Source organism: Bidens hawaiensis, unplaced genomic scaffold (assembly GCF_021521415.1).
Source record: "Bidens hawaiensis isolate Kalapana, Puna unplaced genomic scaffold, B.hawaiensis_p1.1 tig00002477_1, whole genome shotgun sequence".
NCBI lineage: Eukaryota > Viridiplantae > Streptophyta > Magnoliopsida > Asterales > Asteraceae > Bidens > Bidens hawaiensis.
In genome coordinates, this window is record NW_027491136.1 from 2,734,415 (window position 1) to 2,806,503 (window position 72,089).

Genomic DNA, 72,089 nt, shown 5'->3' on the forward strand with positions numbered 1-72,089 from the left:
TCAGGCTGGAGGTGATGGTGAAGTAGAAGAGAACCCGCGAGTAGGTCGACCATCAGCAGTAATACCAGCTTGGATGGCTCAACACATGACAAATAAGTAAAACGTTTACATGTTGGTTTTTATTGTTTCTAGTGTGGTGATGGATGCGTATGTGGTGACATATTATAAACCATGTCTATGTTTATGACTATGGGTTGTAAGATAATAAAAAGTTCTCTTATATATAGTCGTAATCAACAACTTAGCTTTACAGAATTTAAATCCCAGAAGTACATCAACTTTTCAATTGCATCATCTAGTACCCCGTAATTTAGTGGTACACAAAACCGGTTAGAGTTCAACGGTCAAATAACCGGTTAATCGGGTCGGGTACTAATCGGTTTTGCGACAAGAAACCCTTATCGATATAACTGGTTTCAGGTATAACTGAACCGGTTAACCGGTAAATAGCCGGAAAAAAAAAGATCTTAAAAAAAATAACAAAAAACAACAAAATAAACCGGTTCAATTAACAAGTTTCAGAGATCAATAATATAAATCTGTTTCTAACCGGCGGTTAGAAACGGCCAAACGGGTATAAACCGGTCAGTGGTGGCCGGTTAGGATTTCAGGTTGGAGCGTACCGGTTAGCCCGGTTGGCTGTGCACCTCTACCCCGTATAATTCTCTTCTAATAAAAGTAGGGTTGTTCACGAGCCGAACCGAACTGAGCGAAGGCTTGTTCGTCGTTTGGCTCGTTTACAACCAAACCAAACCGAACGGCTGAAATTTGAACTGAGCGAAAATCGAAATGAGCCAAAATCGAATCGAGCATTTTTCGATCAAACATCGAGCGATTTTAGAGCGTTATTTATTTATTTTTCACATTAAAATTTTCAATAAGAAACAAGTTTGAAGGTTGTAAATAATATATTTTGTACAAATATTAGTAGTTTTTAGACAAACGTGTAATATGTTGTAAATTTTTATGAGAATTTAATATTAACAGAGATATAATTAGCATGTAAACGAGCTTCATGTATTCTGAAAATTTAAAGTGAACAAATAAAACTATAAAATTGACAAAATTAAGAAAATTTTAAATGGTTTAAATAATTGTATACCTATATTTATGTGTTTTTTCTATTCATTTATATTTTTGTTCATATATAATTATATATAAGATAAATTAAAAATATTCGAGCCGAACCGAACAGACCTTTGCTAGTTGCTTGGCTCGTTTACAAACCGAACCGAGCAGAGCGGTTCGTTTACAATCGAGCGAACATTTTTCGAACAATTTCCAAACGAGCAACGAACGAGTTTAAGCGGCGAGCTGTTTGGGGCCCTAGATAAAAGAGTGAAATGGGTACAATTTAAGCATTCTTTCAATTGGGTTAAATTGAGCCCATTGTTCCACATTATTTGTTACTTTACCTTTTTTGTCATTATGACCAATAACTCAACATCTATTGTTGCAGCCAACAGTACAACACACAAAAGAGCTTAACATCAGGTATGTTTTGAATATACAAATAACACGAAAGACAAACAGCCAAAAGGGTCCAAAAACTAACCAGAAACAGAACTACACTAAGAACAACTAGTAATACAAACTCTAGATTATCAACATAAATCTCAAGAAAGTTTAAAGAGTGATATAATGTCAACGTAGCAACTTTCAACGGTTATTACTACAGCTGATGCACGTGGAGCTTCAAAGAGAGTTTTTAACATCTCCGACTCTTGATTTGGTTCAACCCAGCTGCGTATGCTCAACTTCTTCAGCTTGGGTGACCTCGCCAAGAAAAACTTCACAAACTCCATCTCACGCTTCGAGTTGCCCAAATATTCAATCTCTAATTCTGTCAGATGCTACAACCAAACATTTGAATAACCTTCCCATACAGTGGAGTATTCCTCATAACAATTATGACCAGATTCAAGCTACAGGAAGGTTTGTGTCAGCATGTTTTGGTATGAGAATCAAAAAAACAAACACATTTCAAGATATAGTTATGCATTTACCGTTAGGCTAATATTCTCCAAGTTTGGAGAACACTTGATCAAAACAAGAAGAAAAGCCAATACATAGTCGTCAAGACAAACCATATTTCCAATACGAAAGTATTTGAGGTGTATTAGTGGGGTTGGAAGCTCTTGTGGAACCGAGTCTAGAACAAGCCACTTAAAGCATAGGCAAAACAAAGATTAACAACCAAAGTTCTAAACTTTCACTTCATCTATTTTATAATGCGGATATACATTACCTCAGAGACATTACACCAAGTAGTTAGACGTTCAATCACAGGTAAACACCCGAATAGCTCATTAATGGTGCATTTATCATAGGGAAAAGATAAAAGCTGCAGAACGTAACAATATTCAGGTAGGTACTTTCAAAAGCCCGTGGCATGAAAACGCATATTCAAGTGGGAACTTACCGGACTGAAGCTCTTAAGTGATGGACTATTGGATAAAATACGCAGAAGGGTTTTTGTAGGCATCTTTACATCCCACAAGGATAAGCTTTGAAGGCTACATAATACACTGAATACTGGTGGATGGTCAAGCTCACAAAAAATGAGATCCAGGTCTATCAAGTGATGCATCGAGAAGATAGACATGGGAAATTTATACCAACCGTCGACATCCTCATCATCCAATCCTGCAAGTTGTAGTTTCTTGACAGTATGGTTCCTCGACAAACTAAGTAATATTTGATCAAATTCGAAAAAATCAAAATCGCTACACATGTTAAGCGTGAGCTCTTGTATTGGACTCTGGCGGAGTGCCATAACTTGGTGTAAATCATGGAAAACTTCATACGTTTGTTCTGATATAACTCGTTTCTCAAGATACAGCTCAAATTTATACATTTCCTTGCCGCCCCATCTGTTGATGGTAAAAGAGATAGGATGGTTTCTAATATGGGTTGAGGGAGTGTGCTGATTCTATCCGAAGACAATCGTTCAGCTTTGCTCATACTTCTAGTTTTCATCTTCAGTTGTGAATTTGATACTAAACAATGCTGCACAGAATGAGCCTAATAATTCAAGTATTAAAAGAAAAGGTCCATTTAACAGTGGGTGAAATAACCTAGCAGGCAGGCAGGCATAAACACTTAGGAATCATGAAATTGAAAGCAAGACAGTTATCAAACAGGAAGCATATACTAATAAAGACGAAGGAAGGATAAGAAAGTTATAAGCCCTAAAATCAAAACAAAGAAAGAAACATCAAAAGTAGGAGTTACCCGCGAAGGAAGGTAACCCTAATTATTGCGGATTTCACTTCCATCTACGGGAAACTAAACAATCGTGCCGTGCAGTCAGCACTTCAGCTGCTTCTTTTTTACTTGTTTCAAAATATTTTTATTGAGGTTCAAATTAATAAAAAGTGTTCTAATTAATTTAATCGACTTTCATGTTTTATTAAATTATAAGGTTTTAAAATGTTTTTTTTTTTTTTTTCAATAAGGAAGTCTTTTTCTCTGATTTTTTATGTTGATGTAAGTGATAACGTGAATTTTATTTTTTATTTTTAATATAATTAGCGTTTTTAATTTTTTTTTACATATAACGATATATATTGTAAATCCCGACCCTCACGTGTTTCCTCCATTGTTTTCTAGATGCGCAATAAATCAGATGATGCTTGATTTGAAGATTTCGTGACCCAATTTGAAAAAAAAAGTATATGAGTTACCTAATTGGAACACTTTTGAAACTTTGTGACTATTCTATGAGATATTTCTCTTTTTTTAATTATCTTATTCTAGGTTATATTAAGGATGTCTCGATAAATTGGATGGTTCGTGTCATCGCCTATAACAACTTGTTTTGAATAAATTGGATGGTCATAAGACCTTTTTAATGATGTCTCACAAGATCTCGAAGATCTATTTATGTTAATACTTACACATAAGAGTATTATCACTAGCTTCTCTATCTCTATAATTACACTAAAAATCATTACCTTTTCTCTATCATTTTCAATTAAATAAAGCTTTTTTATATCTTTATCATTAATATTTCTTTCTTCTCCACTTACAACAAATATTTAAAAAAAATTATAGAAAATAAACATTGTTTCTCCAAGTTTACTCATGAATAATAATATTTTATCTCTCATCCACTCATAACTAGGGTTGTTCAAAATACCCGAACCCGAATAAGCAAATTCAGGTCGGGTTAAATATGGTCAAAAAGTATTAATCGGGTTAACCTGAATAACACAAATTGTTAAGAGGGTCATATTTCGACTTCATTTTGGGGGGGGGGGGGGGGGAAGTCGGGTTTCGGGTTAACCAGAATAACCCGATTAGTGGTGATACTTAACTTTAATTACAATGATTAAAAGGTGAAATAAGCACTATAAAGGCAATAATGCAAGCTTTATAGAGGAGTTAATTATTCTGCTTTTTTATGAACCGTTCGGCGAAAATTTTATTTATGTTGGGTTCATTTACTTAAAGAACGAACATGACCAGATGTTTCACTCATTCATCTATGTTTGTGAACGTTCGTTTATGATCATTCATTTAAGTTTGTTTACGTTTGTTCATGTTCGTTTACATATTAATAGAAAATTATTAAATATTATTTGCATTTATTAATTATATCACCATAATATGTTTTATATTTGTTTGTTTGTGTTTTTTTAAGTGTGTTCATTTATGTTCGTTAATGTATGTGCATTCATGCTCCTTCATGCTCGTTTATCTTTGTTTAATTATGTTCCTTTATGTCCGTTAATTCTTCGTTTAGATTTTGAATGAACGATCATAAACAAACATGAACATAAATATTTGTTGGATTAAGTGTTCGTTTTCGTTAAAAGTTAAATGAAATAACACGGACATGCATTTCTTCATGTCCGTTTGGTTCGCTTACAAGTCTATATACGTAATAAGATAATTACTTATAAAAGAAATTGAAAATTGAGTGGAATGAGAAATTTTGCAAGCTACAAGTTACAAACACAAAAACAACTAAACATTATAAACTAAACATGGTTAACCCAATTACCCCGACTAACTGGACCCGACAAACACAAATAGCCCGAACCTGACAAACCCGAACCTTAATAGGGTCGGGTTGCGGGTTAGATATTTTTTAAAGAAAACCCGACTAGCCTGGCCCGATTAACCCGAAACATGATCGGGCTAACCCGATGAACACTCCTACTCACAACACTCTATAATATGAAGAGCTCCCTCATATAATATAGAGCGCCTGTTATGAATGCTTTAACTCTTGATTATTTCATGATTAATGGATATGGATGTTATGGTTTGTGTGATTAAATAACGAACATGAATGTCCATACAATGAGTTTTACTAAAAAATACACCAATCAAAGAAACCTTAGCATATTTTCTTTATTTCAAAAAAATAAAAAAATAGAAGAGAGAGGAGTATTCTCTAAACTTTATTTTCATATTTCCAAGTTCTAATACACTAATCTATCTGCTGTAACCTAGGGGGTATGGCCTTTTCGTGGTACATAAGGCTTAGGCTATTGTACCTATGGAGACAGATACGTTTTCTAAGTAGATATATATATAATTTGTTTAATGATCAATATTGAAAATAACCATTAACATCAGTTTGTTCATTCTTGCCGTTAAAAACACTACAAGAAGACCTTGTTAAAGAACAAAGTTAAAGACTATACCTTTTGATGATCTTGGTTTGATCAATTCATATATATGCAACGTTCATCTCATAGTTTACATATGTATTTTAATTTTGTAATATGGTAATTGCTAGATGCTATTACTTAGTTTTCCATTTTAATAACGAGAGTTTCATTATTATTTTATTATTAATTTTAATAAAAAGTGTCTGATTTCCTATAACAAAATATTTCAAAATTTTCCATATTTCACTCATTATTGACTTGTTTTGATAAATCACCATTCATGTTCTGCTAAACTATCACTGCTGACCTGCATCGGCCAAAGAGTCATCACATAGCCAACATGGGTAGCATTTTCTCCGACGATGGTGATGGATGTAAATACAAAACAAAACGACCAAGGAACAAGGGAGCCTTCGCTATCTGGTTTTGGTCAAAATTGTTCGCTATAGAACAGTTGCTGGTGCAAAAGTTCACGCGTAAATATTGAACACATGGTTTATCTCAGGAAGTAAAGATGTATGATTCATATAACATAAAACCAAAATAACCCAAAACCCGATTAAAAATCTCGAACAACACCTCTAGCTAATTACACTCGGAGTTCCATATTAACACAATTAGCCCTTAAAGTTTAGCTTCATCACTTTGCCTCTAATCATGCAACTTCAATCAAATTACAAAGTAGCCTCTTAACTTCTAACTTGAGCTTAGCACATCATTGACCTGGTTGACTTTATTACCGTTGACTAAGTTTTACATTACTGTTTAACATTCACTAACCAAAAAACAATCATAAAATGCCGTTAATAATAACTTTACGTGTCAAGCCTACAAAATAAATCAAAATCAATATGGGCAATTTATAATGTTCGACGCGCCATTAAATTTCTAATGTTTATTACCACAACACGCCATATTTTGCATTTGAATCACGTGTTCAAATACTTTTTTCCAATTTAATTTACTAATATTTTAAAATTTGTTTTAATATAGGATGGAATGAATATATTTTAAAAAAGGTATATTGGTTTTTAATGATCCTAACTATTGTCTTTTGGTCACTGCTGGTCCCAACTAATGAATTGGCTACTGATGGTCCCAACTTTTAAAGTATTTGCTCCTAATGGTCCGCAACTAACAGAATCCTAACGCCGTTAGTTTCAGGTCATTGGGAAAACGTTTTTTGCCGGAAAATTCAAATTTGTTGCCGGAAAACACCACCTGAACACCGCAATCACCGCCAATTGACTTACCACTAACCAACTACCACCACTTGAGCACCATCAACCGATTCCGATGATGGTTCTCGGGTTTCCAACGACCTCGTTAATTGGGGCTTTAACTAGAAAAGGGTTCCTAAAGGTCCGAAACGAAGTTACCAAGATGTTTAGGACGAAAATGTTGAGTTTTCGGGAAAAAAAATTTGAGTTTTCCGGCCAAAACCGTTTTTCCGGCGAGCTGAACTAACGACGTTAGGATTTTGTTAGTCGCGGACCGTTAGGAACAAATACCTTAAAAGTTGGGACCATCAGTAGCCAATTCATTAGTTGGGACCAGCAGTGACCAAAAGACAATAGTTTAGATCATTAAAAACCAATATACTTTTAAAAAATGACAAGGATTGTTACACAATCATCATGGAGCAGTTTCCATGGCTACTTTTGTCGATTCCATTGTCAAGTCCCGAATCGATAATCAAACACGAATAAAACGACTAACACTCGTTTATAATAATCAGAAAATATAACTCAAAAAATTGATTACAAACTCTCAAACCATAACTCGGTTTGACTCTTGATAAATCATAACTTGGTTGCATCTAGATGAACCCTAACTCGGTTACATCTCGTGTGTGTCCCTATAGATGAACCCTAACTCGGTTGCATCTCATACATCACAATCTATAATGTCTAACCTATCTTGATTTTTATAGACTAACCTAACTTGCTAGCCAAGACATTACCTATTATAATTACAACACAATTAAGAAATATAATCTAATTAGGAAATATAACCAACTATGACCAGCTTGTCAACATTGGTCCCTCAAGTTCACCGACCTGTGACTTGGAATCCGAAATTACTTCCAACACCTTGTACTCAATCAGTTGCATCCATGACCACTCTTGTCGACATTGTCATAGGTGTGCAATGAAATGTATGATCCTGCAGCATGTTATTTATATGCATTGCAATGAAGTCAAACACACACACACAAGCACAAAGTCAAAGGGACAGTGTAACATAGGCGTGCAATGAAGTCAAACACACACGAACACACAGTCAAACACAAAGCAACATAGGTGTGAAATGAAGTCAAACACGCTCACAAACACAAAGCCAAACGCGTAGTATTAGGTATTATATTAGTTAACCAGTTAAAATTTAGTATTATGTTAGTCAAACAAACAATGAACAGTTAATATTAGGTATTATGTTAGTTAATCATGCCAATTTTAGTATTATGTTAGTCAAACACAATTGTTAATATTGTGTATGGTCAAAGTAAAAGTCAAACATAACATACATTATTTAGATTTGGAGGGAAAAATAAACGAGGGTTCAAGCTTTATATATTTGTTGACCAGAAAGTGGTGATGGAGGTGTAATCATGCAATTTGATGTTGACCACACGGGTGCAAATTGTAACCAACTCTATTCAAAATATGTCACTTATTATATATTATTATATCGGTTATGCTTTACTTTATTTATCACACTACATTCTCACACTAAAAAAACGTGTTCATGGTTCCCGGCTTAACCAAAAACATTTTATCTATTATCTAACACTCATTTAGGTTGTTGATCATCCCTTTTCCAACGTATTTTCATCTGTCTATTATACTTTGTCAGGTCAGAACCCCCACCCACCATCTTTTGTTTAGAGTTTAGACCAAAAGATCGAGCTTTTATTTCTTTTCCGATACATTTGTGTCTCGTGAGTTATTGCACTCACGTCTTGGTCGTTATTGTGATTTTATGTTTTCTCACATTTCATCTCATTATTTCTTTCCTAAATTTATAAACACAACTTGCTTGCAACACTTCCGAGTTCACTTAGTTACTTCTCCCTTGTATTCCGAGAACCAAACGAGATTATAATGATGTACTAAAAAATAACAGATTATTTTATAAAAATGTGTTTGAAACACGTTGACCTGCCATTATACAATATCCCCTTTAGTCTTCACCCACCCGCACATTTCACCGCCTCTACCATGTATTATGAAAAAGGTGGGCGTAGGAGCAACACCAAGGCTTTCGCCATATGACCCGATGTCATGAGTTTAAACGTTCCTTTGGTGACAGTTTGCTAAAAAATCAATATTTACACTAACGAAAGTCATGCATCAATAAAACATATTGAATTTAAGTTTATTTATTTTTTAAGTATGTCAATCCAAACGAATGCTTTTATACATATTTACTTTAAAATAATGTGTTCAACTAATATGTTTTACACCAGATAGATTTATAAAAACGTTGATCAACAATTTCTTGTGTTTAAACATTAAGCTATGTAAACTTTAAATGTAAGGTACCCCATAAATTGAGATTTCAGACTCTTTTAACATCCAAGTCCGTTTTGAATAAACCGGTGTGGAAACTAGAAACTAACAGCTAAAAAAGTCCAAAGACTAATCAAAAATAAAAGAAAAAATACAGAAAAACAAGTGGCAATACAAGAACTCTGGATTATTATCATAAGTCTCAACATTAATTCAAAAGGTCCTTAACAGTTTACGGTTATTACTACTGGTGACACGCGCGGTGCTTGTAAGAGAGTTCTTAGCATCTCCGTCTCTTGTTTTGGATCAAGCTCACTGAGTAATTCTAGGCTCACCTTCTTCAGTTTTAAGCTTGACATGATCCCCAGCTTTAAACATATATTTTTTTTTTCACATTTTACAAACATACTTTGAACTTCATATATAAGTACCCCCAGCCCCTATAATTCCTTTTAAATAAAAGACTGAAATAGATACAAAATGTAGCATTCTTTAACATTTATCACCAATCTTTTGAAACCCGGACCGGACCGAACCAATCAGCTAAGGACCAATGGATAATTAAAATTTTCAAAATTTTGAGAAATTGATCCAACAATTAGAAAATGATAAGAAATTATCTCTAACGATTCTAGCACATGAAAAGAGTAGATCAAAAGCCAACAAGATCATTGCTTGATGTGTAGATAGGCTTGACAAATAAGTAAGTGTCATAGTGATATAAACTTAAATATCTGCCTATGCTAGTGGTTACACGTTATGAAGCGGTTGCCGACTCCAACTAAAGTCATATCAATGAAGGCAGAAACGTAATAACATGTCATACCTAAGCCTCTCTTTATCTGATCACAGTTGTCTTATGAAAATAAGTGTCAATTTTTAATTTTTATTGAGTGAAAAATCAAGAAAAAGAGTCAAGAAAAGTCAGTCCTAAGGATTTTAACTTCTGTTTTATTTCTTCCTTTATTTTGATTCAAGCCTTGGACTTTCTACATTTGTAGTCATACAAGATCTGATTGTTAAGGCCCTGAATCTTCTGCTTTGTTTTATTTTCTTTCCTTTGTTCAAGCCTTGGACTTTCTCTGCGCGATAATATGGTATTATCCGACCTGATTGTTAAGGCCCTGAACTTCTGCTTTATTTTAATCTTTCTAGATCGAGTCAAGTGTACAAAATAAAGTTTCAAAAGTGTTAATAAGTGTACTATTATCAAATAAGAAATGTTTAAGTCAAGTTGAGGTGATATGTTAACACAAAGTAAGCCCGAGGTATGATGGAATCAGTAACATGTCTGACTAAGTGGGGACCACATAAGTACCGTGCCTAATTGAACCTTTAACGTATCATGTTGACATCAAAATACTTGTTAAGTTTAAAGTGGACAAATTATATCTACAATCGACTTTGGGTTCTTTTCATAATAATGTCCAAATAGAAGTGTGATCTAGAACGTTAACAGATAATGTGATTCCATGTTGTGATCTTTCTCAGAAAATTAATTTAGTAAACTTTTTTGTAAATATTATTGATATGTAATATTAATTTCATCTTTACTCCCATCTTATTTTTGTTTTATTTTATGTTTCAACTTCAAAATATTATGTATATATTTTCGTAATTTTAAAAATATATGAAAATGCCAAAAAGATTTTAAGTTTTTATTGCGTTTGTACATATTTTTATTAAATCTTGTTTTATTCAAAATCATGTGTTTTGTTGTCAAGGTCGTTCATGCGAAGTTCGTTGGAAATCTGGGACTTAAACAAATCATTTACAAGTTAAGGGACTGAAATTGGGAGGGCATGTGAACGAATTCTTCTTTGACCCTCGAGAGGGTCTGTGAACGAATCTTATTCGTTCTAAGTTTTGTGCAGTTATACATGGACAGGTGGATCAAGATCAACTCTGTTTAGAATTACAGATGTTGAAGCGCTTAAAAGAAAACGAGAACGTGAATGTTGGTGAATGAATCTAGGATGAACTGATCGTGTTTGAAGACAAGGAAAGAAATCAGTCGGCTCAAGAAAGTCAACAAAATAAAATTAGATGCCGAGCCTCCCGCATCTGATGTTTCTAAAATTTGTTGTTGCCGATCCTTCCCAGAAAATAAGATTGAAGTTCAAGTCTACAAGAAAGGAAAATAAAGAACTGTTCAAGATCCATCTGGTTCAAGATCCTGGATCAAGACAAGTACTAAGTTTCAAGAAATAAAGACGAAGCAAAGAATTCGACGAAGGTTCCTTGACATACTCAATCCTATAGGGAGATTGTAGGGCCAATATTCTATATTGTTTTTAGGATTGTGTATGTCGTTCTAGTTTGCTTTTAGTCGGTGTATTACGTACTCGGTACGTTTATTTTGTAGGTTTATTATGTAAACTTTAGAGAAATGGGGACCATATATAAAGAGTCACTTACCCATTTCTCCAACTCTAACTCTTCACAACTCAAGACGCTTTTTAGAAAATAAAGTTTCTTCTCTGCATCCTCTTCTTCTTTCTTATCTTCAAGCAAATAAACTAAACAAAACAAAGATCCGAGTGTCGTTGGTGATTTCTGCTAACCAACAACATGGATTGATCCGAGTCACGCGTTTAACTTCAATAGGAGAATGCTTCTAGAATGTTTTTTTGTTTATCTATAAATAGGGACATATGTTGTATTTTATATGTGTGTTTTTCATTGTGTAAGTCATCCACCCAAGGGGAGCTCACCTTGGATGGGTCGGTTCGTTTATTAATATATCAAATCTTTAACCGACAATGAGATCGTTCATTTATTTTATCTTTATATTATTTATGTTCGGTCGTTTGATTTACCGCACCCATCTCGAGCAAAATTAGCAAGAACAAAGCCGTTCGGTGTCGAATCCGGTTCCGGGACCTACAATTGATTTGTTTTTGCTCTGATACCACTTGTAGGTCCTCTAGATGGATCTCACAACTTGACTCGGATCAATCCGTGTTGTTAGTTAGCGGAAATCACCGACAACACTCGGATCTCGGATCTTAGTTTGTTTATGTAAAAGAGAGAAAATGGAGAGAGAACTTTATTTCCAAAAGTTTGTTTCTTGAGTTGTTGGAGTTAAAGGTTATGGAGAAATGGGTAAAGTGATCCTTTTATAGGGTCCCCAAGCATCGTCAAAAAGCAAACTAGAACGATATACACAATCCTAAAAATAATATAAAATATTGGCCCTACACCGAATGAGGTTATATCGGTGAAAAGTACAAAAACTTCTGAATGTGGAGACTTTAGCATGGGTGGTTTGGATATCCGTTGTAACATTGACCTTAATTTGGATGATTTTGCCAAAAATTTTGGATCTGAAACCAAACATGAATTATTTGAAATTTTGAATCTGAAAATTTGGATCTAGATAGTAATATTAAATATTTCGGATATCTGAAATATTTATTCTAATTATTAAACAATTAATTTTTTTTATATTTTGGATATTTTGTATGACTTTATGAAAATTCGCATATATTTTAGATAATTTTAAGATATTTTAAATATATTTTTTTGAAGCTTTAAAAAGCTTTGAGCTATTTATGGGTAAAAAGTCGTTTAAGGTGGCCGAATTTAACGTGGGAAAAGTGGTGTACGTTTAATTTTAATGCGTTGTAAGGTGCCACGTCCCAAATTTGGTTGTATTGTGTTCTTGGTATTCTAGCTTCTTGCTAGTGTTGCATTTTTTAATAAAATTATTTTGTCGATCGGTCAATATATATATAGGCTAAATATAAAATGAAAACCCACTTGAGTTGTGAAAACTCTAGAAACTCATTTTCAACCACATGTTTTTAATTAATGTTTAAATCTTGTGGTCCACAATTAAAGTGAATAAAAAATGTGAATATATATATATAACGTTTTCTCTCTCCTGAATACATATATAAAAATTAGTAAAAAAATGTTAAAAAATAGCAAAACATTTTTTTTGATGTTTTGTATTGAATGTTACAACATATATTACATGTAACAAAAACATGTGATATATTTTAACCTTACCCTATATATATATATATATATATATATAAATATATATATATCTTAATTATGTTAAATATCTCTTTATAGAATTCGAATATTGATTGTATATCTACTGAAATTTCACACAAAGAATATGAACTATTAAAAACTTTCGGAAATCTAAATTTAGATACTCAGTTAAATTAGAGAAGCTAATTGATTTTTTTGGGAAGTGAATGTTCTTTCTTTAAAGGTGGAATCTCTTTGGTTAATATATGCTATTTTGGACTAGGCAATTTGCACTTAAACCTCTCATACCCACCATCTTCCACTTGTACTATGTGGTCCCTTTTCTATTGGACAAGAATAGCTCTAATATGTTCTTCACCCAATCATACATCGACAACGTTCTTCACCCAATCATACATCGACAACGTTATTTCCAAAACAACTATGGTTTTCAAATACCACTTGGTTTCCTGTCTCCAAACTCCCAAATATTATTATTTTTATCTTCGTCATCATCATTTTTTTATTATAAAGTTTCTTTTTAAAGGAAAAGAATCCTAAGATTTCCAAAAATAGAATTTCTTTTATTTTTCTTATTTAATTAAGCTCAAGTTTAAAAACTTATTAAATAGATTGCTTAAATGTTATTTACAAAATTATTTTCAGATTTAGTCAAACTTTATATATATTTCATAAGAAGAAAAATAGCAAGTAAATGAAAATACTAATAATGAGTTCTTAAGAAGCATTCGAAAGCTTAAGACGTGTTTCACAACCAAAAGATTGATGTTCAGATCTTGAATAATACTTAAAAAATAAATAAATAATAATAATAATATAAATTATAAAATATATCTAAAACATTGAAAGCGACGAGAACATCATTATTCAGCAACATGTTTCCACTCAAATTCGTTATAACCATTTTTGAAAATTTCTCAATAATTGTTACTGATTTTTGGAAATTGTTCCTCCTTATTCTTGCATAAGTTTGGATATTCCCATTTATTAAACAACTATTATATTTTTTAAACAAGAATTAACCCTTCAAATCCATCTTCACTCGTTTTAACATCATCCTACACATTACGAAATTACAAGTAATAATAATAATAATAATTATTATTATTATTATTATTGTTCAATAAGAAAAAAAAACATGTTATTATTATTCGTTATATACTTATATCTATGGTAGTAACAAAATATATTTATTTTTTTTTGAACAGTCAAAATATATTTATTTATTACCACGTGTTTGTAAATTTTAGGTGATGGGTATTTAAATATAGCATATATAACACTTATTTGAAGGAAATAAAATCATTATCTTGTAGCTGAATTCAGTAATTACAACTGTGGAACAAGAAGTCCTTTGTGTGTGTGTGAGAGAGAGAGAGATGGGTAGAGGAAAAGTGACGTTGAAGAGGATAGAGAATAAGATAAACCGGCAGGTGACGTTTTCGAAACGGAGGTCTGGACTGTTGAAGAAATCTCACGAGATCTCGGTTCTATGTGACGCCGATGTTGCACTTATCGTCTTCTCAACTAAAGGAAAGCTCTGCGAATACTCTACCAATTCTTCGTACGTATTTATACTCACGCACTCCATCATTAGCTTATGCAATTTTAGTTGTTTCTTTTAGTTTTACGCACTCCATCTTTGATCGATTCTTAGTAATTAGGCGGAGTTAAAAGAAACTCCCCTCGGCGACGTACCTTGTAGCGACTACTCGAGGAGTACTCGGCCTTTTAAACCTACTTTTACAACATTGGTTTATAAATAGAGATTATTCGTAAATATTATTTATCACAAAATTAATATAACGATGGAGTTTTAGACTACTATTTGATATGGCTATACTTTTACGGCTTTCTTGATCAGCTCATTGATTCAAATCTGATGGTTGGAAACTGTAATATGGGTGGAATCAATGCATGACACGTTTATTTGTGTGGCTTTCAATCCGTTTGGGATAGTCATGATGAGTTCTTGCAAGTGTGTGGGGCTTTAGGGATTTTGGCTTTACTAGCAATATATTGGGATATTAACTTATTAGGCGATGTTTAATTTCATCGTTTTCGTACCGGACTTGTTATTGAATCTGCGGTTTAATAAGTTCTAGGTTCTCTGGTCGGACCGGTTGATGATATTAGATGGTCTTTTATAACATGTTTTCTTTCAAAAGAAATCCTAGATTTAATTGAAAACTTGTTATTCAAAAGTGGGGCTTCGACGCAGTTTGTTGTTCGTTTGTCTGTCACTTTATTGTAATCGTTTTGAGTTTAATGAGAAATATAAAGTCATATCTTAAAAAAAAAACTTGTTGAACTATTATTATGGTTTAGTTGTCTTGTGTTCTTAAAAATGAAAGAAGTTTGCATAATACGGTTAATTGCACGAGATATTTACATAGTTTGATTGATTATCATGTATAATAGGATAATATGTTAGAGTTTTATAGACTCTCTCACTTTATATAAACAGTGAAAGTTATCTTTACTTTTTCACGTTCCAAGTGACAGATTGGTCAGTTTTTATATTATGTAAATATCTTATGGTTTGCTTAGGTGGAAACTTACATAAGTTACATTGTTGAATTTTAAAGATCAATTGATTAATGTTTTAATTATTTGTATGTTACGATATTTTAAGCACCGCCAATAGAAATGAAATCAAACTAATAAAAGTATATTAAAGTTACTTCTTAAATAGTAAACCAGCTCAACTTGTACGTATGTAGAATGTGTAAATCAATGATCACACAAAAACGAGTAAATAGATCGTAACCCTTAAGTGGGTCAACCATCAAGATTAACAAGAAAATAAGAAGAAAAGATTTTTGGAACAATTTTCTCTGTTTTTTTTCATTAACTCAAACTCAACTTAAATACATGAAGTAATTGCATAAACTAATTAGCGTGATGCTAGAAATATGGAGATAATGCAAGCATGTAAATAAAGTAATTTGATGGTAATTCGTTGAAACCAACCAAACGATTTACAATAAAGTGGCTGGTAAGCGGGCAACAAGCTGCGCCACAACCCCCTTATGAATGAAGTAATTAAACATGAAGAAAATATAAACGTGCATATCTCTTATCCTATAATGCATGCATGATTTTAAGAATTAATTGTTGACTTCTTCACTCTTTGTTAACTGAGTTACTGAGTCGGGTCTGCTGGATTGAGTCAGCGGGTACGTGGGTCGTATCAAAATATGTTGGTGATTTTAGTGAGGACAAGTACACAAACTAGAAGATATGGATTATATGCTTCTAGAATATATAGACATAGATTACCTGCTTTGTAAGAAACATAAGTGAAATTTGATCCTTGAAATGGCTATAAATAAATTGAAGTTTACTCTGAATTTTAAGTAAAGGGACGATATACCTTTTATAGGTCAACAAACATCAAATGTTGGATCAACATTTTACACATCCGTTGGTCTGTGGGTGCATGCACATCAGCACATGCGGTAGGTCGTAGTTTTGAATATTGTTGTGTATAAATATGTTAGATATAACCCTTACACCGGCCTTCTACATAGATGTTATAGTATAACAAAAATTTAACTGTCGTAGTTGTAACAACTTTTTACGCAAAATTTTAAAAGGTGTCATTTTATGTTTAAATTTGTAACTAACCTTCTTAAACATTAATGCAATGTTTCATGAAAAGGTGCATTAGTTAAATATTCATGTTACATTATTTCTTGGTCCTAAAAATATTTTGAGACATGCATAATAAACATTATACAACCTATATATCTACAATATATCTTCTGTGAAATTTTGTTAAATTATTGCTTTATACTTAAGTGCTAGTTCCCTATGTTATTCCAAAATTGATTTTTTTGACACCTAGGTATTTAAGGGGTCGAAATACCACTTTTGGAAAGTGATTTCCGTATACACGATATAAGAAACATATACCAGATCATGAACCTTACAATGGCCGAAGTTAGTTGTCAGTAATTGTAATAACTACAACATGGTTGATTCAAAACCTAAAATGGAGGAGTATTAACGAATTTTTTAGAGGTGAGCAGAAAACCAATTTAACCGAAAAAACCGAACCGAAGCATTAACCGACGGTTAATTTTTTGTTTCTTTTGAAAAAACAAAATTTCGGTTTCGATTCGGTTATCCATTTTTAAAAATCAAACCTTTTTAGCTACATGCATTTCATCATACACCTGTCGGACAACAAAATTTGTCAAAAATGTAACCCAATTGATGCTTCTAAACAATAAATAATAGATTCAAGTATAATTAAAAAGATAACCCTAATTACCAAATGTGAAAAAAAATCGAAAAAAACCGAACCGAAGCAATTGATGATGATAAAGATTATCAAGATAATGAGGAATTAACTAAACTTTTAAGATAAATGTCATTCAATAAATGAAGATCGAGACTAAACTTTTAGTACTTTTTAATTTTTAAACTCTATTTAGCAACTTTGTATTCGTATAGTTCCACGTAACACGCGTTTTTTTTTTTTTTTTTTTGAATTCAGTATATATATGGATTGTGGTAATCTAACACGTTCTTATACAAGCTTAATATATGCATTTTCATTTTTTAATTTTTTGCAATGTCAATACATAATTTAAAAAAAAAACCGAAAATAACTGAACGAAAACCGAAATTAACTGAAAAACCGAAAAACTGAACGGTTTGCATATTCAAATAACCGATTACTTCGGTTTCGGTTTGGGTTTCGCCTAATAACCGAACCGAACCAAACCGTGCTCAGCCCTAAGTTTTTATGTATCCTTGGTCGATTCATACACATGACACATGATGATGAATGAATTCAACTTTGTGTGAAGTAAAATTGATAAATTATCTCTTAATTGAGGGATTTTAAGCAAATGGTTTAAGTACACAAAAAGATGAACTCTCTCTTATCCAACTTGGACGTGGGACGATAGGCTTAAAACTTAATGAAAATGCATTAATTTATCAAATGTAGTGCTAACTTGTACCACGAATATATGAGAAAGACTTTCGTCTCATACTATATTTAACAAATTAGGATGCAAACAAGCTTATGGATCTGGTAAATTTGATCTAAATCCTGGCATCTTTGCTTGTTTCGGCCTTGAAAATAATTGAATATAAAGCACATTAAGTCATTAAGGCTATCCAATATGGTGGGTGGCATCGAAACCCCTCCACCGTGCCACGTCATCACCACGTCAATACCACGGGGCTTCGAAACCCACCCCGCTATGGTTTAAAGCCCCTTGGGACCCCCCCCAATATATATATATACACACACATATATGCATGTGTGTGAGAGATGGAGAAAGAGGGGGTCCACCCCACCCTCCTCCGCGCCGGCCGTCCAGAAGAAGCCCAGCTCTCCGCGCCCTCCGGCGGTGTTCCTTCCTCCTTCGGCGCCCATAGCGTGTAGTCTAAGAGGAATTCTATAAGACAGGAACTAATGCATGGTTATTTTCATGTAACACCTTCATTCAGTAATTAAGCATGCATTTACGTACTTTCATAAATGATGTTTGAAGATATATTTACTAAAGTTGAATCATTTCACAAGTTCAAAATTTTCTAAACTGAAGTACATGCATGAAGGCCAACAACATGTTTTCATGAAAAATTTTAAAAATAATAAGAGGTAGATATAACATTCCAGTTCAACTGTGATCACTGCGTGATAAATGATGTTACATAGAATATCATTTATATATGAATATATGATAGTAATTATTTGAATTGAATATGCTTGTTTTACTTGATCTAATTCTGGTTTCTTTTGATTTTTTTATACATTATAATAACACCATCTTTTTAACAACAGAATGGAAAGGATCCTTGAGAGGTACGAAAGACACTTGCATGCGGAGGCGCAACATAATTCAACAAACATCGAAGTATGTCACGCTTAAAGCCATCCGTTAATGTTCAAATATCGTGCTTATTAACTGTTTTCTTTCTCAAAATCAAAGACTTGATTCTTTAAATTTTTATAGGAAATCTCAACTATGGATCATGTCAAGCTTAAAGCTAGAATCGAGTTTTTGCATAAACGACAAAGGTAGCTACAAATGTTAAGTGCTTGATTAAGATTCTGTTAAAAAAACATGTTTTTATGTATTTTAGGAATTTAATGGGAGAAGAACTTGAGTCGTTGAGTCTGAAAGAGATTCAGAGTCTAGAGCAGCAAATTGATACAGGCCTTAAACACATTAGGTTAAGAAAGGTATATTTGCGGATCTTCTTCATTTCTTTCATGTCAGTCAAATGTTAATTAGTGAGATTTAAACCGCGATTATGTTATTTGCAGAACCATCTGATGCTTGAAACGATTAATCAGCTCCAAAAGACGGTACACCCATGTCTCATATTCAATAAGATTGTGTAGTGGCTTAAACATATGGTGTATGCCAAAGTGTCACGTCACTGCCACGTAAGCAGTGGGGGCTTTAAGACTCCACGCTATGGGCGCGGTGGAGGGGAATAATGGGCGCCGAAGGAGAAGGAACACCGCCGGGGGGCGCGGTGGAGGCGGGCGTGGAAGCGAGGGGGGGGGCATCAGACGACCGGCGCCTTCTCTCTCTCTCTCTCTCTCTTACTCTCATCCACACACATACATATATATTTATATATATAATGGGGCGCCTAAGGGGGCTTTAACCATAGCGGGACGTTATGGAGAAGGCCTTCGAAGCCCTCGGTGCCCATGTGACGCTGACGTGGCCGGCACTGTGGAGGGGCTTCAATGCCCCTCACCATAGCATACAGCCTAGCTAACCACCCTTTCATTTTGGTGTGGTGATTTTAACTAAAATGTAAATTAAAGATAAAAAAATGTGTGATTGGTTGATTGGGATGGAGCCTACCTCTCAAACCTCCATTAAAGCCTTGGCGATGGGAGTTTGGCGCCCTCATACTCGTTTTTGGCACCCCATTTGGCTGATGTGTTCACCTCTTTGCCTCCCACCACTTATAATCCATTAACCATAGCCTAACAAGCAAATTTTTGTTAATTAGATTTAAGTTTTTTAATTTTTACCGTCACGGGCCCACCAGTACCCTACTAAGCCTTACTAGATAAAGTGTGTGTTGGGTATGGCTGTGTATTGGTCGGTTTTGACTCAAACCAAACCAAAACTAAAAATTTGGTTTTCGGGTTTTTTTTCCCATTGGGTTTCGGTTTTTCCGGTTTCTGAATTTTGGTTTTCACAATGGGTCCAGTTCGATTTCAGTTTTTTCTGTTTTGCCATTTGGGCTGAATTTTAGGCGAAAAAAAAAAGTGCCCTAAGTAATGAATATGGGTGTGAAACTTCGGCGTAAATTTTTTGTTAGTTGATTATTACACATTTTGGTTTAAATTTTTCACCTACACTATTTATTATTCTTTTATGAGTTAACATTCAAAAGTAAAAAATTATAATTAATAAATTCAATAACAAAATTCAGTTTTTCCGGTTTAGTTACTATTATAAAGGTTGGTTTGGTCCGGTATTGCAATAGAACTGGGAATTCGGTTTTTGGGAAAACATAATGTAGGAATATGGGACACTTTTGATATTAAAATTAATACAAATAATAACGATACTCTCGTTATTAACATGAGAAAATAAGTAATACAAATACCATAAGCTAAAATAAAATAAACAATGAAATAACGTAACAAATATGTTAAATGATTCAACTCAAGATCTACAAATGATTAAGTTTTCAACTTGTTATTTAGCAACATTTTCTTGTAATCTTCTTGATACGAACTTAAAATATAAAATTTCCAACTTTTACCACATCAACGACTTCTAGTATTCTCTTTGGCTGCAAAAATGAATGAAACAAAAGTTGACGGTTAAGGCTGAGGCACATGTTCAATACGCTTCCCTTAAAACAGATTACGCGCCTCTACATAAGACATCGCGTCTGTTTCCCAGGGTACAACAACTGAAGCAGTTAGCACTGCCGGAGATGTCCACGCGCCCGAGATTATATTGGGGTAATTAAAGTGTAGTGTTAGAACTTATGGAAAAATAATAGAATAAAGAAGTAAATGAATCAAGTAGAGAAACGCATCTCTATAGGTTTGGAAACTCATCTCCATAGGTTTCTAATATATGAGTCTTTAAAGATTTCTTCTTCACCAATAACTCTTCTTGCATGCATGCATTTTCTTTTGAATTTTCTAGTTTGTATTTTTTCTTGCTTCTTTCAAATAATGCGCATAGTCTATTATATATACAAGAGATAAGGGTGAGTAAAGTGTGTCTTAATTAGAATTTAATAATCTAATAAAAGCCAATCAATTGTCATAAAAAGGCTCTACTCAAGAGTTTCATGACTATATGAAGAGTTTAATATTAACTATTATCATTAATCTTTATTCACAATATTCTATTTTTCCAACAATCCCCCACATGAATGGAGATTGATCAAAACACACCAAAATGTCCAATAGAACCTCGACAGTTGAGTATTGCAGGATAGGTAGGTGTTAGCTTTGAACATTCCTTTGTGAAGCATACTTAGTCTCCTAGCGGTTAGTAGACGTGATATCCTTGAACAAACCCCCATTTGTGTAGACGACAATACACTTCACACAATACTCTCCCTAGCGGAGCACTTGGGGTGTGTTTTTTAACCGTACCCGAATAACGAACCCGAATCGAAGTGACCCGAGACCCGAATAACCCGAACCGAATTCACCCGAACCGATTAAGCTCCTAACCCGAATCCGAGATAAAATATTCGGGTCGGTATTTGGGTTGAAATACCCAAATTCGGGTTGACCCGAATAACCCGAAGTATAATACATCGATGCATGTATCCCTAATTTTTATAGGGTAGTTTAGCGTTGAAGTAACATATTGACCTTATGTATTCTTGTTCGATTGTTCTCAAGACTTCGATAATATTGGATTTATCACATCCCAATGCATTAATGACCATAAAGCATGTTGAGAATGTATATTCAGTTCAAAAACTTAAATAGTATAGTATTTAAACAAATATGTATCGAGCCTGTATTGATCTACATACTACAACACTCCTTCATCCGGTCTAATGCATGCCTGTATGATAAATTTCATGTTTTGCTAAATAATATATGTTATTGTTGAATATGGTTGCATATTATGGTTTTATAACGGCTTGGAATATGCTTTTTTAATTTATAACATTGTCAAAGGTGGACATATTTTTTTAATTTGTTAAACCCAAAACCCGACCCAAATTAACCCGATCCGTTCAACCCGAAACCCGAATAAACCGAAGTTATTTGGGTTGGTTCTTGGGTCAATTTGTTTTGATCTCAAACCCGAACAAACCGACCCAAACAACCCAAAACCCGAAGAACACCCCTACCGGGCACGTCCCCTCATTGTCGTGTCCATTATGGTCCTGGAACACTAGCCTGGTTCTGTGAAAGCTCTAGGAATTGCACACCCCACAATTTCATTCGAAGCGACCCCACTTTTCTTTCACATAAGTGATTATCCAGAAATCATTAAAAGCATTAAGGTTATAATGATTTACACAAATCATTAACCATATATTATGCTTAACCTCACAACATGTCGCTGTTGTTATAGGAATGGACTAGGAAGTAATTAGACTCTCTTTATACTTTAGAAAGATATATATATTAGCTCATGTGTTAACTTATAAGTTATGCCCCCACAGTGACCACCCATGAATATATATAATTAGGTTGTCCTATTAAACTTAGATATTGGGATCTCCAGTCAGCTAAGTTAGGTTTCCTTTATATACCCTTTTTTCATGGGCTTTAGTCTCATTCCACAACATGATCTCTACTAAACCCTTAGGTTGTTGGATCCATTACATTATCGTTGACTTTGCCTAGTCACTACAGATAACTTGCGTAGTTGAGATCAATTGTCATGATGTGTTCTTCACTTACAAGTTAATTTTGTCTATTGTCAACTTTCTAAGACTATAACCTCAGTGGCCACCTGAATCTGGTTCTAATATTTGTATATCATTAAGGCAAGCACATCTCCATTCATGTGGGGATTGTTGAAAAATTATAAAAAAATGAATGGAAATTAATTTATTAGGTTATTAATACTATAACTCTTCATATATTGAAATTCTTGAGTAGAGTTTTCTTTATGGCACTTAATGGATTTTATTAGAGAATTAAGTCTCTAATTAAGTGAAGCTTTTCACTCACCCTTAACTTTGGTATAATATAGTGGGCTATGTGTCTCATTGGAAAGTCCTAGAAAAATGAGAAGCTAGGAAATTTAAGGAAAAAAATACATGCATGCATGAGGAGTTATGGTGAAGAAGAAAGCTTTAAAGAATCATATGTTGAGAACATATAGAGATGGGTTTCTCCATTCGATTACACCACCGTTTCATTCTTTTTATTTTTCCCACAAGTTCTAATACTACAATTTAACTAATGTAACCTCAGGCGTGTGGACATCTCCGGCAGTACAAACTGCTTCGGTTGTTGTATCCTGGAACACAGACGCGTTGTCTAATGTAGAGGCGCGAAATATGTTTTAAGATGGTAGGAATATGGGACACTTTTGATATTAAAATTAATACAAATAATAACGATACTCTCGTTATTAACATGAGAAAATAAGTAATACAAATACCATAAGCTAAAATAAAATAAACAATGAAATAACGTAACAAATATGTTAAATGATTCAACTCAAGATCTTCAAATGATAAAGTATTTAACTTGTTATTTAGCAACATTTTCTTGTAATCTTCTTGACACAAACATAAAAAATAAAATTTCCAACTTTTACCACATCAACGACTTCTAGTAGTCTCTTTGGCTGCAAAAATGAACGAAACAAAAGTTGACGGTTAAGGCTGAGGCACATGTTCAATACGCTTCCCTAAAAACAGATTCCGCGCCTCTACATAAGACATCGCGTCTGTTTCCCAGCGTACAACAGCCGAAGCAGTTAGCACTGTCGGAGATGTCCATCTCTATAGGTTTGGAAACTCATCTCCATAGGTTATATCGAGGTAATTAAAGTGTAGTGTTAGAACTTATGGCAAAATAATAGAATAAAGAAGTAAATGAATCAAGTGGAGAAACTCATCTCTATAGGTTTGGAAACTCATCTCCATAGGTTTCTAATATATAAGTCTTTAAAGCTTTCTTCTTCACCAATAACTCTTCTTGCATGCATGCATTTTCCTTTGAATTTTCTAGCTTGTATTTTTTCTTGCTTCTTTCAAATAAGGCGCATAGCCTATTATATATACAAGAGATAAGGGTGAGTAAAGTCTGTCTTAATTAGAATTTAATCTACCTATTCTAATAAAATAAAATAAATATGGACACTTGTCATGTTTTGGTTAATTATCATAATTTTTTCCCTCCAAAACTAATATGCCTAATATATGTAATAAATCAATAATTATTCACTTTTCTTTTACACTATATTTATATAATATCTATATATTTTTATAAATATAAATATTAACCTACTATTTTACTATATATTTCAAAATACTAGGTGAATTCCAAAAATTAACAACAAATCATGTTTCTCAAATGAAAATTGTTTCGGGTTTTTTATGGAAGTTAAATTTGATTTTATGGGTCAAAAGTTGGTAAATAGATTGTTTGGTACAAGTTAACTACATTTAGGTCAAAATTTGTTACGGGTCAAAAATGAAAATTTTGAGTATTTTTAAAAGTTTGAGAATGCAAAATAGATTTATCGTCAAATTTGTTATGGGTTCAAAGTGTTGACTTCAAAATGTCAAAAGTATGAAAGTTAAAATTTTAAACATGATTCAGGTTTCAGGTTTATTTATAAGGGCATTTTTTGAAATAATCAAAAGGTTTGGGATTTGGCAAATTGACTATTTTTCCTTCAACTATTAAAATTTAAGAAAAGATTGCGAACACTTTCGACATGCCACCCCCATGCCTATCAATGCTTATAACTTTTATCAAATTTGAAATATTTATGTCAAAATTAATTTTTCCTTCAATGGTGATCAGAACGTTGTATGGGAAGCATGTCATGCAAAACTATGCTCAAATGAAACAAAATATTCACAAAATTGAATCGGTTAACATGTTATTTTTTATGTTGTCATTATGACAAAGTCGAGAAGCCCTCTGAAACTTATCAAAATCTTTTTTATGGTGTAACTTAGGAAAACATAGTTCTTGAAGAACATCCATTGCTACAATTTAATATCCTACTTTATTTTGATGGGTGGTAAATTGATAAATATATCAATAAAGGTAACGCCTCTTTTATATTTAGGCTAACTACTATCGTATGAGAGGTCTTATTTTCGAAATTGGTTCATAACCAAAATTCTTCTAATTATACATATATGACACCGAGAATGAATTTTTTAATAGAAAGAAGCATTTTCGGGTACGATTTTGCACGAACATTTTTTTTATTAAGTTAAATTAAAAAGAATCAATTTGTGATATAAATAAAATCAACTTATATACATATTATATAGATACAGGCATAGATGTAATATATTTTTTTTCATATACGCTATGTAATTATTTGTTTTACTTATAATTTGAATTATTGCGTGCGTGACACGGGCTCTAAAACTTGTAATCTAATAAAAACTAATCAATTGTCATAAAAATGCTCTACTCATGAGTTTCATGACTATATGAAGAGTTTAATATTAATTATTATAATTAATCTTCATTCACAATATTCTATTTTTCCAACACATAAGACCAAATTAGCAGTTTTGTGTTGGGTTCGGTTAGTTTGGTTACGGGTCGGTTATTTCGGTTTCATGCACCCCTATCGTTAGGCATGTAGCCTTCAGCAAGCTTTCACTTTGGGACGTCTAGTATTCTAGTCTAGACCTAGTACAAAACAAACTTCAGATCATGAACAACTCAAATATGATAATACTATCCAACTAAAAATGTGTCCGTTGGACAAAATTTGCTGCATAATTAGAACAACTTTCTTTGTAAGCAAATAAATTTGTGCAGATCAAAGAAAAGGAGAAAGAAGTAGCCGAGATTAAGTTAAATCAGCAGCAGACCAATGAGATGATGCCATCATTTCATGTTGACATACTAAGCAACCGGTAATGTTACTCTTTTCTTTTTATATAGTTGTTTGTTAAGTCGTGAAAAGTTAAATGATTAAAGACGGAAGCCTAACGCGTGTGCATTTGATACGTAGCAACACGTGTCAGGCTGGAGGTGATGGTGAAGTAGAAGAGAACCCACGAGTAGGTCGACCATCAGCAGTAATACCAGCTTGGATGGCTCAACACATGACAAATAAGTAAAACGTTTACATGTTGGTTTTTATTGTTTCTAGTGTGGTGATGGATGCGTATGTGGTGACATATTATAAACCATGTCTATGTTTATGACTATGGGTTGTAAGATAATAAAAAGTTCTCTTATATATAGTAGTATTCGAATTTCCACAAGTTTTATGTATTTTAACCCCTCAAAGGACGCCACTTGTCCAGCACAAGCTGTGTTTTACATGATGCAGTTGATGGCAGGGCATTTAACTGGTTCTTTCAGTAAAAAACGAGATATTGGAAATGGAAGAGCGATGTATGCCTGTCGATATATCATATATTTAATTGTGGAATAGCCATTTTGATAGCCATGTTTCTTTAAAACAGTAGCGATACAAAGTGTTATGATATTTGTGTTATGAAAAGCTCTACCGCAACGTTTCGGATGCCATAGATGTTAGATTTTACTGATAGTTTCTTTCAAACAAATATTAAAAATGAAACAGTAATCAACAACTTAGCTTTACAGAATTTAAATCCCAGAAGTACATCAACTTTTCAATTGCATCATCTAGTACCCCGTAATTTAGTGGTACACAAAACCGGTTAGAGTTCAACGGTCAAATAACCGGTTAATCGGGTCGGGTACTAATCGGTTTTGCGACAAGAAACCCTTATCGATATAACTGGTTTCAGGTATAACTGAACCGGTTAACCGGTAAATAGCCGAAAAAAAAAAAGATTTAAAAAAAATAACAAAAAACAACAAAATAAACCGGTTCAATTAGAAACGGCCAAACAGGTATAAACCGGTCAGTGGTGGCCGGTTAGGATTTCAGGTTGGAGCGTACCGGTTAGCCCGGTTGGCTGTGCACCTCTACCCCGTATAATTCTCTTCTAATAAAAGTAGGGTTGTTCACGAGCCGAACCGAACTGAGCGAAGGCTTGTTCGTTGTTTGGCTCGTTTACAACCAAACCAAACCGAACGGCTGAAATTTGAACCGAGCGAAAATCGAAATGAGCCAAAATCGAATCGAGCATTTTTCGATCAAACATCGAGCGATTTTAGAGCGTTATTTATTTATTTTTCACATTAAAATTTTCAATAAGAAACAAGTTTGAAGGTTGTAAATAATATATTTTGTACAAATATTAGTAGTTTTTAGACAAACGTGTAATATGTTGTAAATTTTTATGAGAATTTAATATTAACAGAGATATAATTAGCATGTAAACGAGCTTCATGTATTCTGAAAACTTAAAGTGAACAAATAAAACTATAAAATTGACAAAATTAAGAAAATTTTAAATGGTTTAAATTATTGTATACCTATATTTATGTGTTTTTTCTATTTATTTATATTTTTGTTCATATATAATTATATATAAGATAAATTAAAAATATTCGAGCCGAACCGAACAGACCTTTGCTAGTTGCTTGGCTCGTTTACAAACCGAACCGAGCAGAGCGGTTCGTTTACAATCGAGCGAACATTTTTCGAACAATTTCCAAACGAGCAACGAACGAGTTTAAGCGGCGAGCCGTTTGGGGCCCTAGATAAAAGAGTGAAATGGGTACAATTTAAGCATTCTTTCAATTGGGTTAAATTGAGCCCATTGTTCCACATTATTTGTTACTTTACCTTTTTTGTCATTATGACCCATAACTCAACATCTATTGTTGCAGCCAACAGTACAACACACAAAAGAGCTTAACATCAGGTATGTTTTGAATATACAAATAACACGAAAGACAAACAGCCAAAAGGGTCCAAAAACTAACCAGAAAAAGAACTACACTAAGAACAACTAGTAATACAAACTCTAGATTATCAACATAAATCTCAAGAAAGTTTAAAGAGTGATATAATGTCAACGTAGCAACTTTCAACGGTTATTACTACAGCTGATGCACGTGGAGCTTCAAAGAGAGTTTTTAACATCTCCGACTCTTGATTTGGTTCAACCCAGCTGCGTATGCTCAACTTCTTCAGCTTGGGTGACCTCGCCAAGAAAAACTTCACAAACTCCATCTCACGCTTCGAGTTGCCCAAATATTCAATCTCTAATTCTGTCAGATGCTCCAACCAAACATTTGAATAACCTTCCCATACAGTGGAGTATTCCTCATAACAATTATGACCAGATTCAAGCTACAGGAAGGTTTGTGTCAGCATGTTTTGGTATGAGAATCAAAAAAACAAACACATTTCAAGATATAGTTACGCATTTACCGTTAGGCTAATATTCTCCAAGTTTGGAGAACACTTGATCAAAACAAGAAGAAAAGCCAATACATAGTCGTCAAGACAAACCATATTTCCAATACGAAAGTATTTGAGGTTATTAGTGGGGTTGGAAGCTCTTGTGGAACCGAGTCTAGAACAAGCCACTTAAAGCATAGGCAAAACAAAGATTAACAACCAAAGTTCTAAACTTTTACTTCATCTATTTTATAATGCGGATATACATTACCTCAGAGACATTACACCAAGTAGTTAGACGTTCAATCACAGGTAAACACCCGAATAGCTCATTAATGGTGCATTTATCATAGGGAAAAGATAAAAGCTGCAGAACGTAACAATATTCAGGTAGGTACTTTCAAAAGCCCGTGGCATGAAAACGCATATTCAAGTGGGAACTTACCGGACTGAAGCTCTTAAGTGATGGACTATTGGATAAAATATGCAGAAGGGTTTTTGTAGACATCTTTACATCCCACAAGGATAAGCTTTGAAGGCTACATAATACACTGAATACTGGTGGATGGTCAAGCTCACAAAAAATGAGATCCAGGTCTATCAAGTGATGCATCGAGAAGATAGACATGGGAAATTTATACCAACCGTCGACATCCTCATCATCCAATCCTGCAAGTTGTAGTTTCTTGACAGTATGGTTCCTCGACAAACTAAGTAATATTTGATCAAATTCGAAAAAATCAAAATCGCTACACATGTTAAGCGTGAGCTCTTGTATTGGACTCTGGCGGAGTGCCATAACTTGGTGTAAATCATGGAAAACTTCATACGTTTGTTCTGATATAACTCGTTTCTCAAGATACAGCTCAAATTTATACATTTCCTTGCCGCCCCATCTGTTGATAGTAAAAGAGATAGGATGGTTTCTAATATGGGTTGAGGGAGTGTGCTGATTCTATCCGAAGACAATCGTTCAGCTTTGCTTCATTGGCGTCATCCGTGCATAAAAGCTAGAACTTCATTTCTTTTCAGTTTTTTCAAACTTCTGGAAAGATGGTTAAAGAAACTCCGGTAACCACAACCCCAGCTACTGGGGGAATACCGGCGACTACACAGTTTTTACGAACACTACCCCGGTTACCCAAGCTGGGGCAAGTGCAGTAAATAATCGCTCACTGGGATTCACCGATACCCAGTTAGAGAGAAAACGAACGAGGCTCCCCCGCCAAACACTCGATGAAGTTAAAGCGTGGGCGGAAGCACGTCAAAAAGAATTCAAAGCTGAGTTGGATGAACGCTTACGTTTACTCCAACAGGCTGATGAATTCGTATACTTTGACGATGATTCGGAGGAATCCGATAGTGACGCAAACCCTCGTCATAGGGCGAAAGGGAAGCGTAAGGAAACGGACTCCCAACCGAGAAGGCATTTTGGAGAAACCTTCAAACCAAAAAACGCGGGTGGAAACCCACGTGACTTCTCCAAAACATTTACACCAACTGCTGCAAAGGCGGGAACGTCCAAATTTGCAAGGGACATTGCGGAAGCAATCGTCCTGAAAAGTGCCAAACAGATGTCCAACATCGGCACTTACGATGGTATATCTGATCCAGACGATCATTTGAACAGGTTCATAGCGGGGGCAACCGTCAGTAGTTGGACGTAACCTACGTGGTGTTACATGTTCCAAATGACGCTTGTTGGGCCAGCTAGAGCGTGGTTCGATCGTCTACCGGTCAACCACATCTACGACTGGGCAGACTTCCAACAGAAGTTTAGCCAACACTTCAGCCAACAAAGAAAGTATACCGAAGAGCAATGGACAATCCTCAAATGCATTCGAGAGGAAGATGAATCTTTGCCAGACTTCATCACTCGCTTCAACTCAAAGAAGCTAAGTCTGGGTAATATTAGCGAAGATCTTGTTCGCGCTGCTTTTATCCAGGGCGCGAACGACCCAGAGCTCATCCGCACCTTAACGGGTAAAGATGGCATGCCATCCACATGGGATGCCATCATGACAGCAGCTAAACGCTTTGCGGAAACGGAGAAGCAACTGGGTAGAGATCTCCCCCATAGCACAAACCTCTACACCCAGAAAACAAGAGAAGACAAGGTCCTTACCGCCCGACTAAACAAAAAACGGAAGCTAGGCATTTGGCAGTCAAGGGTAAACTTTGACACCTCATCCGGCTTGCAACATCGGTTAGGCGGAAGGGATAACGTACAGTCGAACCAGAACTCCAGATGGACGCCACTCACCAAAAGCGTCACCGAGATATTCGCCACTGAGGAGCTCCCATGGCCAAAGGCTCCAATAATCCGACATCGTCACAATGCTGATCGGAGCAAATACTGTGACTTTCACAGGACAAAAGGCCACAACACTGAAGAATGCACAGACGTAAAGGACATGGTCGAAGCATTTGTCAGAGATGGGACGCTCGCGCACCTCGTGGCGCAATGAACGCTGAGCAGGCTGATGCGTGTAGAACCCCAGTTGGGGAAAACACGAATAAAATTGCAGCTTCAATGTTGGAGACTACATACTGCGTAAACAACGAGATCCCGAACCAGGTGCATATCGGCTCGATGGCACTCCCATCCCAACAACATGGAAGGGAGCTCAATTACACAGTTTGCATGTAGATCAATTCCAAATTTGTAAAGAAAAGGCCCAGAGCCACTTCTAATGGAAATGATTCTCCTTAGAACATCGACGCTGATGATTTTACATTTATACTTATGAACTTTCCACACGGATATGCCGGTCTTCACCGCATACACAAGTGTGAAAGAAGTCGTTGCGTGGGGAAGGCGGCAAAACCCGCATAAACCCAAAAAAAACGACAAACCTTCACGCAGGTCAGTTAAAGGTAAAGTTCAGTCATCCCACTAAATGAAAGTGCCGGTCTATCCGCACGAATCATGATAGAGGAAACTGAACACTAACCTATTAACAACCGCGCGTCGAACGGTTAATTTACTCAACACTGATATGCCAGTTTTCACCGCATAATTACGTGGAAAGTCGTTGCGTGGGGAAGGCGGCAAAACCCGCATAAACCCAAAAAACGGCAAACCTTCACGCAGGTCAGTCATAGGTAAACTTTGGTCATCCAACTAAATGAAAGTGCCGGTCCTAACCGCACAAATCATGAGAGGAAACCGAACCTATTGACAACCGCGCGTCGAACGGTTAACTTATTCAAAATACTTTAGAAAATTTCTAAAAAGATGAGGAAAACCTCCACGCAGGTCAGATATAGGTAAAGTTTAGCCATCCTACTAAGTGCAAGTGACGGTCCTACCCGCACAATCACGAAAGAGGAAGCAAAACTTCAACCTATTATCTACCACGTTCAAAGGTTAACTTATTCTAAACACTTGGAAAATTGCTAATTTAAACTAAAGTATGCATGAGCAAGTCATATAACGTTTATAAAGCAAGTAATCCAGTGAAAGTAGCGGTCTTACCCGCACAAAGATTTATATTTCATAATATTCATTACAAGGGCCGGGTAACTACCCGCCTACAAGAATATAAATCTATACAAGCTAAACCTATCCTAACAGTGGGAAGGGATCTTCAGGATCAAGCTTCAGGACCACTTCCACTTGGACCAGCACCATCAGTAGAGCGTGGCGGTTCAAGGAAAGCTTTAAGGATAGCTAGCCCATCATCAGCAGCAGCAACTTCGTTCACCTTCTCCACCACCGGATGCGGGAAGGCGGCATACTGATTCACTGCTTGGTCATAAACAGCTTCAGTATCCACATCATACAAAGGGAAGTTGGAAGGCGGGATGCCTTTCTCAACGAACCCTAGACCAAGCAGGAAGCCGGCCTTTTCCCCATCCTCATGAGAAGCGTTGAGGGCTGCGCTCATGGCATCGTCGTATGATGTGTCCGTGAAGACTCGATGCACAACCTACAAAAAAAATATATACAAGTATCAAAACCTTTTCTATTTACAAAGAAAAGCGTGAAGACATTATGAAGCTAAGCTTACCTGAGACAACGCTTCTCGAAGAAGCCATTCCTTGGCAACCAGAGCCTCCTGGAGGGCAGCTTGAGCTTGGTTACAGGCGCGTTCGGCTTCACTTTTGTTGAGGTTGGCAAGCAACCCATTTCCTTTGGGTTCAGGTGATGGGTTCGGCGGCTATCGGCCTGTTATTGACCCTACAGGTGCGTAGGGTTCTTCTGGCCCATTTTATATATATATGTTTTATCATCTTTTCCTAAATGCTTTGTGTTTTTTGCAGTGTCGGATTCCAATGAAGTGTATGTTCCACGATGGAACATTCGCCGAGGAACAACCCTTCGCACCCCTGTGGAGTGCGTGGAATGGGCTCGTCACGCTGCTCCTAGTGGTGCGTTGGGAGAAGCCATGGCTAGCTACCAGGAGGGTAGGTTAACCAATGAGCTTCGGGTTCTCCTGGCTCGGATGCAGCCGCGCGTCGAGCTGCTTTGTCGTGAAAACGACAAGTTAAAAGCAGCTCGCCTTAAAGAAGTGGCTCAGGCGCGGGTTATCCGGGAGGAGAACCAAAGGCTTTCCGCCGTAGCTGCGGAGAAGGAGAAGGCCTTCAAGGCCCTCGAGGTTGAAGTTCAGTCACGACTCGAGGCCCGTTCCAAGGCTGCCCAAGCTGTTAATGAACAGCTTCGGCTGGCTAAGGAGACTGCGAGGAACGCAACCGAGAGGGCCACCAAGGCTGAAGCTGTTGCTGAGCCTCTACGCATGGAGAATGAAGAGCTTAAAGCCAAATTAGAGGCTCTCCAGCAGGCTCATGATGCCTTGGCGATGGAAGACGCCAAAAAGCTCCAGGAAATCTTGGACCAGAGGGGGGTGCTTGACCATACTGAGCGTAAGCTAAAGGGCGTGGAAGAGGCTGCGGCTAAAGAAGTGTTGCTCGCCAACCTCAACAAGAGTGAAGCCGAACGCGCCCGTAACGAAGCTCAAGCTGCCCTCCAAGAAGCTCTGGTTGCCAAGGAATGGCTTCTTCGAGAAGCGTTGTCTCAGGTATGTTTCTTTTCTTTACGCTTTTCTTTGTAAATAGAAAAGGTTTTGACACTTGTATATTTTCTTGTAGGTTGTGCATCGGGTCTTCTCAGAGACATCTTACGACGATGCTATGAGCGCAGCCCTCAACGCTTCTCACGAGGATGGGGAAAAGGCCGGCTTCCTGCTTGGTCTAGGGTTCGTTGAGAAAGGCATCCCGCCTTCCAACTTCCCTTTATTCGATGTAGATACTGAAGCCATATATGACCAAGCAGTAAATCAATACGCCGCCTTCCCGCATCCGGTGGTGGAGAAGGTAAACGAAGTTGCTGCTGCTGATGATGGGCTAGCTATCCTCAAAGCTTTCCTTGAACTGCCACGCTCTACTGATGGGGCTGGTCCAAGTGGAAGTGGCCCTGAAGCCTGATCCTGAAGATCCCTTCCCGCTGCTAGGATAGATTTAGCTTGTATAGATTTATTTTCTTGTAGGCGGGTAGTTACCCGGCCATTCTTGTAATGAATCATTGTGAAATATAAATTTTTTTGCGGGTAAGACCGCTACTTTCGTTGGGTTCCTTGCTTTGTAAACGCTGTATGACTTGCATACTTTAGTTTAAATTAGCAATTTTCCAAGTGTTTAGAATAAGTTAACCTTTAAACGTGGTAGATAGGTGTGAAGTTTTGCTTCCTCTTCCGTGATTGTGCGGGTAGGACCGTCACTTGCACGTAGTAGGATGGCTAAACTTTACCATCTGACCTGCGTGTAGGTTTTCCTCATCTTTTGAGGATAAGTTAACCTTTGAACGTGGTAGATAGGTGTGAAGTTTTGCTTCCTCTTCCGTGATTGTGCGGGTAGGACCGTCACTTGCACGTAGTAGGATGGCTAAACTTTACCATCTGACCTGCGTGTAGGTTTTCCTTATCTTTTTATTAGAAATTCTGTTTTGAACCGTTCGACGCGCGGTTGTCAATAGGTTAGTGTTCAGTTCCCTTTTTCATGATTCATGCGGATAGACCGGCACTTTCATTTAATGGGACTGAACTTTTCCCCTTCAACTGACCTGCGTGAAGGTTTGTCGTTTTTTGGGTTTATGCGGGTTTTGCCGCCTTCTCCTCGCAACGACTTTACGTAATTATGCGGTGAGAACCGGCATATCCGTGTTGAATAAATTAACCGTTCGACACGCGGTTGTCAATAGGTTAGTGTTCAGTTCCCTTTTTCATGATTCATGCGGATAGACCGGCACTTTCATTTAATGGGACTGAACTTTTCCCCTTCAACTGACCTGCGTGAAGGTTTGTCGTTTTTTGGGTTTATGCGGGTTTTGCCGCCTTCCCCACGCAACGACTCACACTTATGTATGCGGTGAAAACCGGCATTAGTGTTGATAGTTCATAAAAATGTAAAATCATCAGCGTCAATGTTTTAAGGAGAATCGTTTCCATTAGAAGTGGCTGTTGGCATTTTCTTTACAAATTTGGAATTGATTTACATGCAAACTGTGTAAATGAGCTCCCTTCCATGTTGTTGGGATGGGAGTGCCATCGAGCCGATACGCACCTGGTTCGGGATCTCGTTCTTTACGCAGCATGTAGTCTCCATATTGAAGCTGGAATTTTATTCGTGTTTTCCCCAGCTGGGGTTCTACACGCATCAGCCTGCTCAGCGTTCATTGCGCCACGAGGTGCGCGAGCGTCCCATCTCTGACGAATGCCTCGACCATGTCCTTTACGTCTATGCATTCTTCGGTGTTGTGGCCTTTTGTCCTGTGAAATTCACAGTATTTGCTCCGATCAGCATTGTGGCGATGTCGGATTATTTGAGGCTTTGGCCATGGGAGCTCCTCGGTGGCGAATATCTCGGTGACGCTTTTGGTGAGCGGCGTCCATCTGGGGTTCTTGTTGGACTGTACGTTATCCCTTCCGCCTAACCGATGCTGCAAGCCGGATGAGGTGTCAAAGTTTACCCTTGACTGCCAAATGCCTAGCTTCCGCTTTTTGTTTAATCGGGCGGTGAGAACGTTGTCTTCTCTTGTTTTCTGGGTGTAGAGGTTTGTGCTCTGTGGGAGATCTCTACCCAGTTGCTTCTCCGTTTCCGCAAAGCGTTTAGCTGCTGTCATGATGGCATCCCATGTGGATGGCATGCCATCTTTACCTGTTAAGGTGCGGATGAGCTCTGGGTCGTTCGCGCCCTGAATAAAAGCAGCGCGAACAAGATCTTCGCTAATGTTACCCAGACTTAGCTTCTTCGAGTTGAAGCGAGTGATGAAATCTAGCAAAGATTCATCTTTTTCTCGAATGCACTTGAGGATTGTCCATTGCTCCTCGGTATACTTTCTTTGCTGGCTGAAGTGTTGGCTAAACTTCTGTTGGAAGTCAGCCCAGTCGTAGATGTGGTTGACCGGTAGACGATCGAACCACGCTCTAGCAGCCCCCACAAGCGTCATTTGGAACATGTAACACCACGTAGGTTCCGTCCAACTACTGACGGTTGCCCCCGCTATGAACCTGTTCAAATGATCGTCTGGATCAGATATACCATCATATGTGCCTATGCTGGACATTTGTTTGGCACTTTTTGGGGCGATTGCTTCCGCAATGTCCCTTGCAAATTTGGACGTTCCCGCATTTGCAACGTTTGGTCTGAATGTTTTGGAGAAGTGTCGTGGACTTCCACCTGTGCTTTTTGGTTTGAAGGCTTGTCCAAAATGCCTTCTCGGTTGGGAATCCATTTCCTTACGCTTCCCTTTTGCCCTATGGCGAGGGTTCGCGTCGGAGTCGGATTCCTCCGAGTCATCCAAGTAATCCTCGAATTCGTCAGCCTGTTGGACGGAGCGCAAGCGTTCGTCCAACTCTGCTTGGAATTCCCTCTGACGTGCCTCCGCCCATGCCTTAACTTCATCGAGTGTTTGGCGGGGGAGTCTTGTTCGTTTCTCTAACTGGGCATCGGTGAATCCCAGTGAGCGATTATTTACTGCACTTGCCCCAGCTTGGGTAGCTGGGGTAATGTTCGTAAAATTTACTTCACTTGCCCCGGCTTGGGTAGCCGGGGTAGTGTTTGTAAAAACTGTGTTGCCGGTATTCCCCCCAGTAACTGGGGTTGTGGTTACCGGAGTTTCTTTAACCATCTTGGAAGTTTGAAAAAACTAGAGAAAAATGTTCTAGCTTTATGCACGGATGGCGCCAATGAAGAAACACTAACCGGACCCCGGGCAGATTACTGGTAACCTGGGGGTTAGATAGACGTTTCCCACGAGGGGTTAGACCCTGAGAAGATGGTTCTTCTGATAACCTGCAAAACAGACACCGTGAGCTTGTCACTGAGAAGGGGGGGTTCCTCCTTGTGACCACCCTCCGGCGTGAGAATCAGACTAGATTGCTCTTTAAATATAAGTGTATATTAAGAGATTGCTAGAGCAGATATCAGGTATATATGATAATACGAGATAAGATGAGATGGTCATACCATTTGTGGTATTTATAGCCGAAGGTAGGTTTCCAAGGAGGTGTGGCCGGCTGCAACAGTGTTCCTGTTCCACCAACAGTGGCCTACGCACGTGCCCTGCTGGTAGTTGGTGGGTAGGCAGCGGCTGATAGTGACCAGGCCTGCTGTGTACTATTCCTTTTCCACCAACTGCCGGCTACGCACGTGGTATGGCAGTAGTTGGTGAGTAGGCAGCGGCTAATAGTGACACAGTACAGGAGCATGCTGCTCGCCATACTGTTGTCAATAAGCTGTCGTATCTTTAGTCAGATCTTTTTCCCATACCTCGTCAGGTACAGTACAGAAGATCTTCCCGTATCGTACGGACTGGCTTATTTGGGCGGGAGTATTCCCCCTCCCGCCCTTGTGCGGGATTGTTCCCGGCTTTGCTCATTCCCTCAGGTGACACTGAGTGATTGAGAGCTAAGTGCCTTGTTCGTGTAGCCTTGCTGCGCGGGTGGCCTTCCCTGATGGCTTGTATCCGAAGCTGCGGGAACAGGCGGAGTCCTTCACCATCGGGAGGCATTTCCTGCGGGACCAGCTTGCGTACTGCGCGTAAGGACGTCACGTCTCTGAGCATGGTTGGTCCTGCGGATCCAGTTGGTTTCTGCGCAGACGTCCCTCTTCAAGGTGAGTCTTGCGGGTCCAACTGGACTCTGCTGGGACCTACCTCTTCATAACCAGAAGCCAAACACATCGTCGATTAATAATAATCGGAATCTTGAACGAGAGAAAAAAGTGAAAGTTGAAACGACGTCGGAGTCGCCGGTGAGCTGGCAGTCGTGTGAGTCCGAGGAAGATGAATACATCGTATTTTACTTTAAGGATGATGAAGCCGGTGGTGATGTCATAGAGGAACGTGGGCTAGACGCCGACTGTTGCATTCGCCGGAATAAGGTTTGTTTTTCATATTAATCTGTTTAATGATTTTCTATTATTGAGTATTAAATATGAGATATAAAAGTAATAATTGTTTTTTTTTAATTGGAAAGGTAAGAAACCAAGAATCCACTAGCAAGATGCGAGTTGATGCGATAAACTAGTCTGAGCATGAGCGTGAGCCCAAGCAACATAGGCATACGTGTAGTGAGTCAAGCGAGTCGAGTACGGATTCATTTGCCTTCCCAGCGTAAGTAACACTATTATTTTTTTTTTCAATGAGTAATTACGGGGTGTTTGGGAGTTGAGATTGTGAATTATGGAATGCATTGCACACTCCTTTAATGATGTTTTATCGTGGTTATATGGGAATGATTCTTTGATAATTTGCAGAATCCAAAGGGAATGGCCTGGTAGTCTCTTGAAAATCCATGGCGTCTATCCCTAAACGGTTATGTACGGGCTTGTGATAGCTTTAATGATGTCTATGACTTAGTTTGACTATTGATCAACTTTAACTTTGATTTGCCAATACTAACTTTCTTTCACCAAATTTTACTTTTATCAAACCAATATCGAGTATGTTTGACCTTGATGTCGAATGAATTATAACGACCCATACAAAATTTTATACTTTTTCGTGAAAACCCATTATCTATAAAATGTGTTCATACCTAACTAATATTTTTTTTTTCTTGAATAACGCTAGTCAGGCTGGGCTCTTACATCAACCACTCATCACCTATTCACTTGAGTCAGGAAGTTCAAATCATTTTACAATGGTATTTTTCTCAATAAGTGACATACATTTATGAGAATCGAAACGGTAAACTCCCCAAGAGAAAAACTTATAGAAAACCCACTGACAAACCGAGCTAGCACCTAACTTATCCACTTCTAATATATTAACTAAGGCTTAAAGCTATAAATTAAGTCTTTTAAATTAATTAATATTAATAAATAATAATCATAGCCTAAATACAAGGATCCCTTTTTATAACACTTGTAACATTTAGAAGGTATTTAGGATTGCTTATTTTCATCAATTTGTAACTTATAGAAAAAGTTAAAAGCTTGTTTGGTATTAGAAATGTTTGTGAGTATATAAGTTAATAAGAGCATCTACAGCAACAAACTTATACAAACTGTCACATAATATTTCAAACTTTTCTCAAAAACCCCGCTTACTTTCACAACAACAAACCTCCACCAACTCGATTAAAAAATATTAAATGTGTATATAATATATATATATATGTATGCGCGCGCATGCAAGCTTATTTGAGAAGAGTGGCACATCTCTCGTTTGTTGCAGGTTTGTAGTAGCAGACTTTGTACCCAGGTACTTCACTCCACAATAAGGAGATTTGTGTTTTTAAGTTTGTCCACTGTCAAATAGATGTAGACCTAAAGAACCGAAGCCTGGTTACAACATTATAACTTGTTGATTTATGAAGGAAAGCCATAAGGAGGTAAAACAAGAACCCCAAACGCTCCTTTATACAATGAAGTAGTGGTCCGGCGTATGAAGTGAAGTCCGCTCATATTCTTCACTCAACCTCAACGAGTGTAATTTAATTAGGGCTACGTTCGGTTCCTTGGTGTTCCAACTTAGTCAGGTATTACCGCCCTTTGACTGTCTTATGTTGTAATTACTTACCTGTTTCAATTTTCATTTTCCAAAACATGTGTTTTTTTGTTTAGATTTTAGGGCTTACAACTTTCAATTTTGTTGGCATTTGTGTTGTAGTTATAAATCTATGCTACCTGTGTAATAACTGTGATTTTCAGTTTCATGAGTCATGCAAACATTCGATCGTCTTCTGTGGCAAATGCCAAACAGGGGTTGTTTATGTGGCTTCCAAATGTTCTGTTAATCTTATTTGGGAAAATAACAGATGGAGTGATAAATGAATACCAAGGAAGTGTCTGTTGTGTTTCTTTTGATGTGTCTGGTATTAAACTTATTATTATAGGGTAATTCATTACATAATCAATTCCAAACCACACATTCAAACACTATATTATATATTTATTTGTGGACTCTTTCTTTGAATCGTTGAATTATCGGACTCTAGCTTATTATTACTTTTTCTTAAACTGATTTTAACTATAACTAGTTTATCTATCCAGCAAAAAAACAGCTGAAGATGACAACAAAACGTCTGTGCGAAGCTGAGCGATCATCTGTGGATAGAATCAGCGCACTCCCTCAACCAATAATAGAAATCATCCTATGTCTTTTAGAATCAACAAAGGAGGCAGCAAGGACAAGCATCCTCTCACGGGTCTGGAGGTACAACTGGACCACTGTTCCTGAACTAGAGTTGTATCTTTATAAACAGCCTGTCTCAGAGCAAGGGTCTGACATGAGGTGTAACTCTTGCTATGCCATACACCAAGTTCTGTTACTGCACCAGGGTCCAATACACGAGCTCTACCTTGTCATTCCGGGTGAGAACGGCTGTTTGGAATTTGATCAAATATTACCTCGTTTGTCGAGGATTCGTACTATCAAGAAACTCATGCTTTCTGGATCGGGTTTTTCTCCCGGTTTGTATAATTTACCCATATCTGTCTTCTCGTTTAATCGCTTAACAGACCTATCAATCTGTTATCTTGATCTTTACCATCCACCAATATTTAATGGATTTGGGAGCCTTAGAAGCTTGTGCTTGAGGGAGGTAGGGATGTCTAAAAAATCCCTTCTACATCTTTTATCCAATTGCCCATCGCTTAAGAGCTTGAGTCTGGTAAGTTCCAAGTTGAATATACGTTCTCATGTCATGGGCTTTCAAAACTAATCTGAATATTGTAACATGTTTCAGATTATGAATGACACAGATGATTAATAAACCATTAGTGAGCTATTCGGGTGTTATTGTTCGGGGCTGATGGCCCGGGTTTGTCATGGTTTCGGAGTGTCGGGCTAAATTTTGGGGTTGTTGATTGGTGTGTATTGGTGGTGGTAGGTCCTTATTTGGTGGGTTTTGATTATTCGGTGGGTTTGGTTCGGGTTGGAAAACATTAATTTCGGGTGGTGGGTATTGGTTTTGATTTTGGTTTTGGTTCTGACCTTCCATGTCTGGCTGTCTGATTTGAGCTCGGTTCTGTCGAGCTAAACATTCAATCTTTGGCTCGTAAATCAGTGGGGAATTTCTTTCTGAATAGCGGGTGTGCATAAACCTGTTACCTGCACAAATAACACACCCCGCGGAAAATGGGAAAATAAAACAAAACTAAAATTAAAAACAAAAACTAAATTAAACTAAACTAAACAAAGAAATCAATTAATCACAAAACACTAAGCGCACTAACTCCCCTGCAACGGCGCCATTTTGATGCTAGACTGTCGCTATCTAGTAAAAAACTATTAAATCAGTATCCTAATCACCTTAAACAAGTCAGGGTAAGTAGGGTGTCGAACCACGAGGAGTATGTGGTCAGTGTGTAGTGAAAATGATTCCTAACATTATGAAGTGGTTCAATTAACGAAGTGCTGATCACACTAGCAAATAGTTTGGTTTTAATATTGATTAAACACATAAACAACTTTCAAGCAATTAACAAAGACAAGTCACACCCGGGGATTTAAGCAAGTAAACAAACAGCTATCTCATGCAACTTAACATATTAACAATCAAAGATCAATACCGATTGACTAACTAGATAAACCTTAAGCATCCACGCTTACTAACACACGGCACTGGTTATCAAACGGTCCCTGCCAGTGTGACTCAACTAAGGGAAAGCATATGCTTCATCATATTCAACTAGTCAACACAATCCTATAAGCAATTATCATAGCAACTGGCACAACAATCGTTCTGATCAAAACAAACCTAAACTGACTGAGTGCACAATAATACTAGACATCAATACTCATAGATTAATCAATGATAGTTACAATCAATTCGTTCTTAATACATGAGAAAAACTAAAAGATACAATACTCTACATCCCGGGTATGACTCGAAGGAACTAGCCGCGCATCGGTATCACTCGGGTTCGGTTATGATATGGTAGGACATGTATGATGATTGGAGATGGTTGGAAGTGATGGTGGCTCTCCTTTCTGCTCTGAAAATCGCCTGGAATGTGAAGAATAGCGTCTAGGGTCGTCAATATGTAATATAAAACAAAACCCTAACTTTCACGATTTTGGGGACCATCGCATAGCGCGATGGTCTCCTCTCCTGGTCCATCGCGCTACGCAATGGACCAAAGTCAACGCAAATCATAATGAAGGGCATCGCGTAGCGCGATGCCCTGTCTTCCACACCCATCGCGCTACGTGATGGGTCACTTCGCTCAGCAAGTCCATATTAATGTCTTGGTTTGCGTGCTGGACATCCCGGGTCTTCATTCCATGCTTGTACAGGCCCAAATTAAGCGCGTTAAGTACATGTGACCTGAAACACAATAAACATGTATGAAGTACCAAAGTTCCTAAACTAAACGATTAAAACGACTAAATTAGCAAACTAAAATATGTACAAATAGACCGAACATAACATCACCGCTATTCTCGTAAAAAAAAAAGGAAAAAAAAGAAAAACACTTGAAACCCGTTCTGACTCGTTCCAACCGTAACCTATTCTGACCCAAACCAAAACAACCCGTTTTTTAGTTGACCCATTCTGACCCAAACCCATTTCAACCCATGACTCGTTCGACCCAACCCAACCCAACCCATTTACCACCTCAATCAGGAATCTAAGTGTTCACTAAAGTTTTTATTCTTCCAAAGTAGATCAAATTTTTATTATGTTTTAATTACCACCTAATTAGCTTTAACTTTAAGTTAATAGAAAAAAATCGAAGGCCGCCCACTGGTGGTAAAACTCGGATGCTCTCAGTATCGAACCAGAGAAGACAAAGATCCCATTGAGGCACCAATGCCCCCTCCAAAGTGTTGTAAGTGAGCAGGGGCGAAGGTTAGAAGGGACCGGGGGTGGCACCGGTCACTGCCGTTTTCTCCGTTAATAGGGTAAATTTCGCGATTAAAAGTTTTAATAGATATTAAGTGCGGTCACTGCCAGTTTATTTTTCCAAAAAGCTACCGGTCACCACCAAATTTTTTTAAAAATATAATACCCTATCGTTTGATTTTTTTTTATAAAACCACACAGTTTTTATAAACAAAAGTTATAAAAATTTTAAAAAACTTAGTTTTTAATAACACTCAAATTTGGAGGGGCTTGTTGTAAATTTTTACATAAGATAACTTAAAAAAAAATAAACGGGCATTTTTTCAAAACAATCGCCTACCTGCTGCTTCCCTTCTACCCTGCATTCTGCCTTCTGAGTTCTGAGTTCTCCACCGCCCACCGCCCCACCGCCGTCCGCCGGTCATCCACCGCCGCCGCTCATCCCCGCTCACCCACCACCGCAAGGTAATAGTCTATTTCCTCTACCTTTGTGTTGTTAAATCAAGGATTATAAAATTAGGGTTTGTAATTGTGAATTGGGGATTCGGGAAAATTAGTCAATTAAGCTTGTAATTGGTATTGTATGGTGAAATTTTACTCTAACTTACCCTATTAATTATTCTTAATTAGGTAAATCATGAAAAAGCAAGATACAATTTTTTCTTTTTTAAAAAAAAGGATGATGAACAAACAAGTAAATCTTCTTTTAAGGTACTCAACCTCCTCTTGGCTCTGTATTATTATAATATTATGGATATTTTAGGTCTTGTTTTTTTTTTAATTGTAAAAACAATCGTTTTGAATGAATGAAAATAAAATTAGATATATAGATGTCATATTGTTTGATCCGACCCGACCCGAACCACCAACACGAACCGAACCACCGACACGGCCGAACCACCAACACGAACCAAATCGCCGACCCGAAAATTTTTGGGTTCGTGACTTCAGTCACCGCCATGGCGAAGCCCAAGCTTCGCCACTGTAAGTGAGGTTTGAACTTGGGTCTCAATTGAAAAAACCCAAATTTCCCACCACTACACCATATTAGAAAGGTTCGCTAATGCCACTCCATTTTTTTAACTAGTTTAGAAATGATCATTTACACCAAGTTTGAAAATAAAAAATCAAAAAGGCTATTTTATCTTCCAAACTTATTATATTTTTAACATACCGAGCTGAACATGGAAGGACCAGTTAGCATCAATTTATATGGGAGATATTATGGATGACCCTGGCTTGTCAGGGTTCGAGTCCTGATCTCACCCGGTTTTACCGGCTCCTCGCTGTCGTGCCGTTTGGCAGGCGTGGGGGTTAGGTTTTATCCGGGGAATCTCTTAATAGGTGAACCGCTAGGGGCTCCATCCGTCCGGACTCTTGGCCGGCTCGGGCTACCTTTAGCCAATTGGGGCCTCGCACGGAGTACTCCGCATTATTTAGTTGGTCGTTCCAAAAAAAAACCAGTTAGCATAAATAAAAATAAATAAATAAATAAATTGCAGGGACCAACTTAAACTTTGATGAGACGAGAATAACAATAATAATACAAAGGGAAAATTCCCAAAATAGCCCCTTTTAGAGAGAGAAGTCCCAAAATAGCCCTTTTTTCCTCAAAATCTTTTATAATTTGGACTGTCAAGACGCATTGGGAAAAGATAAAAATAAATACGAGATTTCAAAAGAAAGTCGGGTAAAAGACGAGATTTGGGGAAATAATGTCGGTAAAGTCCAAATTATTTGTAATCTTGGAGCAAAAGTTTAAATTTTTCAAAAACTTTTTTACTCAAAAAAACCTTCTTGAGAAACTATTTTTTTATGTTCCTACCTTTCCCGTCCAACTTTTCAAATTCTTGAAAAATTATGTTTTTTTACAATTATACCCCTAAACCACCATCACCACTTGAACCACCACCATCACCGACGCCGTCGGCCCCACCCCATCACCACCACCGTCACTACCACCATAGCCGCCTCCACTGTCAATTTCCGTCGCCGGAGAAAACCACCACCATACTCGTCGCTGGAGAAAACCACCACCAGCATACCTGTCACCGTCACCACCAAACCCTAATTTCACTCTAATTCAAATCGACGATGCCGAAACCCCCAAATACACACCTCACAAACGACCTCTTTTCTCCCAAATCACATCAAATCCATTTACAAAACCACCCGTTTTCTCAAATTCAACCAAAACCCATTACTCTAAGCGGCTTTGCAGCACGAAAGCCGCCGCCTTTAACTTTATTCGCCGGCTCCGGCGAGTCCGACGCCGCCTGACCCACCTACGGTTAATGGTGGTGGTGGCACCATACCCGTCGCCAGAGAAAACCACCATGGTGGAGATGAGGTGATGGGGATGGGGGTGGTGGTGGTTCGGTGGTGGTGATGGGGTGGGGCCGACGTGATGGTGGTGGTTCAAGGTGGTGGTGGTGGTGGTTCAAGGTGGTTGTGGTGGTTAAGGGGTATAATTGTAAAAAATATATTTTCTAAAAATTTGAAAATATGGACGGGAAATGTAGAAAACATAAAAAAACAGTCTCTCAAGACGGTTTTTTGAATAAAAAAAATTTGGAAAAATATGGACTTTTGCTCCATGATTACAAAATAATTTGGACTTGCACGGCATTATTTCCCCAAATCTCGTCTTTTACCAGACTTTCTTTTGAAATTTGTCATGCTCCCTCTTTATATTTATCTTTTCCCAAAACGTCTTACAAGTACAAAATATAATAAACTAAGAAGATTCCCGGTTGTGCCGGGTTGATGTATTGACAGTCATACCCGTGCAACTTATCAAATCGTGTAGTGTGTCTGCGAATCGAGGTGAATTCGATCGGTGTCGGGTTACGAAACTAGTAATAAACCCCACCCCCTCCACCCGGAAAAAAATAAAAAATTTAACTTTGTTAACGCAAAAATCCAACAAATTAACATAACAAAACAAAACATGTGTTACGGTTACGAACCGATAACACTTTGGTTGTTATCTAGTTACGAAGCCAAAAATAAAGCAAACCATAAATACGTTCACATCCAAATACAACAATTAACATATTTAAAATATATTAAAAATGTGGCAAACAAAAAAACACGAGCGTTGTAGTTACGAACTAATACGAATTCGTTGATTCTGAATCGAGGGACAAAAAAAAGTGATAAAAAAACCTGCACGTTGCGTTTACGAACTAACACGAATTCAGTCGGAATCGAAGTTGTCAGCACTAAATCGTATGCAGAGTACCATGTGTTGTGGCGGTGAACACACGAGTTCGGTTAGTATCATGTTACAACGTCGAAATTAAAGCAATAAGTTAATTCGCCAACACTCAAAATACAACAAATTAAAATATTTACATAAAAAAGATCGTGACGAAAACCAAAAATATATGCGCGTTGTGGCTGTGACCTGACGCGAATTCGTCTAGAATTAATGGACAAAAAAAACCTGCGGGAAAAAAAATCTTAGGTGACGATCACAAGCCGACGCAAATTTGACGGAAACAATTTAACGGTATCAATGGTAAAAAAATCTTGTATTTTACGACAGCGAATCAACACAAATTTAAAATCAAAAGTCAATAAAAAGACCAACGAAACAACTTTACACAACGTTTACTTCTCCAAACTTTTTAATTAAATATCATTTTATTTTAACTTGCGGGTGAAGTTGCCTTTGCCTTTAGTTCATCTCCTCTGACGATAACCGTAAGTATGTCTCATCCTCTCCACTGCTCCGATTCGTTTTTGTATAATTGAATTGTTGTCAGGTTTATTGTTTGGGATGTATTTTTAATGAACAACGTAATTGAATTAGCCTGTATAATCAAAATTAGCACTACTCATAAACATCATAATCATAATTCAGATATAGATGCATCATAATCTTCGATTTAGTAGTCTTAATGAGGTTTACCTAGGATCTAGGGTTCGGAATGGAAATATGTTCAATGAATTTGGGCATTTTACGGGTTTACCTGTGCTTATATCGGTGCCCCCCTCGGGGTGTGTATTTTGGGCTAAAACCAAACCAAAAACTGAAACTTCTGTTTTTTAAATAGTTTGAAAACCATTCAGTGTTGGCTTGACTTCGGTTTGGTTTGCTTTTGTCATTTAAGTTTGAAAATTTTGGGCCGGAAAGAAAAATGTCCCAAAATAATGAGTTTGTGTCTAAATCATTTTGTAAATTAATTAGTAGTTGATCGTTATGCATTTGAGCTAAAATATTTGAGTTTTGTATTGTTAAATTCTTATAAACTTCAAATTAAAAAAAAAAGAAAAAAAGAAGATTATCTATGAATTCGGTTAGGCTTTTTGGTTTTAATTACCTGCAATGCCACTATGGTTTGGTTTTTACAAAATCATAAAGCCAAACCGTTGGATTTTGTTTCGGATTGGTTTTTTCGGTTTCATGCACACCCATGGTTTAAAGGTGTGCCTCGAGGCTTACGCCTCGACAGCCTCAGTGGAAACACGCATAAGAGGCTTAGCCTCATTAGAGTATACTGAAACCTAAGCCTCGACCTTTACGAGCCGGTCTGAGGCGGCGAGGCGATGTTTGTGTTTTCAGTATACTCGCCTCGCCGCCTCAGACCGGCTCATAAAGGTCGAGGCTTAGGTTTCAGTATACTCTAATGAGGCTAAGCCTCTTATGCGTGTTTTCACTGAGGCTGTCGAGGCGTAAGCCTCGAGGCACACCTTTAAACCATGGGTGTGCATGAAACCGAAAAAACCAATCCGAAACAAAACCCATTTAGACCCATTTAGAGTATGCTTAGTGGACTTAATTGGTGAGCCAGCCCAACATTTAACTTAAGCCTCACTAGAAGTTGTGAAATATGCCCAAAAAAAAAAATTTACTGTCTGGACTTTTTTTTTTTGACCCATTTAGTGCTTAGTGGACTTAATTGGTGAGCCAGCCCAACATTTACTGTTGGTGCACTTAAATTAAAAAACGTCATCGCTTAACTGTATAATGGCTAGTGTTTAATTGGCGTGCCTCCTTTCACAACAATAAGCAACACAGACGCAGTCACAACAACAAAAAACTACTTTATGATGTTTGTGTTTTGTTGAACTATTTTATGATGTTTGTTTTGCATTAAATTAGGTTGTTGTCTTGTTGCACTATTTTATGATGTTTGTTTTATTACTAAATTAGGTTTTATAATATTCATAATGTTTATTTTATGTTAAAAGTGTTATTTTTATAGATTACATATATATATAATGTTTCGAGGCTAACGCCTCAGTCCGCTTAGAGGCTTACGCCTCGAGAGTCTAACGGAAAACGCCTCGAGGCTCGTTTCCGCGTTTTTAAACCTTGTGCCCGCCCCTACGGCCTATTTTTAGTTCTGGAGTTTACAACACTGCATTATAGCTGCTTGTGTGTAAATTACAGCCGAGGATGATCATTGATTTTGTACTATAATATGGATATGCAGATTATGGCGAAGTTAATGAATTAAGGAAATTCGATCCTTTTACAGTTGTAAAAGATGTTAATTGTTTTTTTATTTGTGTTTTTGCAGAGTATATTATAATCATGAAGTTACGACTCAGATCATTTGAAACCAAAGAAACCCTCAAAATAGAAACGCCTAATCCTTGCAGTCTCCAACAACTGAAAGAACTCGTGTTTCAAAAACTTCCTTCTAGTTCAAGTTTGGCTAGTATATCTCTCTCTTTAAACCGAAAAGATGAACTTACAACCGAATCCCCGCAAGAATCTATTCAATCAATCGGGATCACATCCGGTGATCTCATCTACTTCACCACAAACCCTGATGGATTCTCCGCATCACCCAAATCTGAACGGCCTCAAAATCCCCAAACCCTAATTCCTGATTCCAGTAAGCAAAATGAAAAGGTAGACATCATCAGTTCTGAAACAGTTGAATCCAGTAATAATAATAATAATTCAAGTTCAGAAGAGGTTGCAGAACCTATGGAGATAGAAGATGATGAAAGTATTGTTATTAGCGAGGTCGGGAAGTCGTTTTCAGTACCCGGTTTTCTCAGGAAAGTTTTCACAAAGGAGTTGGGTGATACTGATAATCTTAATCACAAGCTTTTGCGCGTTGCGGTTCATGCTGTCTTGTTAGAATCTGGCTTTGTTGCGATCGATCCCGCTTCAAAATCGTTTAAAAATAATAATGATAACTTTAGTGTTAAAGATAACTGGTATCTTGCTCCGGTTCATTACACGCTTTCCAACGTAATCGTTTCGGGCCATAACATTGAAACAGTCAAGATCAAGTTTCAAAACCTAGGAAGGTACTGCAAGGTTTACGGGTCTTTGGTCAACGGGACCACGGTGCACTCGGTGCTTGTAGACGAAGACCAACTAGTGCCGTATCTGAACGTTGTATGGGCCAATTGTGGGCCCGTGGTTGCAACCGTGGGCGGGAATAATAAGATGTCTAATGTCGAACCCGAGAAGCAAGTTTTTGAGTTTTGGAGGAAAATAAAAGATGGGATTTCGTTACCATTATTAATCGACTTATGTGAGAAAACGGGTCTCAAATCTCCACCTTGCTTTATGCAACTACCAACCGAACTCAAACTCAAGATTCTTGAATCGGTTTCTGGTGTGGAAATAGCAAAAGTGAGCTGTGTTTGCTCGGAACTGAGGTATTTAGCCTCGAGTGATGATTTGTGGAAACGAAAGTACATTGAGGAGTTTGGGAATGTTGTGGGTGCAGATAGTACGACGGGCTTTAAGTATAGATTTGCCAAAACTTATGAGTCTAAAAAACGAAAAAGATCGGTTGTGAGTCTAATAGCCAGAAGACGACTTCCGCTTCCTTATGCTCCTCCATTTGGTGCTGGTTTCCCAGGAATAATAGGTGGTGATTATGATCTTTTTCCAAATCTTGGACCTCGTGGACTTGGTGGGCTCGGTGGTCTGCCACATGGTCGTAATCCGCGGCTCAGGAATGTGAGACCCGATTGCAACCTTGGTGGGTTTGCGGGTTTTGGTGATCATTAGTTCAAATGTGACCGTTGGTGGTGTTTACTTTAGTAAGTTGTGTATGGGGTGTTTAATAATAAGTTTCATGAAGTGGTTGGTTTGGTTTACAATAAAAGTCGTTAATATTGGTGTTGTGAGATCAAACATATGAATATTAAGTGAATGTTTCTTTCGTTTGTTGTAGATTACTATGATTGATTTTTGTGTTAGCCTAGCCATGTTAAATATTTAGAAACTGTTCTGAGTGAAAAGTATGATTTGAGATTTTCAAAAACAATACCTACGTACAAAACTAACCATACCATGAAGCAAATTGTGTACATGCTAGCTAAGGTCGTCTACAAGATCAGATACTGACTTTTGCAACCTATTCGGTTTTCAGTTAAATTTATATCAACATGTTCATTAAGATAACGCCTTGCTTGCGTTGCGCATATAATGTATATATGTGTGAACCCTCGAGTGAGCAAAAGTGAAATTGCACTAATTTTGACTTTATTTTACTAATCTCGTGAATGTTAAAAGTGGCGGAAGGTTAATCAGGCATTATGTGGTGGCGTTGATAGCCGAAAGACAAGGGCACATGCACCAATCGACCGGTGTGCCGATGGTTGAGTGTTATGTGCCTTATGTCCAAGGCTTGATGCAAAACTACTATCAAACCGGGGGTCTCACCGGAAGCAGCCTCTATATTCCTACGGGGTAGAGGTAAGGCTGCCTACATTTTACCCTCCTCAGACCTTACCATAGTTTTGCTATTGATGGGATATACTGAGTACGATGATGATGATATTCACTAATGTGTAAAATGGATTATTTTAAAGAAAGTTATTGGATACAAATATTATTAGACAACGAAATTAATTACCAATGACAATACTACTAAAAATTTAATGGTTTTTGTATTACTATAGTATGAAACTCAACGACGTGCACCACCACCCTTCACGCTCATGGTTCACATATGAGGGACACAATATTTCAAGGCGTGAACTCATGCCATGTAATCTCACGCCTGATTTCCACACCCCTTGGAAACATGGACTCAAGCTACGTGGCCTCAAGTTTTAAAGAGCACGTAAAAATAAGAAGAGATGCAGAGCTAGGCAAGCTGGCCCACAAGAGCAGGGCTATAGCAACACATGAAAGTTAAATATGAAGTTTACTTTTTGTTAACGAAAAACTTTTTTCAATAAAATATTAACTTAACTATTAATTTATTGTACAACATAAATTTATTACATGATGACTTTAGCAAAAGAAAAAAAAAGTTTGTTAGACAAAGTGTAGTGAGGTGATAATTGCCCTATTATCACCTCAATATGCTGCTCTCACAGGCGATTTTGGGTGATATTAGGGGGACGCGACATGCGATTGTCGCAACATCTTTCATTTTTTTTAATAATACGTGCGTAATATATATATATATATATATATATATATATATATACATACATATATATATATATATATATACATACATACATATATATATATATATATATATATATATATATATATAGGAGGGGGATAATTTAAAAACCTTGCTGAGTTTTAAGAATTTAAGAACTTCATTCTTAACCATACATTTAACTAAATAGATTATATTATATGGTTGAGATTAAATGTAGCCTGTAAATGAACCGAACGTTCGGTGAACTATCGTGAACCGTTCGGCGGAAAGTTCGTTTATGTTCGTTTATTTAATAAACGAACGATCATGAACAAAAAGTTTGTGTTCGTTTAATTAAATGAACGAACATGAACACATGTTCCGTTCGTGCATTTATGTTCATGAACGTTCGTTTATTTAAGTTCGCTTATGTCTGTTTATTAATGTTCGTTTATGTATTAATAGAAAATAATTAAATATTATCTAGATAGGCCATTTGCTTAAAGGTTTTATATTTGTTAATTTGTGTTCATTTAAGTTCATTTATGTTTGTTGGTGTTCATTTACATTTGTTCAGGTATGTTCGTTTATCTTTGTTCACTTATGTTCGTTTAGATTTTTAAAAAAGGAACACAAATGTCCCATTTTAAATAAACGAACATGAACATAAATATTTGTTCGATTAATTGTCCGTGTTCTTTTAAAGTTAAATTAACGAACACGAACATGCCCTTGCTCCTATTTATTCGATCCATTTACAGGATTTCATTATTCACATTAATGAATACATCGGTCTCAATCTCTAGGCTCTGCCGATTTTATTTGTGATCGTGAACCGTTCGTGAACACATTAATTTCCTTAATGAACGAACACGAACATAAATTCCTGTTCAGTAAGTGTTCATGAACCGTTCGTGAACACATTTTTTCCTTAACGAACGAACATGAACGAGGCCTTGTTCGTGTTCGTTCGGTTCGTTTACAGCCCTAATTAAATGTGATTAAAAAATTAAGTAGAGGGAGATAAAAGCTAGTATGTATGTACGTATATTTTCACACCCCAACCTAAGGCCGAAATGCCGGGGTGCGAACCGTTGATCCGCAGCTCATAAGATACTATCATACAATATATAATATGACAATATCTAATTATTTTATTTATTTCAAATTTCAAATAAGTGCACAAGTTTCAAACATGACAATAATAATCCAAAACAAAATAAAATGCAAATATCCTTTATTTTAATATCTAATGGTCTCTTTATGTGTTCATCATCTTATCTTCAAATCAACTGATAACCAGCATATACGTACAAAATAAACATATGTTTGTCAACACGAGATTGAGATATAATCACCAGTTTTGACACTAATATTAATATATAATTAATAAGCAAACAAAATGATATGAGTATAAATCAATCAAACCATGAGCAAATAGTTGTGTCAGTTGAGCGTTGCGTTGCGAATTGGGCATTGGCTACTATGACTAGCATATACAAATGTGGGTGTAACATTCGTTACTTTTCGAACCCAAAAACCCGACCCATTTTAAATTTTCAGTTTTGTTTCTTAATGTGTGTGTGTATCAAGTTTCGTTACATGTATTTTTCATTTGTATTTGTTAAACCGACACGTTTCAGCGTTTCAATTATCTGTGTTTGACGTATATTGTTAAGATAATATTTACGAGGATTTAAATTATTGTTCGCTATCTTTCTTTTCATTTCGATCGATTAACGAAACCCAAAATGTAAAGTCTTAAAGCTTAAACAATTTAATTCGCTAACGCGTCGGGTATAATTAAAAGATATTCAAATATTATAAATTTTAGTATTTTTAACTTAACTCAAAACTTCAAGGTTGCTATTGAAAATATACTTTAGTTTAAAAATTATTATGACTAGAAAGTTCAGGGACCAGAAATGCAAGTTAATTAAAATATAATATTTTTTTTAAAAAAAAAAAGAGGACCCAGCCCCACCACTCTCTTCCTTCCTCGGTTTCCCGGCGAAAGACCGGCCGACGACGGTGAGCTCCGGCGACCTTTAAAACACGCGTAAAACGCCAAATTAACGAGCTTTAATTAACCCAACGTTCACCTCCACTAACGTATACCACTAAACGGCCCTAATAACGAACCTTAACGTCTTATATTGGCGGAATTAATCTCCAAACGGCCGGAAATTTTATAAAACGCATTAACTATCAATTAAGCCCCAACGGTATAATTGAGTGTATAAATAGAACCTGAACACTCTTCTAAACTCGCTCACATAATCTAATTACTCTAAAAAACCTCTCTGGTTATCATAAAATTCCGACCAAGAAACATTTTCCAGCGAGTTACATGTTCACCATCCTTCAACTACATTTTCAGGTAATTGAGTTAGGTCTTTTGCTCGTTTATACCCGCTTAATGAAACCCCTAACTTAAAACAATCGTACATGGAACAGATTATGAGAATTGAAATTGTTAGGGTTTCTAATAAGAGATGAACTTGACATGGAGTATAAATAAAATAATTTCCATTTGGCAACTAAATTGACATCTAGAACAGTTGGTTAACTCCTTTTGATATAGACATGGTGATCCTCGTTCGAAACTCGAGTCAGGCCGAGTTTTGTATATTTTTTATGCTCTTTATTTTACAAAATTTAATAATTATAATACTTAAATAAATTAGTTAAAAAATCAAAATAAATTATATAAAAATTATTTTTAAACCAAATAACATTTTTATAAAATAAATTAAATTATATCTCACCATTTTCCATACAAAATCGATTTCCAAACCCGTTAAACTGTCAATATAAATTCGTTTTTATTAATTCATTAACTTTAATCATTTAAATATTCGTTAACACCGGTGCTTTAACTTGTAAACTTTAACCCGTGTCTTGCAAGTTTCACATACCTCGTAATTATGTTAAGTTACTAACCAAATATATTAAAATATTATTAAAACATAAAATTTCGGTTTAAATATACAATATTATTAAAATAATCAAATGCCTTAAAATTTAGCAAAAATTGTAATAATAATTATTCCCAATAAATTTATACAATAATTAACTTTAATAATCCCATTAGTAGTCGTTAAATTTTCGTATTATTTTGTTTATAGTTCGCGGGGTTCAACCGTTTCAATTTCTTTGACGCGTTTTCCAGCCTTTTCTTTATTTACGCTTCATACCTAAGGTGAGTTTTCATAACCCCTTTTTACTTTTACACATTTTGGGGTGTAGCACGCCAAACTTAGTTTTCTTGTGTCAAACTAAAATTCACATGCGTGTCTTGTATGTATTTGTTTTGTATTATATTGCTTGTAAACTATGTTATTATGTGCTAGTTGTTTACTGTTTTTGTTGGTGGAGACTCATACTCATAGTGGGAGGATCCGACGGGACGTACCTTCGCCGTCCATTTGTTAATGGCGGTATCTTACACATACTCATAGTGAGAGGGTCCGACGGGACGTACCTATGCCGTCTGTCACACCCCGACCAAAGGCGGCGGAACATGCCGAGGTGTAACGATTGTCTATAAGCACATGACACTAATTAAAGTGACAGTATTTAATAAACTCATTTCATTTCACAACATCGAAAATGTCACATAGCAATTATCCATAAAATAACCATAAACAAGATATCATAAAATATGGCAAATTGATATTGTTCATTTTTACTAATATCCTAAGGTCTTTGATGTCGTTTTCTTCACAATCATAAATCAACCAAGATGCAAACCTGCAACATTTCATAAAATAAAGTTTGTCAACACAAAGGTCGGTGAGCAATTCATAAGTTTAATCATATTAGTATATAATAAAGATAGCCACAAAACTTGCATACGAAACGATAAATAAAAGTGGTAATTTGGATAAATAGATATCGCTAAACACATTAGCGACACCTAGCTATAAGGGGATGCCAAATAGTCTAGGATTTTATAGTTATCGTTAATTGCATTACGTTAACGACACCTTGCTATAAGGGGATGCCAAATAATCTAGGATTTTATAGTTCCAGCAACCAAAAGCGATAAACACATAGGCATATAAGCACAGAACACCAAATCGAGCAATTATTTAGGTAAAGTATACAACCACGTTTGTGGTTTAAGATTCAAATATAAAGCATTTTGTTGAATAAGTATGAAATGTCACCCCCAAAATAAAAGATGGAAAATGGGGTATGAAATACTCACCTTCAAGTGGTAAACTTGAAAGATGATAATTTGGAGATTTGTCGGAACGACGAGTTTAACGCACAATGCCTAAAAAGAAAAGAAGTCTTGAATTTAGAAAGGTTGTCTTGAAGGTCTTTAAACAAAATAAATGTTGAGAAATGTAAATAATTAAAGTTCAAGGTTTAAAATGTGACTATTTAAGAATTTATAATAATAACCCTTTAAAAATGAAAGTTCGCTCGAAACCGGGTTAAAGTATCTAACCTTAATATTTACTCAACCTATGTTAAGTAATAAGGTGGGTAAAATGCAAGAATGCAAATCCCTTTGGAATAAAGATACTAAAACGGGTTTTTTTTATCGAGTGTTCGGGTTGTCGGTTCGGGTCTTGATAATTGGTCAAACCCAAAGTCAACTTTCCAAAATATTGAATGTTATGAGATAACTCAATAAAATTTAATAAGACTTAACCAAGTATGTAGTTCCATTGCTTTAGAACTAACAACGCACGTTAAGCGAGTGTTCGGTTTTGTCGGTCCAAACTTTGTTATGAGATCAAGCTGGATCCAACATTTCCAAGTACTTAAGAAAATATTTAAAAATCAATTTGTAACTATTTTTAAAGAAATATACAAGTCTTGATGGCTAAAAAAAACACACTTGTGTGTCTTAAGCGAGTAAGAATCGGTTTGGTTTCCACATGTCCAAACACTAAAGAACGAGCTCAAATCACGGAGCTTGTTTCAAAGTTGGTTCTTACGTTATCTTTCAACACACCTTTTACAAGTGAGTAATCTCGTACCTAATCCCCTTTTATTTTTAACATTTTGGGATGTTCATGTGTTCGTACAACTTGAGTCTTAAACTTGTTTATGAAATTATGTGCGCAAAACCCATGTGTTATGGACGTTTACTAGTGTTGTATATTTGTATGTGTGGATCATTAACCGCTTTGATCGGCCTATTCCGAAGTTTTCATGGATCCATTAGATGAACACGGGAGACATATTGTTACGATTTTCCTGGTTTGTTTGCACATGCACGAATGATTATTTGTTTTTGCTCGATTTGGAGCACGTTATGAACTATGAGCTATGATCTATTTAGGCTTGATCACAATCTGTTTACACACGATGTTGAACACCAGTTATACACATGTTGCGCGCAGTGCTTTATTATCTATTTATATCTATAAATCTTGATTTCTCACCGACACGCAAGTGTTGACGTTTTATTTTAACACATGTTCAGGTTTGCTGTAGCTGCTTTTGGAAACTCAAGGACACGTAGGATGTTTTCTTTTACTTTGGACCTAGTTTAAAATATAACAAGACAAGTTTATGTATTTGAATATTATGAGTTATGATATGTGATATTTGTTACTTTATGTCGTGTTATGCGCATGCGCAATGAAATGTATTTATTAAATATTGACACCCAAATAGTGTCACGAGTAATGAAACAATTGGTAGCGCCCCGATGTATAATCCGCCATCGGTCGGGGTGTTACAGATTGGTATCAGAGCTCCGTGACTTTAGGATTAGGTGGTTAAACGTAACGACCTAGAATACCTAAGAGTCCCTTCTCGCGCATGAGAAAAATCTCATGATTGCGCGCTAATTGTTAATTACTCGATATTTATAAAATATGCTTGCGCATACGCAGCACGTGATTTCATGTTTTATCCGCGATCTTTCGATTTTTATTGTTAAATTTCAATTCGTTTCTTTACTTACATATTCGTTTGTTGTTGGGACTTAACATTGAAAATCCAAAAAGTCATGGTGATACATGAATAGTTGATTTTCAATCCCCATTAACTTTATGTTCTAAAATTGAAGATTTGAAAAGTCATTGTGATACATGAATTGTCAACCTCCAATACTCATTTACTCGTATATTTTAAATTGAAGATTTGAAAAGTCATGGTGATACATGAATTGTCAACCTCCAATACTCATTTACTTGTATATTTTAAATTGAAGATTTGAAAAGTCATGGTGATGCATGAATTGTCGATTTTCAATTCGAATTCATTACCTGTATTAAGTTTGCATTTAAATTCATATTTTACTTCAAAATTTGATAGCATTTAACTCCGCGAAACAAGCTTTACAATGATATACTTTGCGCTGAAACGATTTCCCATACCAAGATATTAACAAAAACTAAAACTTTTATAGAATGTCTCCGATATCTGCTCGCCGTCATCAGAGGAGAGAAGCCTCGTGCAGACGTATGCAGCGTCGTTCCCAGGAAATGGCCGCCGCAATAGCCCAAGCCTTAAATCAAAATAATACCAACCCCTCCGGATACAATATTAAGTCCTTTAATGCGGGTAACCCTCCGAAATTCACAGGGCTCGAAGGAGCCACTGTAATGCTCCAATGGCTCGAGAAAATTGAGAACACCTTCCTCCATACCCATTGCCCTCCAGACCGACGAACCTTATACGCCTCAAGTGTCCTGGAATCAAGGGCGCTTACATGGTGGAACGGAGTAGCTCACGCGCATGGCGCAGAGGCTGCTTCTAGCATGCTCTGGGAGGAATTCAAGGATCTTTTGACTCGAGAATTCTGCCCTCCCAACGAAGTAAAGCGCCTTGAGGAGGAATTTTGGAACTTGAAACAGTACAGTGGCGAAGCGCGCGAGTACGCTACGCGCTTTCACGAACTAAGTTTGCTTGTCCCGCACCTAGTTACCCCTTCCCGCCGCGCCATCGAAAAGTTTCTTGGGGGTCTCCCCATGGAAATTCAAGATTCTGTATGGGCCAGGAACCCAGTAACCCTCTCTGACGCCATCGAGTTGGCCGCTGTGCTCAGCGACAACCATGTCAGGGCAGGAACCCTGTTCCTGCGGGGAGCCGAGAAGACCAAACTCACCAAGACTGTCCCAGAACCAACAGAAACCAAGCCAGAACCCTCAAACCGTAACAACCTCAAGCGCAGGCGCAAACCCAATCATCAAGCCTACGCGCTTACCAACCCGCTCATTGTCCAGCAACCCGCCTACCAACCTCCAGTATACGCTCCTAACCCACTGGCAACCTACCCAACACCCCCTGTAGTCCATAACTATGCCTTAACCAATGCCGCACTCCCTGCCCCGTCAACTAAGAAACCTTACACAGGAAACCAACCCTTTTGCCCAACCTGTAAACTTCATCACCCAACTCAAACCCCGTGTCGGCAATGCAACCAATGTGGCCGTATTGGTCACACTGCTGAGTACTGTAGAGTCCTTCCCGCCAACCCAAACGCGCAAACACCACCAACCTACCCGCAAAACCCACAATCAACATACCAAAATCCACGACCCAGGTCGTGCTATAACTGCGGTGACCCCAGTCATTTCCGGAACGCGTGCCCGAGACTGCAAGTACAAATTACACAAGCTAATCCGGTTAACCAAATTTCAAACCAAGTGGCGCGCGGACGAGCTTTTAATATAACCGCGCACCAAGCGCAAGCAAATAATGACGTGGTTAATGGTACATTTTTACTTAACGGACAATATGCATCTATACTTTTTGATACTGGCGCCGATAGGAGTTTTATTTCTCGCGCATTTGAACAAAAACTTGCGCGACCGCGAATAAACTTAAACGAAAACTTTACAGTTGAAATGGCTAACGGTGAAACAATTATAATAAACTCCGTGATCAAAGATTGCACGCTTAACCTTAATGAACACGATTTTCTAATCAACCTCATTCCCATGCCTCTTGGAAGTTTTGATGTTATTATTGGTATGGACTGGCTCTCGCAAAATCGCGCCGAAGTAATCTGCGCCAAGAAATTGATTCGCATTCCTCGGGAAAATGGTCAAGATCTTCATATCTACGGCGAGAAATGTAACACCCCGACCAAAGGCGGATTATACATCGGGGCGCCACATATTGTTTCATTACTCGTGACACTATTGGTGTCAATATTTATTAATACACATTTTATCGCGCACGCGCAGCGGGGAAAATAAAGAACATAAATCAAACATAAATCAATATATTATAAATTATAACATTCAAACATAATTAACTTGTCCTGATACATTTTAATTCTAGGTCCAAAAGTAAAAACGTCCTACGTGTCCACAAGCTCCAAAACAGCTACTGCAACCCTGAACATGTGTTAAAATAAACGTCAAACACTTGCGTGTTGGTGAGAGATCAAGTTTAATACAATACATAGATAACAATAAAATCTGCGCGCAACATGTGTATGTCTGGTTTTCAACAAGGGTGTAATCTGATCGGGACCAACTCTAAGAGACAAGACTGCCAGTGCTCACAATTGAGCTCACAAACAAGACTAACTGTGCAAGTGTAACAAAAGAGAAAATCATAAACGAATGTTCTCCCGTGTTCATCTAATGGTACCATGAAAACTGCGGAATAGACCGACAAGACGGTTAATGATCCACACATACAAATAAACAGCCAAGTCTACGTCCTCAACACATGGGATACTGCGCGACTAAAGTTCATAAACAGTTTAAGACTCAAGTTTTGTATGAACACATGAACATCCCAAAGCATTTAAAATAAAAAGGGATTAGATACGAGATAACTCACTTGATAAACGATGCGGTGAAAGATATGCAAGAATCAACTCTTAAACAAGCAAAGTTAACCTATAATTAAGATTATTGTTTTAACGATCTGTTTTAAGTCTTGATAATAAGTTAGCATAATTAATAAGTAAATTATTATATAATATATATATATTACCGGAAAAGCAGGGCAGAACAGGGAGGAAGACGGAGGCAGAGAGGAAGACGGCAGAGAGAGCAAGGAGCAAGAGAACAGGAGAGATTAAGTGTTTGTGTGTGATGTGTTATGAAAATATTATTATTATTTATAGAGAAACCCTAGGGAACACAATCCCTAGAAAAAGGGGAAAAGATCTCAAAAAGTAAAAGAAAAGATATCAACGGTAAAAAGTTCTGAAAAGTAAAGATATCAAAAGATATGGCAGCTGCAGGGGGCAAGATAAAGCTGACAGGGAACAGTAAAAAAGGCATGGGCGGTTCAGATAAAGGTACTGGTCAAGCATGGCAAAAGCAGATCTCAAAAGATAATGTCAGTCACTTTTTCTATCAACCAATGGGGTTGGTACGCATGCTGCGCCGAAAGTAACTATTCAGACATTAGATAGGTTAGGTCAACAGCTCAGAAGAAAAGACATTACAAAAGCAAACGGCTAGAATAAACAGAAGACTAGACTAAAGGGTCAAGCGCGAGAAGGCTGAGTGCGCGAGCGCGAAGGCTGGCACAACAAACCTTAGCGCACTGCGGGAAGAATCACATCCTTAGCGTGCTGCGTGAAGAACAAGAATTCTAAGCGCATCGCGGGAAGAACATACATTCTTAGCGCATTGCGGGAAGAACATGCATTCTTAGCGCGCTGCGAGAAGAGTTCTCTTCACGCATCGCAGGAACAAGATGTCTTCACGCAGGCTTCCATGTAAGGAGTCTGGCGCGTGGAGCTGCAGACATCCCTAGGCGGGAAGAACCAAAGGACAAGCAAAGAGGAGGGAAACAAGGCGTAAGGGCGGGACGGCGACAAGAGGGAAAAGAAGGCGGAAAGAGAGAAGGAAGAGGGACGGGACGGCGGAAAGAAAGAGAGAGAAAGAGGCGGGAAGGAAAATATATATTATTATTAAAAGTAAAATATAAGTATAAATAAATATTAAATCATAAAAGAAAGAGATCGGGTCAGAGAAACGGGTACCTGGGTCGGGTCGGATCAGGGCAGATGTCACAGTCTCCCCTACTTTAAGAAATTTCGTCCCGAAATTTATCTCGAAGTAGGTTGCGCAGAGAACAGGTGCGGGTACTTGATCTTCATATGATCTTCCCTTTCCCATGTAAACTCGGCTCCGCGCTTGGACTCCCAACGAACTTTCACGATAGGGATACGACTGCGCTTGGTTTGCTTAACCTCGCGATCCATAATCTCAACAGGCTTCTCAACGAAATGCATAGTTTCATCAACTTGAACTTCATCAAGTGGAATGTGAAGGTTCTCGTCAGCTAAACACTTCTTGAGATTGGATACATGGAACGTTGGATGCACATTACTGAGCGCGGGCGGCAGGTCAAGTCTGTAGGCAACTTTTCCCACACGCGCGAGAATCTTGAATGGACCAACATAACGAGGAGCAAGCTTACCTTTCTTCCCAAAGCGGACAACACCTTTCCAAGGCGACACTTTGAGGAGAACAAGATCACCAACTTGAAATTCGAGAGGCTTTCGCCTACGATCTTCGTAACTCTTCTGTCGGCTCCTGGCAGTCAGCAGATGATCACGGATCTTGGCGATTTTATCAGTTGTCTCTTGAACAAGTTCGGGTCCTGTGATTTGAGCTTCTCCCACTTCGCTCCAACAAATCGGGGAGCGGCACTTACGACCGTAAAGTGCTTCAAATGGGGCCATACCAATACTGGAATGATAGCTGTTATTATAAGAAAACTCAATCAAAGGCAGGTGCGAATCCCAATTACCTCCAAAATCAAGAACACAAGATCGGAGCATATCCTCAAGAGTTTGAATAGTTCGCTCAGACTGACCGTCAGTCTGAGGATGATATGCCGTACTCATGTCCAAGCGAGTTCCTAGTGCAGATTGGAGAGATTTCCAAAAGCGAGATATAAAACGGCCATCGCGATCGGATATGATGCTCAAAGGAGTACCATGGCGGCAGACAATTTCCTTGACATAAAGCTGCGCGAGTTGCTCAACACGGTAGTTTTCACGAATGGGCAGAAAGTGAGCAGATTTAGTCAATCGATCCACTATTACCCAAATGCTATCATGTTTGCTTGCTGTCAAAGGTAACTTGGTAATAAAGTCCATCGCTATACCTTCCCATTTCCACGTAGGAATTTCTGGTTGTTCGAGCAAACCAGATGGGCGTTGGTGTTCAGCTTTCACTTTAGAACAAGTCAGGCACCTAGCTACGAACACAGCAATATCCTTTTTCATGCCAGGCCACCAATAAGTTATGCGCAAATCCTTGTACATCTTATCAGCGCCAGGATGAATAGAATACCGAGATTTGTGCGCTTCACTCAGGATATCAGCGCGAAGATTCTCATCACAAGGGATCCAGATGCGATTGAGATAACAGAGAATTCCACTCAGATTAGGGACAAAGAGTGCTTCCGCGCCACACGCTAACTCGGCGCGAAGGTTACCATTACTGATGGATGCGCGCTGCGCGTCACGAATACGCGATTCAAGGTTGCTTTGAATCGGCGCGAAGTGAAGCTGGGTGCGCGGCAAGATACAGTTAAGTTGGCAGGGTTTTCGGCTGAGCGCATCGGCTACCACATTAGCCTTACCAGGATGATACCGGATCTCACAATCGTAATCGCTGATGAGTTCGTTCCATCGGCGTTGCCTCATGTTAAGTTCCTTTTGATCAAAGATATGCTGAAGGCTTTTATGGTCAGTGTAGAGGATACACTTAGTACCATAAAGGTAGTGTCTCCAGATCTTCAAGGCAAAAACAACTGCACCAAGCTCGAGATCGTGAGTCGTATAATTCTTTTCATGAACCTTAAGTTGCCTTGATGCGTAAGCGATAACCTTGCCTCGTTGCATAAGAACACAACCGAGACCTTGGTTGGATGCATCGCAATACACGACAAAATCATCATTACCCTCAGGTAGCGCAAGAACAGGAGCTTCACACAACAAACGCTTGAGCGTTAGAAAGGCTTTTTCTTGCTTCGAGCCCCAAATATACGGTTTACCTTTGTGCGTTAGAGCTGTTAAAGGCAAAGCGATCTTCGAGAAGTTCGAAATGAAGCGCCGGTAATAACCAGCTAAGCCCAGAAAGGAACGGATCTCGGAAGGAGAGGATGGCGTAATCCAGTTCTTGATTGCTTCAATCATGGATGGGTCGACATGAATACCCATCTTGTTTACAACATGACCAAGAAACTGTACTTCATCAGACCAGAATTCACACTTGGAAAGCTTAGCATAGAGTTGCTCAGTTCTAAGCTTTTGCAACACCAACCGAAGATGTTGCTCGTGCTCGGCCTTGGTCTTAGAATACACCAGAACATCATCGATAAACACGATCACGAATTTATCCAAGAAAGGCCTACACACCCGATTCATTAGATCCATGAAAACGGCGGGTGCGTTGGTTAGACCGAAGGACATGACCAAGAATTCAAAATGGCCATAACGAGTTCGAAAAGCAGTCTTCGGAACATCTTCATCGCGGATGCGCAACTGGTGATAGCCAGAGCGGAGATCAATCTTCGAGAAACAAGAGGCACCTTGGAGTTGATCAAAGAGGTCGTCAATACGCGGTAAGGGATACCGGTTTTTAATGGTGAGTTTGTTCAACTCGCGGTAATCAATACACATGCGAAACGATCCATCTTTCTTTTTAACGAACAACACCGGAGCACCCCAGGGCGAAGAGCTAGGGCGAATGAATCCTTTAGCAGTCAACTCTTGAAGTTGGCTGGCCAATTCTTGCATCTCAGCGGGTGCAAGACGATAAGGAGATTTAGCTACGGGGGAAGCACCAGGGACAAGATCAATACGGAACTCGACTTCACGAGCGGGAGGGATACCAGGAAGATCATCAGGAAAAACTTCAGGAAAATCACGCACAACAGGGATATCGCGAAGCTTCTCCTCTTCAGCAGGTTTAACCACATGGGCTAGAAATGCAATACACTTCTTCCGCATGAGTCTTTGGGCTTCGGCGCAAGACATAAGTTTAAGACCACTGGAGGGTTTTTCGCCGTAAATGTAAAGATCACCATTTTCTCGAGGTATGCGAATCAATTTCTTGGCGCAAATAACTTCAGCGCGATTATGCGAGAGCCAGTCCATACCAATGATAACATCAAAGCTTCCAAGAGGCATAGGGATGAGGTCGATCAGAAAATCGTTTTCGTTAAGGTTAAGCGTACAATCCTTAATTACTGAGTTAATTAAAATAATTTCACCATTAGCCAATTCAACTGAAAAATCTTCTTTTAAATCGTTGCGCGGTCGCGCAAGCTTCTGCTCGAAGGCGCGAGAGATAAAACTTCGATCGGCGCCAGTATCAAAAAGTACAGAAGCATAAAATCCGTTAAGCAAAAATGTACCATTAACTACGTCATTATTCGTTTGCGCTTGGTGCGCGGTTATGTTAAAAGCTCGTCCACGCGTCACTTGGTTTGAAATCTGGTTCACCGGATTCGCTTGCGTAATCTGAACTTGTAGTCTTGGACATGCGTTCCGGAAATGACTGGGATCATCGCAGTTAAAGCACGATCTGGGTCGTGGGTTTTGGTAGGTTGGTTGAGGATTCTGCGGGTAGACTGGTGGTGTTGGCGCAATTGGATTGGCGAGAAGGACTCTACAGTTCTCAGCAGTGTGACCAGTACGGCCACATCGGTTACAAAGTCGACACGGGGTTTGGGTTGGGTGGTGAAATCTACAGGTTGGGCAAAAGGGATGGTTTCCTGTGTAAGGTTTCTTAGTTGGCGGGGCAGGGAGTGCTGGATTGGTTAAGGCATAGTTATGGACTGCAGGAGGTGCTGGGTAGGTTGACAGTGGGTTAGGCGCGTAAACTGGGGGTTGGTAAACGGGTTGCTGGACAATGGGCGGGTTGGTAAGCGCATAGGCCTTGCGCCTGCGCTTGAGGTTGTTACGGTTTGAGGGTTCTGGTTTGGTTTCTGCGGGTTCAGGGACAGTTTTGGTGGTTTTGGTCTTCTCAGTTCCCCGCAGGAACAGAGTTCCTGCTCTGACATGGTTGTCGCTGAGCACAGCGGCCAACTCAATGGCGTCAGAGAGGGTAACTGGGTTTCTGGCCCATACAGAATCTTGAATTTCCATGGGGAGACCCCCAAGGAATTTCTCGATTGCTCGGCGTGAAGGGGTAACAAGGTGAGGGACCAGTAAGCTTAGCTCGTGGAAGCGCGTCGCGTACTCGCGCGCTTCACCGCTGTATTGCTTAAGATTCCAAAATTCCTCCTCTAGGCGCTTAATTTCGTTGGGAGGGCAGAATTCTCGCGTCAGAATTTCCTTGAATTCCTCCCATGTCATGCTAGAAGCAGCCTCTGCGCCACGCGCATGAGCTACTCCATTCCACCATGTAAGCGCTCTAGATTCCAGGACACTGGAAGCATACAGGGTTCGTCTGTCTGAGGGGCATTGGGTATGGAGGAAAGTGTTTTCTATCTTCTCGAGCCACTGGAGCATCACGGTGGCTCCTTCGAGACCTGTGAACTTTGGAGGGTTACCCGCATTAAATGTCTTAATGTTATAACTCGAGGTGTTGGTATTGTTTTGGCTCAAAGCTTGGGCTATTGCGGCGGCCATTTCCTGGGAACGTTGCTGTCTACGCATGCGCGAGGCTTCTCTTCTCTGAAATCGGCGAGATAGCGGAGGCATTCTATAAAAATTTTAATTTTAGTTAATATCTTGGTTTTTTCGCAAAGTATAACTTTATAGAGCTTGGTTTCGCAGAGTTAGATACTATCAAAAGTTAAAGTAGATTAAATGACCCTAAATGCAGACTTAATAAAGGTAACAAATTCGAATCAAGAATCGACAATTCATGTATCACCATGACTTTCCGAATTCCCAATTTAAAATATACGAGCAAACGAGTATTGGAGATTGACGATTCATGTATCACCATGACTTTTCAATCTTCAATATAAAACATACAAGAAAATGAGTATTGGAGGTTGACAATTCATGTATCACCATGACTTTTCAAGTCTCCAACCTCAGAACATAATCGTAAATGGAAATTGAAAATCAACTATTCATGTATCACCATGACTTTTCGGATTTTCAAACCCAACAAACGAATATGTAAGAAAAATCAATAAAAATCGAAATTCGACAAAAATCGAAATATCGCGAAATAAAACATAAAATCATATACCGCGCAAGCGCGAGCATATTCATAAATAACGAGTAATTAACAATAAGCGCGCAAACATGAGATTTCTCTCATGCGCGAGAAGGGACTCTTAGGTATTCTAGGCCGTTACGTCTAACCACCTATCCTAAAGTCAACGAGCTCTGATACCAATCTGTAACACCCCGACCAAAGGCGGATTATACATCGGGGCGCCACATATTGTTTCATTACTCGTGACACTATTGGTGTCAATATTTATTAATACACATTTTATCGCGCACGCGCAGCGGGGAAAATAAAGAACATAAATCAAACATAAATCAATATATTATAAATTATAACATTCAAACATAATTAACTTGTCCTGATACATTTTAATTCTAGGTCCAAAAGTAAAAACGTCCTACGTGTCCACAAGCTCCAAAACAGCTACTGCAACCCTGAACATGTGTTAAAATAAACGTCAAACACTTGCGTGTTGGTGAGAGATCAAGTTTAATACAATACATAGATAACAATAAAATCTGCGCGCAACATGTGTATGTCTGGTTTTCAACAAGGGTGTAATCTGATCGGGACCAACTCTAAGAGACAAGACTGCCAGTGCTCACAATTGAGCTCACAAACAAGACTAACTGTGCAAGTGTAACAAAAGAGAAAATCATAAACGAATGTTCTCCCGTGTTCATCTAATGGTACCATGAAAACTGCGGAATAGACCGACAAGACGGTTAATGATCCACACATACAAATAAACAGCCAAGTCTACGTCCTCAACACATGGGATACTGCGCGACTAAAGTTCATAAACAGTTTAAGACTCAAGTTTTGTATGAACACATGAACATCCCAAAGCATTTAAAATAAAAAGGGATTAGATACGAGATAACTCACTTGATAAACGATGCGGTGAAAGATATGCAAGAATCAACTCTTAAACAAGCAAAGTTAACCTATAATTAAGATTATTGTTTTAACGATCTGTTTTAAGTCTTGATAATAAGTTAGCATAATTAATAAGTAAATTATTATATAATATATATATATTACCGGAAAAGCAGGGCAGAACAGGGAGGAAGACGGAGGCAGAGAGGAAGACGGCAGAGAGAGCAAGGAGCAAGAGAACAGGAGAGATTAAGTGTTTGTGTGTGATGTGTTATGAAAATATTATTATTATTTATAGAGAAACCCTAGGGAACACAATCCCTAGAAAAAGGGGAAAAGATCTCAAAAAGTAAAAGAAAAGATATCAACGGTAAAAAGTTCTGAAAAGTAAAGATATCAAAAGATATGGCAGCTGCAGGGGGCAAGATAAAGCTGACAGGGAACAGTAAAAAAGGCATGGGCGGTTCAGATAAAGGTACTGGTCAAGCATGGCAAAAGCAGATCTCAAAAGATAATGTCAGTCACTTTTTCTATCAACCAATGGGGTTGGTACGCATGCTGCGCCGAAAGTAACTATTCAGACATTAGATAGGTTAGGTCAACAGCTCAGAAGAAAAGACATTACAAAAGCAAACGACTAGAATAAACAGAAGACTAGACTAAAGGGTCAAGCGCGAGAAGGCTGAGTGCGCGAGCGCGAAGGCTGGCACAACAAACCTTAGCGCACTGCGGGAAGAATCACATCCTTAGCGTGCTGCGTGAAGAACAAGAATTCTAAGCGCATCGCGGGAAGAACATACATTCTTAGCGCATTGCGGGAAGAACATGCATTCTTAGCGCGCTGCGAGAAGAGTTCTCTTCACGCATCGCAGGAACAAGATGTCTTCACGCAGGCTTCCATGTAAGGAGTCTGGCGCGTGGAGCTGCAGACATCCCTAGGCGGGAAGAACCAAAGGACAAGCAAAGAGGAGGGAAACAAGGCGTAAGGGCGGGACGGCGACAAGAGGGAAAAGAAGGCGGAAAGAGAGAAGGAAGAGGGACGGGACGGCGGAAAGAAAGAGAGAGAAAGAGGCGGGAAGGAAAATATATATTATTATTAAAAGTAAAATATAAGTATAAATAAATATTAAATCATAAAAGAAAGAGATCGGGTCAGAGAAACGGGTACCTGGGTCGGGTCGGATCAGGGCAGATGTCACAAGAAACCATCTAACGGTCTTAAACTTATGTCATGCACTGAAGCCCGAAGACTTTTACGAAAGAAATGTGTCGCGTTCTTAGCTCATGTGGTCAAACCCGATGAAGGAAAGAAGAAACTTCATGAAATCCCCATCGTGCGTGACTTTCCTGAAGTCTTTCCCGAAGATCTTCCTGGTTTACCTCCCGCTCGGGAAGTCGAGTTTCGTGTTGATCTTGTCCCTGGTGCATCCCCCGTAGCCAAATCTCCTTATCGACTTGCACCCACTGAAATGCAAGAATTAGCAAGTCAACTTCAAGAGTTGACCGATAAAGGATTCATTCGCCCTAGCTCTTCGCCGTGGGGTGCTCCGGTTTTGTTCGTCAAAAAGAAAGACGGTTCGTTTCGCATGTGTATCGATTACCACGAGCTGAACAAGCTCACCATTAAGAACCGGTACCCCTTACCGCGTATTGACGACCTCTTTGACCAACTCCAAGGTGCCTCTTGTTTCTCCAAAATCGATCTCCGTTCTGGCTATCACCAGTTGCGTATCCGCGAAGAAGATATTCCCAAAACTGCCTTTCGAACCCGCTACGGTCATTTTGAATTCTTGGTCATGCCCTTCGGTTTAACCAACGCACCCGCTGTCTTCATGGATCTAATGAACCGGGTGTGTAGGCCTTTCTTGGACCAATTCGTGATCGTGTTTATCGATGACGTTCTGATATATTCTAAAACCAAGGCCGAGCATGAACAACATCTTCTATTGGTGTTGCAAAAGCTTCGAACCGAACAACTCTATGCCAAACTCTCCAAGTGTGAGTTTTGGTCTGACGAAGTACAGTTTCTTGGTCATGTTGTAAACAAGATGGGTATTCATGTCGACCCATCCAAAATTGAAGCAATCAAGCACTGGATTTCACCGACCACTCCTACCGAAATCCGTTCCTTTTTGGGCTTAGCTGGTTACTACCGGCGATTCATTTCGAACTTCTCAAAAATCGCCTTGCCTTTAACATCATTAACGCGCAAAGGCAAACCGTATATTTGGGGCTCGAAGCAAGAAGAAGCCTTTCAAACGCTCAAGCGAAAGTTGTGCGAAGCTCCTCTTCTAACGTTACCAGAGGGTACTGACGACCTTGTCGTTTATTGTGATGCCTCCAACCAAGGCCTCGGTTGTGTACTTATGCAACGAGGCAAGGTTATCGCTTACGCGTCAAGGCAACTCAAAATTCATGAAAGGAATTATACGACTCACGACCTCGAACTTGGAGCAGTTGTATTTGCCTTAAAAATCTAGAGACACTACCTCTATGGTACTAAGTGCATCATTTACACCGACCATAAAAGCCTTCAGCACATTTTTGATCAAAAGGAACTTAACATGAGACAACGCCGATGGAACGAACTCATCAGCGATTACGATTGTGAGATCCGATATCATCCTGGAAAGGCTAATGTGGTAGCCGATGCGCTCAGCCATAAACCCAGTCAACTCAACTGTATTTTGCCGCACACGCAGCTTCACTTCGCGCCGATCCAAAGCAATCTTGAATCGCGCATTCGCGACGCGCAGCGCGCATCGATCAGCAAAGGCAACCTTCGCGCCGAGTTAGCGTGTGGTGCGGAAGCGCATCTAGTCCCTAACCTGAATGGAACTCTCTGTTATCTCAATCGCATCTGGATTCCCAATGATGGGATTCTTCGCACTGTCGTACTGAGTGAAGCGCACAAAACTCGGTATTCCATTCATCCTGGCGCTGACAAAATGTACAAGGATTTGCGCCTTACTTATTGGTGGCCCGGTATGAAAAAGGATATTGCTGTGTTCGTAGCTAAATGCCTAACTTGTTCTAAGGTAAAAGCTGAACATCAACGCCCATCTGGTTTGCTCGAACAACCAGAAATTCCTACGTGGAAATGGGAAAGTATAGCAATGGACTTTATCACCAAGTTACCCTTGACCGCAAGCAAACATGATAGCATTTGGGTAATAGTGGATCGATTGACCAAGTCTGCCCACTTTCTGCCCATTCGTGAAACTTACCGTGTTGAACAACTTGCGCATCTATATGTCAAAGAAATTGTCTGCCGTCATGGCACTCCCTTGAGCATAATATCCGATCGCGATGGCCGTTTTATATCTCACTTTTGGAAATCTCTCCAATCTGCGTTAGGAACTCGTTTGGACATGAGTACTGCATATCATCCTCAGACCGACGGACAGTCTGAGCGAACCATCCAAACCCTTGAGGATATGCTTCGATCTTGTGTTCTTGATTTTGGAGGTAATTGGGATTCACACCTACCTCTGATCGAGTTCTCTTATAATAACAGCTATCATTCCAGCATCGGTATGGCCCCATTTGAAGCACTTTAAATGGGTGAAGTTCAAATCACAGGACCCGAACTAGTTCAAGAGACAACCGATAAAATCGCCAAGGCCCGTGATCATCTGCTGACGGCCAGAAGCCGACAGAAGAGTTACGCAGATCGCAGGCGGAAGCCTCTCGAATTTCTAGTTGGTGATCTTGTTCTCCTCAAAGTGTCGCCCTGGAAGGGTGTTGTCCGCTTTGGGAAGAAAGGTAAGCTTGCACCTCGTTATGTTGGTCCGTTCAAGATTCTTGCGAGAGTGGGAAAAGTTGCCTACAAACTGGACCTGCCGCCCGCGCTCAGCAAAGTGCATCCAACGTTCCATGTATCCAATCTCAAGAAATGTTTAGCTGACGAGAACCTCCACATACCACTTGATGAAGTTCAAGTTGATGAGTCTATGCATTTCGTTGAGAAGCCTGTTGAGATTATGGATCGCGAGGTGAAGCAAACCAAGCGCAGTCGCATCCCTATTGTCAAAGTTCGCTGGGAGTCCAAGCGCGGAGCCGAGTTCACTTGGGAAAGAGAAGATCAATTGAAGATCAAGTACCCGCACCTTTTCTCTGCGCCTCCTACTTCGAGATAAATTTCGGGACGAAATTTCTTAAAGTATGGAAGACTGTGACAACTGCCCAAATCCGACCCGACCCAGGTACCCGTTTTCGGATCCGTTTTTATGATTTAAATTTTGTTTATAATCTTTATAAATTTATCATATATATATATTTATTACTAATAATAATAATAATAATAATAATAATAATAATAATAATTCCTTTCCGCCGTCCCGCCCCTTTTCTCTCTTATCGCCGTCCCGCCCCTCTGCTTAACCCTTAAGCCTTGAACCCCTTTTTCTCTTAACTCTTTGCTTGTCCTTTGGTTCTTCCCGCCTAAGGATGTCTGCGCAGCTCCACGCGCCAGACTCCTTACAAGGAAGCCTGCGTGAAGACCAGCTGTTCCTGCGATACGCGAGACGAACTCTTCCCGCGGCGCGCAAAGGATTGTAGTTCTTTCCGCGGCGCGCAAAGGATTGTAGTTCTTCCCGCGGCGCGCAAAGGATTGTAGTTCTTCCCGCGGCGCGCTAAGGATTGTAGTTCTTCCCGCGGCGCGCTAAGAATTGTTGTTCTTCCCGCGGCGCGCTAAGGATTGTTGTTCTTCCCGCGGCGCGCTAAGGTTTGTTCTGTCTGCCTTCGCCCTCGCGCACTCAAGCCTTCTCGCGCTAGACACTTAAGTCTTTTCTCCAGTTTAAGCCAGCCTGTATGCTTTTGAAATATCTTATCTTCTGTGCTATACCTAGGTATGGGCACAGTAGGCCAGATCT

At 38.3% G+C, this 72,089-nt stretch overlaps 3 protein-coding genes and 2 pseudogenes across 3 annotated transcripts in view; 3 read left to right on the forward strand and 2 right to left on the reverse strand.

The window, feature by feature from the left end:
- Positions 1-133, forward strand: part of LOC143619624 (agamous-like MADS-box protein AGL8 homolog) — a 12,271-nt gene extending 12,138 nt beyond the window's left edge. Inside the window, exon 7 of the mRNA XM_077091512.1 lies at positions 1-133. This exon is cut by the window's left edge and continues 9 nt beyond it. Coding sequence (XP_076947627.1) covers positions 1-100 — 100 coding nt within the window. The 3' untranslated portion in view covers positions 101-133.
- Positions 134-1,616: 1,483 nt separating this feature from the next.
- LOC143619534 (F-box/FBD/LRR-repeat protein At1g13570-like) lies at positions 1,617-2,996 on the reverse strand (annotated as a pseudogene).
- An 11,505-nt stretch (positions 2,997-14,501) lies between these two features.
- On the forward strand, positions 14,502-26,446 carry LOC143619706 (agamous-like MADS-box protein AGL8 homolog). The gene is made up of 7 exons (XM_077091574.1): positions 14,502-14,705; positions 18,951-19,023; positions 19,123-19,187; positions 19,253-19,352; positions 19,437-19,478; positions 26,106-26,203; positions 26,302-26,446. The coding sequence occupies exons 1-7, from the start codon at positions 14,521-14,523 to the stop codon at positions 26,408-26,410; spliced, it is 672 nt and encodes a 223-aa protein (XP_076947689.1). The 5' UTR covers positions 14,502-14,520; the 3' UTR covers positions 26,411-26,446.
- A 1,772-nt stretch (positions 26,447-28,218) lies between these two features.
- LOC143619535 (F-box/FBD/LRR-repeat protein At1g13570-like) lies at positions 28,219-45,210 on the reverse strand (annotated as a pseudogene).
- A 3,063-nt stretch (positions 45,211-48,273) lies between these two features.
- Positions 48,274-49,877, forward strand: LOC143619625 (F-box protein SKIP22-like). Its single transcript, XM_077091513.1, has one exon. It carries the CDS (start codon positions 48,418-48,420, stop codon positions 49,861-49,863), a length of 1,446 nt encoding a protein of 481 aa, XP_076947628.1. The 5' UTR covers positions 48,274-48,417; the 3' UTR covers positions 49,864-49,877.
- Positions 49,878-72,089: the final 22,212 nt, after the last annotated feature.

Coding starts and splice junctions, on each gene's coding strand:
- LOC143619706 (XM_077091574.1), top strand. CDS start 14,521: ATGGGTAGAGGAAAAGTGACGTTGAAGAGGATAGAGAATAAGATAAAC. Junction 14,706..18,950: donor GAATACTCTACCAATTCTTC/GTACGTATTTAT, acceptor TTTTAACAACAG/AATGGAAAGGATCCTTGAGA. Junction 19,353..19,436: donor AACACATTAGGTTAAGAAAG/GTATATTTGCGG, acceptor TGTTATTTGCAG/AACCATCTGATGCTTGAAAC.
- LOC143619625 (XM_077091513.1), top strand. CDS start 48,418: ATGAAGTTACGACTCAGATCATTTGAAACCAAAGAAACCCTCAAAATA.